A 72,089-nucleotide genomic window follows, 5' to 3' on the forward strand; every position below is an offset into this window, starting at 1 on the left:
ACACTCAAGAGTACTATCATATGTGGAACTGGTCCCAGAAGGGGAGGAAAAAGACAATGGAAAAGTTCCCAAACAAATAAAAGACTTCAACATACGTATGCAAGAAGCTTAGAGAACCCTAAACACATTTTAAAAATCCAAAAGATTGCAAGAATCAGGGAGGGCAGGATCATACTCCAGCCAGCCTTGTATCTTGTGAGATGGGGGGGTCCAAGCACAGAAAAGATGCTTAAAAAACCTTTGCTGAAGTAATTACTTCCCGCACAGCTTCACACTACTGTCATTATTTTTTCAAATATTTCTGTAGAAACTTCACAACATGATTAAAGCTATGAATCAATTACCTTCTAGAATTGTGAATGTTCTTATGAAAAGGGACCTTAGGAATCCTCTAGTAAATAGTTTCAAATTGAACTTTGCTGATTCCCAAGGCTTTGATTTAGCTCCATTAAAGAGGGCCATAATAGGAAAGAAAGATATTGTACAGAAGAGCTCTGAGCCACCCATCCCTGCTTTATACAAAGTTTCCCTGCTTTTATCTGTTTTACTGGTTTGCACTCACATTTCATTTGAAAAAAAAATTCTTCATATAAAAAATGATTGTAGAATCATGAATCTATTGCACGCCCCCCACCCCTTTATATAATAGACAATAAAATTGAAGGCTGGAGAGACAATGTGACCTTCTCAAGGTTACATTGCTAATTAATGGCAGAACAGGGACCAGACGAAATGTCTCCTGAATTCTGTGTTCATGGCCTTTTCTAATACATCACACCTCTTCTCCTCATCCAAGAATTTATGCAAAAAAGGGTACTTTTGCAAAATAATCGTTAAGACCATCGTACTTTCTACCTTGTTATTTGAATATTTGTTCTGAGCTATAAACCCATTATTTTGCTTTCATTGCAAAACAGACAATTTCATCTCATTGTTCCTTCCACTCTTTTTCTCTATTTCCATAATCTCTTTCTCTTTTTATCCTCCACGTTATCTTATACTTGCTTGAATGATGTGGCCATACCTTGTCCCATATGGATATGGTTATGGCCATCTTAATTCATGGTAATATTATACTTCCTGATCTCATTTTTAGTTTCAAGTCTAGCTCAAGACCTACTTATTCTAAACCTTTTCTGAAAGCATCATAGGGTGGTCATTTGTCACTTAAAATTTCCCCAGCATTAAACATTTATTTTTGTATTTGCCCTTATAATTGTCTTAAAAATAACAACTATTTTCAAAAACTAATTACACAGGCACAATAAATAACTGGACAAAATTCAAAATTTACAGAAGGATACAGAGTGATAAAAAAGTTGTCATCCCATCTCTGTTCTCTACACAACAAATTCATCTCTTCAGGGATAACAAGTATTCTTGTGTGCACCTGTAATGATAGTCTATGCATATGGAAGCATATATGTATTTTACTGGTTTTGTTTTTACAGAAATGGGAGTACACTACAACACTGATCTGCACCTTGCTGTTTTCATTTAACAGTATTCTTAGACGTAACTCCATATTTGTACTCAAAGAGATGCTTCGTTTTTCTAATGGCTGCATAGTACTCCACTATATGAATGTACTGAAATACATTTACTGCATCCTCTACACTTAGGTTGTTTCCACAATTTTCCATGATTTTTATATAGCAAGCAGTGCTGCAGTAAGTAAACTGCATTTTGCCCATATGTGAGAATGCCCTAGAAATGAAATAATGTGCATTTCTGGGATAGATATTGCTAAATTGTTTTCCAAGCAGATCATAAATTATCTTCTACTCTTACAATGCTTATAACAAGTTATACTTAAACCTTTGCTAACAAGTTAGTCATAAAACTTTAAAAAATTTTTACCAGTATGCTAAATGGTATCTCATTAACTTGCCTTTATCTCATAAATGCTCATCTACGAGCATTTCTCAAACATTTTAGTGTCAACTGTATTTCCTTTTCTTTTGTCCATTTTCCTATTATGTTGTACATTTTAAATTAATTTGTAATATTATACCTATTAAAATTTAGTCCTTTACTGTGATATGAGTAAGAAAAGTATTTGTCTTTTGACATTTTTATGATATTCTTTTGCTGTGTGGATTTTTTTCACGTTTATGCAACAGCTTTTATCATTTTTAAATGTGGATTCTGAGGTTTTGATCACACATAGAAAGGCCTTCCTCTCACTCATACTAAGATGCTATAAATATTTTTAAAAGACTTTGTTTTCTTTAGTATGTTAATGATTTCATTTTGCAATTTTTTTTTTTTTTTCCTGCGGTAAGCGGGCCTCTCACTGCTGTGGCTTCTCCCGTTGCGGAGCACAGGCTCCGGACGCGCAGGCTCCACGGCATGTGGGATCTTCCCGGACCGGGGCACAAACCCGCGTCCCCTGCGTCGGCCGGCGGACTCTCAACCACTGCGCCACCAGGGAAGCCCTCATTTTGCAAATTTTAATCTGATCAATCTAGAATTTATTTTGCTGTAAGCTATGAGGTAGGGATACAGCTTAATTTTTTTCCAGACACTATACTGAATTTTAAGCGATTTTCTCTATTTTACCATAACTTTTCTAACAGGATGTAACTTAAGGTCAGAGACCTTTTCTTCTTATTTTTAATAACTGGCACAATACCGAGCATGAATTTATCTCCCAGTAAATTCTTATAAAATTGAAATGATAAAGGCTGCATAGTACTATAATAATAATATACATATTATACATAGTACCATAATAATCACCTTCAATAAAATATGTGGATGTTAGATCAATTTCATCTTTTATTTCTTTTTAAGCTCAAATGAATAATCTAATTGATTCAATTTCTTTTTTTCTTTCTAGCTTATACTGTTGGAATACCTATTTTCATATACAAATTGCCTTCTCAAATGTGAATAATGCACTTCTATTTGTATTTGTTATTTTCTCATCAGTGTTATATATTTTAAACACAGAACGTAAGTCACTGTCAATAGCTTGTAAAAATTAGTCAAAAACTGGAAAGTCAATATAGGACAAAGCAAATCACATAAATTCTCTCAGAAAATGTAGAAAACATTTTTTGTTTTATTTCCATGTTCTTGTTACATCCTCGGTATTCTCTCTGATATGTATACTATAAGGTGGGGTTTGGAAGCCACATTAAAAAGCAAACTTTATGCGTCAGATGAATAATAAAGAAATCGTAGTAAAAAAAATAGACTGTAATTAGAAAAATGGCTACAGGAGTTAAAAAAGAAATGGTAGTGACCATAAGTTACTAAAGCCCCAGACAGCAGACCCAACACCCATCAATATTTTATGTATGTTTTATTTGCCTATTTATTCCACAGTTCAATAAAAATTACACGTTACTATGGTAACATGAAAAATCACAGATACCTGCTCCACTTAGAGGTATGACTTTACACTTGCTTAATGAAACACACATATCATAGGGGCTTAAGCCTTGTATTTGGTCATAATTTTTGGAAAGTGAAATTTGGTATAGAATGATCAATTAGTTATTTTTGGTATTTGTACTGATTTAGCCAAAGTGCTAGAAATATTCCATAAAAAATAAAACATAAAAAAGCATACATCTACAACAAGGTAAGTAAAATCTCTGTCTTTCTCAAAAGTCTGAAGATTTTTCTTTTTTCACACTTTTAAACACCGTCTCTGGGGCAAGGCCCACCTGTGGGTCACAAAAGATTCTTTTTAAAAGGGAAAGAGACTGATAGATTGTTTTTATTCTTACAAGGGATCAGAAGGGCAACTGTAAAAAACATAAAGCCCCACCCTTCTTGAGCAGACATACTTAAACTCTGCGGTATTTTCACAATCCATTCCAAGGGGACTAAAAACTCCACACCAAGGTTTCCTGGTACCTGCCACTGGTGCAACCAGTACCTAGTGATGTCTGCACAAGTGTCAGAGAGGTGGAGAAATCCTTCAAATCTCTTAAATGTGGAATAAAGAGGAGAATAACTTGAATTAAATTCCTGTCCCCCCTTGAAATAGACTCTGACTGTGCCTCTGTACCTGGCCCTGATTTTTGCATGAAAATATTCCTTTTGTCCCCATCTGGTGCTAGCCTTCAAAAAGGAACAGGGTTTAAAAAGCAGGAAATAATGTGAGATTTTAAGCAAACAGTTCAATATTCTTTTAGAATGCTCTCTGTATTCAAAAGCACTTTGATTTATATCTTTAGGAGTCTTTGAAACTGTACCTCTTTTAAAAGACCATTCCTGATTTTGGGTCTTTGTTCCTTTATGAGCTTTGTCCCTGATTTCTAATACAGAGACCCGAGAGGCATGTTGCTAAAGGAAGGAAAAATAATTTTTAAAAAGCCTGGCAAACTGTGTTAAATATGCTTTTGAAAATTAAGTTTAATATAAAGTTCAGTATAACCATCGCCATTGAACGTATTGTCTGTGCCAAATAACTCTTCCAATAAAAATATCCTTTGTTTTCCTGTAATATAATTAAAAGTGAGCCCAAAAGGGCAGCAATAAATCAAGGTGCACAAAAGCAGAAAAATATTATAATTAATATTTAACATAAGTTTTGATTGCTTTTAGAGTAAGTATTAAAAATATCAATTAGAATATATATTCAAAGTTTTCTTCCTTTCCCATTACACAGTGGAAGGGGCTACAAACCAAATAATACACAGTCCCTAATTAAATAAAAGACTGCAATTGAATTGAGAGTTTCTGCTGATGTCATACATAATGAGAGCACAGCTCGAGGTATGAATGAATGGCAGCCGAACCCTGAGAATGAATTACAATGTTAGCATTCAATCAGGGACTAGGTATTGTTATTTGTAATAGATGTAAAATGATTATTATTATTTTTAAATACAGACAAAGGGAAGGAAATTTGAATTCAAAAATCTGAGACTAGGAGGCAAAAAGATTAGAAAGTATGTGGTTAAAGTGAATACACTGTACTGGAAAATGAAATGTACAAATTTACCGGTGAATAATTGCTTTATATATTACATATGGATAAATAGCTAGGTATAACCATATCCATATCTATGTGGGGATAGATGTGTGTCGAAAGCCTCTAAATAGAATAAGACTTTCAGTTTGCAGGTACCTATTTTAAAATATTAAAAAGAAACATGATATAATGAAAGGGTAAAATGGTATATATTTAACTTATCTAAGATTGGGCATAAAATGCTAGGATTTACAGCCTCCACCAGAACATATCAAAGACTCTCTTTTAGAGTCTTATTTTCAGAGGCACATTTTAATATCTACATATGGGGAATTAAGCATGTAAAGCCAATATGGCCAATTATTTATCGTTGAGTATCGACAACATGCTTGACTCGGCATAAGGCAGAGAAAATAACCCTAAGGCGTTTCAAACTAAAGCAGACAATGAGTTCTACCTCTTCTCTCTTTTCCCTCCTCCTACTTCTTAACTCAGATCACTATAATACAAGTGTTCAAGAACATCATTCCAAGGGCTTCCCTGGTGTTGCTGTGGTTGAGAGTCCGCCTGCTGATGCAGGGGACACGGGTTCGTGCCCCGGTCCGGGAGGATCCCACATGCCGCGGAGCGGCTGGGCCCGTGAGCCGTGGCCGCTGAGCCTGCGCGTCCGGAGCCTGTGCTCCGCAACGGGAGAGGCCCCAACAGTGAGAGGCCCGCGTACCGCAAAAAAAAACAAAGAATGTCATTCTCAGTCTTTCTACCTTTTCCTTCCCCCCAGTTCTTCTGGCCACTCCTTCTGTCTTATTGCCATGTGAATAAAATTAGACTATATACTTATACTATGTCAGTATAAGATGCATTCCACTCTAGAATGAAAGTGTGGAAATTGTACTTAATGCACCAAGACAGAAAGGCTGAACGTTTTGAGGGAAACAAGTAGGACCAGGGAGTTTTGAAAACATTTCAGAAAATTAATATGTCAAGACACAGATTGATAAAAATGAGGAAAAGTAATACAACAAAGGGATAATTCTATAGAAAAACTCCATTAGTTCTGTAGAACCAGTGTTCCCTTGTTGTAATATACATCAGTTGAAAATATTACTAGTGTAACAACTCGGCTAGCTGTGTTCAGTTATTTGTCAACGTCACCAATATGGAAAAGAGCCAGTAATAAGGAAGTAAGCAAAGGTTCCTGAGTAATCAAATGCTCTACTGTAACTGAGTAGTGAAATTCATGCCGTAAGTTCTCAAACTTTAATGTGCAAGACAATCACCTTGAATAGCTGTTGAGAACAGACTCTAGACTTTAACAGTTCTCATAACTATGTGCCCTTGGATATGTTTCCTACCCTCTCCACACTTCCGTGTCTATAAAACGAGATCATAAGAGTCCCCTTCTAGCCTAAGGTTTATATTAATATATGTGGAGCTTTAGAGCAGTGTCTAGTCCATAGTAATCATTAAATAAATGTTAATTATTTATTATTATTACATGATGAAGGAAATGAAGTGGACTCCCTTTGGTTTATCTTTACTGGTTTACAAAAAAATTTATTTTGAAATAATTTCAGATTTACACAATACCTGCAAAAAAAGCCCAAGAACTTCCCCCTCTCCTTTATGCTGCTTCTCTTAGTGGTGTCAGCTCACATAACCATAGTACAATGATCAAAATCAGGAAATTAACATAACACAATACTATTCACTAATCTAGAAATTTTATTCAAATCTTGCCAATTGTCCCACTGATGCTTTTTTTTCTCATCCAGGATCTCACACTGTATTTAGTTGTCATGCCTCCTTAATCTCTCCCAATCTGGGATAGTTCTCTAGTCTTCTCTATCTTTCATGACTTAGACATTTTGAAGAGTCTAGTGAGAATTTCTCTTTTGTTTACTTGTTTTTGAAGTATAGATGAGTGACAATATTGTGTTAGTTTCAAGCGTACAACATAGTGATTCAGTTATTTTTTAGATTATATTCCATTATAGGTTATTATAAGATATTGAATATAATTCCCTGTGCTATACAGTAAATCTTTGCTGCCCATCTATTTTATGCATAGTAGTTTGTATCTGCTAATCTCATAATCTTAATTTGCCCCTCTCCTCCCCTTTGGTAACCATAACTTTGTTTTCTATGTCTGTGAGTCTGCTACTGTTTTGTATACAGATTCACTTGTTATTATTTTTTAGATTCCACATATAAATATAACATACAGTATTTGTCTTTCTGTTTGACTTACTTCATTAAGCGTAATATTCTCTAGGTCCACCCATGTTGCTGCAAATGGTAATATATAATTCTTTTTTATGGCTGAGTAATATTCCAGTGTGTGTGTGTGTGTGTGTGTGTGTGTGTGTGTGTGATATATTCAATATATATCACATCTTCTTAACTCAATCATCTGCTGATGGGTACTTGGGTAGTTTCCATGTCTTGACTATTATAAATAATGCTGCTATGAATATTGCAGCACATGTATCTTTTCAAATTAGAATTTCCATTTTTTCCAGATATATACCCAGGAGAGAGATTGCTAGATCACATGGTAGTTCTATTTTTAGTTTTTAAAGGAGCCTCCATACTGTTTTCCATAGAGGCTGCACCAATTTACATTCCCACCAACAGTGTACGATGGTTCCCTTTCCTCCACACCCTCTCCAGCGTTTATTATGTAGACTTTTTGATGATAGACATCCTGACGGGTGCAACGTGATACCTCACTGTGGTTTTGATTTGCATTTCTCTAATAAGTAGCAATGTTCAGTACCTTTCTGTGGGCCTGTTGGCTGTCTGTATGTCTTTTTTGGAAAAATATCTATTTAGGTCTTCGCCCATTTTTTGATTGGGTTGTTTTTTCAAAATTGAGTTGTATAAGCTGTTTGTGTATTTTGGATATTAACCCTTTGTCAGTCACATTGTTTGCAAATATTTTCTCCCATTCCACAGGTTGTCTTTTCATTTTGTTGATGGCTTCCTTTGCTGTGCAAAAGCTTTTAAGTTTGATTAGGTCCCATTCGTTTATTAATGCTTTTATTTCTTTTGCCTTGGGAGACTGATCTAAGAAAATATCACTACAATTTATGTCAGAGAACGCTCTGCCTATGTTCTCTTCTTTGAGTTTTATGGTGCCATGTCTTACATTTAGGTCTTTAAACCGTGGTGAGTTTGTTTCTGTATATGGTATGAGGGAGTGTCCTAATTTTGTTGATTTACACGGAGCTGTCTGGCTTTCCCAACACCACTTGCTGAAGAAGAGACTGTCTTTTCTCCATTGTATATCCTTACATCCTTTGTCATACATTAATTGACTGTAGGTGCGTGGGATTGGGATTTCTTTACATGAGTTTCCGATTGCTGCTGTGACAAATTACCACAAATTTAGTGGCTTAAAACAACATGAATTTATTACCTTACAGTTCTACGGGTCAAAAGCCCCAGATGAGTCCTAGAGGGCCAAATCGAGGTGTCAGCAGGGCTGTGCTCCTACTGGAGGCTCTAGAAGAGAATCTATTCCTCGTCTTTTCCAGCCTCTAGAGGCTGCCCATGTTGCTTGGCACGTGGCTGCGCATCACTCTAACTCTGCCTCTGGGATCACATCTCCATCTCTGACTCTGACCTCCTGCCTACCTCTTATAAGACTGTGATTAAGTTAGCCCACCTGGGTGATCCAGAACACTCTTCCCATATCAAGATTCTTAACGTAAGCATATGGGCGACATCCCTTTGCCATGTAAGGTGACATATTCACAGGTTCCAGGGATAAGGATGGGGGCATTTTGGGGCACCATTATTCCATCTACCTCAGTCTCTATTCAATTCTTCTGATATCTGTTCATGTTTAAAATCAAGGTATGCATTTTTTGGCGTGACAACAGAATGGGGTGGTGTCCTCTCGGTACATTTTGCTGCTTTGCTTTTCTAAAAAAAGAGACAACTAAGAAAGATCTACAATCCCTTCATCCACCATTCTAAAACTGAAAAAGCTTTGCAAATCCATTTTTTTTCTCCTGCAAGTTTTGCATAAACTCATTTGGCAGCAAAATGTGACCCAAGTCAATAGAAGCCTATTTATAGGTTTTATTTATTCCACTTAGTGAAAGAATATTCATATATATATTTTTTGCAGAATCATTAATGTGTTTGATGGTGAGATGCTGCCCCCAGCCCTGCTTGGGGGTGGGAGTGTTATATAATGTAGAGTTTTGCACTAAATTACTTTTGTGAAATCTGAAGAATTCTAAAACATATATTGCCTCAAGGGTTTCATATATAGATAATGAACCTGTATATTTTACCACAATTTAAATAAGAAGATCTTTGTTGGAAAGAAACTATATCACATACCCCTATGACTTAGAATGTTGACTTTTGTCTGCTTGAAAAAATGCAACAAAAAGAATATACACATGATGTTCAAATGGTAAGAACTAAGTGAACTGCTAAAACAGCTTTTGTAATTGGTATCCTCTTCACATTGAGAAACTGATTACTACCTCAAAAAAAAGGTACCAAATTCTAAGAGTTATCTTATGTTGGTCATGTTTTATTCCAAATGAAACTACCAAGTCACAAATACCTCTGCACATCTTCTCAGCTTCAGATACTATACACAAGGATAGATCATATAAACCACTATTTTAGTGACGTGATGGTTTCATTTGGAAAAACAATTATGACCTCCATAATATATATTGTAGATATATGTCATAATTCAGTTTTGACAGAATTTCCAATAATTTCAAAAGTTGAATTTCTGTCCCCATTCCTCTGAATCAGCAAAGGCCAATTTAAATGAAAAGTTAAAATTAAATACTTAATATTTTTCTAAGCTTTAAAAAAAATTTGTGGAGTCAATAATTTCAATTCTGTTAATCCTAAAATGCAACTTTGAAGAAGATTAAAGGTAATTTCATAGAAATATTAAAAATCATAAGACCGTATTGAAAAAAAATTTTTTTCAGAAAATATCACTTCTATTGTATTTTACTTTCCTTCCTCGGGCCTTGCATCAGCCATATTTCCCTAAGAAGACCTACTTTCTTTTAATAGGAAATAGTATTTCAGGACCATAATGCTACTCATTGTTTCTAGACCTTTCCAGTAGAGCCAGGAAATACTATATATATATTTATATACACGCACACACATAGAGATAATGGTTAAAATAGAATGCCTTATGATTTCATACTGATATTTTCAATTCAAATTCAGGGTCACAGATTTTTCTGAACCACTGGTATATTATATCTTACATGCTGAGCATCCTGGTTTTCAAGGACACAGGGAATGACAGAATTAGAACTATCTCACAATTACTCATTGTCTTTATCTTATATTACAAACACAACTATCTTAGAATAATTATTCACTACCATCACAAATTGCATTCCTGAAAACATTTATGTAATTTTTTTGTAATCGCTCGCCTGTTCATCATTTCTTTTAGAACTGTACTATGCCTACATGGAAAGAGCATGTAAGCTTAGTTATATATACATCCACAAAAGTCCTCTGTTGATGTCTGGTCATTTCGGTTGTCAGAAACTCCCTCAACTCTGCACAGATTCCACCAACAGGAAGATATGGTGGCTTCTGTTGTTCTGTCCTCATCCTATTGCACTTTGGGACTCGTGGTGCTATCTTGTCACTTTACGTTATTGCCAACACTGTCTACAGGGTTCTCATGTGGCTCTCGAGTGGCTCTGTTGATTCTATGCAGGGACTGAGGGGCATCTAAAATGTTCCACACGACAGTTGCCATCTTTCCAAAATTCTGTCCTAAATGTTTTTGATGCATTATTTCACTTAAGTTTCACAAGCCTAGAAATCAGTCTTTCTTTAAAAAAAGAAATCAGTTTTAATGCCTCCATTTTACAATAATAAAAACAGAAGTATCAAGAATGATAAATACTTGCCTAAGATCAAATAGCCAGTTGCTGATGGAAATCCATTTGAACTCAGGTCTATCTGACTCATGAGTCCATACTCTTTGCCCAATGCCACACAGCAATAATTTCATAGGTAGCATAAACATTTCCTTAATATCAGATAAACTAGAGCCTTCTGACTTCTAAATAAAATAAACTATCAAAGGAAAATTTCAATGCACTTCAAGTTGTAACAATCTTACCTTATACCAAAAAACACTGCATGTAGAGTCATACATGCACACCATTTTCTTTTAGTAATTTTGTATAATCACCAAAGAAATTTCGATTGGCTTATTTTTTAAAAACTCCTTCATGAATGTTCTATGTTACCAGTCAATGGACTGCTTTCAGCAAGTCTTTACTAAAGACCAAGAATACGCAACATCATTTGTGGACAGAGCACAAGACAAATGGTTGGAATTCCTAAGTTTCATTCTTGATTCTGTCATCAGCGTACTGTGTGGCCTCCTGAAAGCCCCTTCAGTCATATGATTGTAGACTCCTTCAACACTGACATTAATTCACTCCTGCAAAGTTAGTCTCTGGTATCTAATGTCCTTCGACATCATCTTGAGAAAACAGTTGTAGCAAATACGATAAGAGGCACATAATGGCTTATGTATCGATGACATGAAGGAGGCATGCATAATAAGGAATGGAAAATAAATTCGAAGCAAGTAGGACAATAAGGGGATTGTTTCATGCTTTTCAAGAAGGAGAAAAGGCATTTTTATTTTCAAAAAGCCACTCATGGACAAGAGCTTCATCAATAAACTAATTTCTCTGATTGCATTGGTTGGAATCTGAGATGGATTTTTATACATGAGAAACTTCTGCGGAAAATAATAGCCTGTTTTCAGCTTCAAACCTGTGGCTTGGCAATAAAAGTGCCAAAGAAAACCCCAGGTTACTGAGGAGGAATCAATTTGAGACATACATATATTTGGATATTTTGCTTACCATGAGCTGGACGCTGGATCACACGTTGAGGTGCTCAAAGTAAAACTGTAGGGACAGCAGAGAGTGGTGGGAATTCTCGGGCACTGTGGCTTCAAAGTCATGAATTTTCATGCAGCTGCTCTGTGTATATGTAACGAGAATGAAAAGGTAAGTCCACGCTCTGAAATCTTTTCCTTCTCCCTCTCACTCTCAGAGACATATTCCTTGAAGTCTGTTTAGAAACAAATTTAGAATTATTGTGTAATGCTTTTATTACTAACATCTGTCTGCGCCAAGTTCTATAGATTATGGAAACAAATAAATCTCTCTGGTTCAGATTCTTTCAAAATGACTCAAAACCTTTATCACACTTGGGGATTTTCTATGTATTCACAGGGAGGAGACATGGAGAAGGAGACAGCCTTCTTAAGAGACACCTAAAGACAGGTGCAATGCTTTAGAGAAAGCAAAGGAGCCAGGAATCATTTGAACTGTGCCCTGTAACTCAGACGATCTGGTTACCTAGCCATCCTTAACTATCCTTCATTGTGAGCTGACATTTTAGAGGGAATTTCACCTAATAGAATGGAAGTTTCAAAGTGTTTTTATTCTAAATATGGGAGAGGGAAAAAAACAGTAATAGAATCACTTCACTTCATGAACAGGGCAAACCATGTTAATTCATTATAATCTGAGGCTAATTATGTGTGGATGACACTGAAGAGTAGTAATTATTTTAGATCCCAATCACAGTGTCTTGAAGCTATAAGACAAGCAGGGAGGAATATAACGTATACTAAGACTTCTAAATGATTCACTCACACAGTTTAGAGCCTCTATGAGGCCACTTTTCAGGATCTGAAAGTATAGATGCTCTTGGGGTGAAGTGTGGTGGGGACGCATGGGGGGATAAGACATTCTCCTAACCCCTCCCCACCCCTCAAAATCTGTCCCATCCTTTTGCACCCTGGCATTTCTTCTGTTCATTTCACTCCTTAATCTCACTTTGAAAACACTTACATCTTAACCATTTAATGGTGGAAGTTTAACATTTTCAGGGCAATGTCACAAATAAATTCCAACTTCAGCCATGTAACTGCATTAAACCCAGAACCAACAAGTTATATGGAAGAGAACAAGCAGAACCCAAGAGTATAAGATATAAGTTTTGAGGTAAATGGGAGCTTGGGTAGAGTTCTGAACATGGAATCTGCTTCTAAAGCAGCTAAAACTGTAATGTGAAGTTCCCTGGAGCCACATAATCGACAGGATGAAAGATGATGAGGGTGATGATGGTGAAAGATAACACAAGAGAGGGAGAGTGATCTGTTTCCTAGATCTGTTCGTTGTTTGTAAAATCTGGTGTCCTCCACTAAAATTCTGGTATGAAATATTTCTACAGTAGATAGACATCACTGTTTTTATTTGTAAAGTGGCCTTCTTTCCACTGGGACACTGCCCCTTATCCACAATGCTCTGTTATCGTGGGACTATCAGTTACGGAACGCAGTACACATGGAGTTGAGCACATGACCCAAGAGCGATCAATTGTACGACATCTCATCTTTTTGGCCACAGTGATTGATCTAAGGGCTGCCACAAGACTTAGGCAGATAGAGCTCCTTTACAGATTTAATATATGAATACTAGGAAAGACAAGTTCCTCTTCTTTCTGGATAACAAGGTATACAGAACTACTTGTTGAAGCTAGCAGCAACCTTCTTCCATGTGAGAGGATGTGGACCATCTACTAGCAAAAAAGAAGAAAGCAAACATGCGAAAAGAATTTAGCTGTGCCAAAAGTTGGTGAGAGGGCCCTGACACCATCTTTGAGCCTCTGAATCCAGCACCTCCTGAAGCCAGCTCAACATTTAACTCCTCAGTTGCATGAGGCAATCAATTTCTTCTCCAATTACTTTAGGTTTTTTTAAGGTGGCTAGTTTGAGATTGCCTTTTTTTACATAAAACTGGAAGAGTTTTAACTAATAAGACGTGGAAGGGCAAAACTATTTTTTTTCCAATTGCATAATTAAAAACCCCAAAGATAATAAAAATAATCAATGACAGTGGGTAAATTAATTTCATATCTACTTGACTCATGTGACTATTTACCAATAACTGAAACATAAGTAGCAAATTTGCTTAATGAAACTATACGGACTGGAAAGTAATTCAACAATAACAAAAATATATATCACTAAAATATTTACATGTGTTCATTCACCTGGAGCTTGGGTGACAGGATGCTAAACTTTTTCCTTAATAGGCCTGATGGCAAATATTTTTGGCTTTGCAGGTCATACAGCCTCTGTCACAACGAATCAAATCTGCCATTAGAGCATGAAAACAGCCATAGACAATATGTTAAAAAGTAGCATGGCTGCATTCCAATAAAACTTTATTTACAAATACAAGTGGTGAGCTAGATTTGGCCCAAGAGCTGTAGTTTGCCAACCTCTATTTAGAAGATCGACTTTGGACTCTTCTCAATTCACTTCACCGTGATTTCCTGGAACAGCTACATTATACTAGGCAACATATTTGGCCCTAGAAAAGATTCAGAGCTGTGTATGGAAAAGTTCTGACCCTTAAGGAGTTTGCAACATCATAGGAAAAGAAGGCAAGTTTACCCCTAAATTATCACTCAAACCGAATATCAAGTGTTAAAAGATAAAACAAAATTATATGAAACCCCAGAGGTTATGATTAAGTCTATTGAGAGCATTTTCCCCCCAATGGCCCATAAAGATATTATTTACTCAGAGCGACACTTAATCCCATGTTATTCTTTGTTGCTACGTGACAAGGAGAGAAAAACATAATAATCGCACCCTTTTTCTCTTTCCTTGCCCTGAAAGGTAGATCCTCTGTCCTGCTCAGCAAGAGGGAATTTTGTGTGTGTGTTGATCTGAAATTAATGGTGAAAATGCAGAATTAAAGATGAAGGTCAGTGGCTGGTGGCAATACAGTTCGACAAAAGAAAGGGCATGAAGATACATAAGGAACGTTTTCTTAGGTGGTAAACATTTTAGTCTGCTCTGTACACCCTGGAACTTCCCATTTCCTGTTCCAGATTTGGAACAAGACCACTGGGAACAGATTATTAGTCTAAAAAACATCTCTATTGCTTCCGAATGTTTGGAGTCAGATTTCTGCTGCTTTTGAGTGAGAACATGTGACGGAGGGCATTTTGATGGGAGGGAGAAGGACTAGATGAAATGGATGTGAAATATATAAATGACACTGGATGTTCAGAGTCAGAAGTGTCTTTGGAAGAACAAGCAGCGGGTCCTTTTTCAAACTGTTTTCTGCAGAATCCTCATGCTTAAGAGGCTCAGGTCATGAGCAAGTGGGTGAAGACAAAAGGAAGAGTTTCTGTAGGTTGGATTCTGGGACCCTAGCCCTCAGTTGAACCGGAGCTAATAGGTTTGTTTTAATCTGTCTTATGTACTAGGGTTTCAGGGAAGATAGTTGAAAAGAAAAGGGCTAAGGCTAGAAAAAGAAATGCTTCAACACTGTCAAGTTAAACCAGAGGTGTCACACAGGTTGAGTCAGAGCTGGGACTAGATCTCACAGTTAGTTCCCTTTTGACTACCCAGGATGGCTCTTTCATGTGTATTCTCAAATAAGAAGGTGAGCTGCCCGAAGACATAAAGGGAATTAAACTGGGTTCAAATGATCAGCTCTGGACTCACTTGTTATGTTTAATATTAGAATCCCTGTTATGGCAAAGTGCTCTTTCCTGCCTTTTTGCTTAGACCAAAGGGCTACACACATATTTAATGAATCAAACTGACGATGTCTGTGCCTCCTTACCTGATAAATTAAATGTCAAATTCCATCATCCTTTGGGATCCATCTCCTTGGAACTGGACATCACCTTTGCCTCTTGAATACTGCTTCTACCTTTTCAGAAAAGGGTCTCTGAAGGCTTTCCCTTTAAGAAGGGAACCAGATTGTCCTTCTTTACTGTAGTGCTGAGTTTTGGGACAAATGGCTCCCAGTCAATCTGGTTAGTCTCTGGGACCATATATAACTTTACTCTTTCACAGTATGGTTTGCTTTTCTCTCCTACCACATTTTCGTTCTGGCTTGCAGAATCAATTCAAGATTGATTCTTATCAATTTGTGTTTGTGTTTCTATTTGCTTCTGCATTTACTGTATAAAACTGTTCCATCTTACAGTGAACTCTGGACTACCGTGCATTGATCATTTCCACCTGAAAAATTCTCTCTGAACGTTTTTGGGTAACATTCTCTGACTCAGAGGAAGTGAAAGATGTCTACTCAATGAAATGATCTTGTTTATTTCTCTGGGAAACTACTCTGATAACACATTATTCCCTGTTAGAGGGAAATAAAGCAAGATCCCTGACCTCATCAACAAAAATGCTGCAAGAGCCATTCAAGAAGAAGATGGCTAAGAGAAGAATGGCATTGGTTAAAAAAAGAAAAAAAGACTGGAAGTGGGACGAGACATTAGATTTGGCTGTCCACAAGTTCTTACCCCTAAGATACATACCAGAGATAAAGCCTTAATGTTCAGTTCTTACTTACGTATTTTATCTACTGTTTCATTTAACAGCTGTCTTCAGCTATGCTCACCAAGAACACTAATCCAAAATCCCTTGGTAATCTCTTTAGGGTTAATGAGCAATGGCCCCCACAACTATAACAGCAACAGCATCAACAACCAATAATTTGAGAGGCTGACTGTGTTCCAGGCACTATTCTAAGCACTTTACGTTCAACATCTACTGAGGGTCAAAGGAAAAGTATCAGATCCAATCCAGCTCTCTTCAAGCTTGTCCTTTAGGCAAAGAACACAAAAAGGACAACACGGTAGTTCTACAACCTAAGATTCCATAGATCTTAGGAAAAACACAACCTATAGAAATTGAAGAGCACTGAGTTAGCCTCCAGGAAATTAACAAGCTTGAAGGAAAGTCTGCCACATTGAAGAACAGAACGGACAATGACGTACCCTTCCCTCTATTCTCTTTAAAGTATCAGGATTTTGATCAATCAACAAATTTATCAAGAATTTATTGCACTTTAATTTTCCCATATTTTATAAAACTTTTCAGAAAGCTCTGTGTGACGTGTTAACCACAAACCATTTTCTGAATTAAGGGCAGATTAGGAACGTCACAAATTAGATGACTTGGACCTTTAAGCAAAAGAGTTAAGTATGCACACAACTTCTGATGACTTTCATAGATGATCTTTCTTATCCAAAAACAGGATAACATATTTTAAGAACAAAATGCTTTCACCAACAGTCATTTGCAGTTATAACATGAAAACATTCAGATTGTAGTAGGAAATAGGAAAGTTTTAAGATTTCACTAAAAAAAAATGACTTTAAATGTTTTTTTTTTCTTTACGTAAATATTCAGTTGCTGGCATAAAGGCTGAAGTATCAGAAGCCAGGGGGAAGGAAACTGTAACAGTTAGAAAGGTAACAATAGGCTCAAAATATAAAAAGGGCCAATTCAGCTGGTTTAAACAAAGAAAAGAAAGCACAAGAGCACACCAGTAAGTTCACCTATTATATAATTACAGGTTTTGTATACAAGTGCAGACAAGCAGACAGAATAAAAACCTCCTCTAGGAAATCCAAAATACTTGGCAGGTCTGACCAGGTGGGATGTGATGCCGGTACCAACAACAAAAAGAAACAGACTGCAACGAGGGTTTGGCCTAAGTCTGAATTTGGCTTCTCTCTGCTAAACAGCAGTTTGCTGCCGAACTCTGGGAAACAAAGGGAACATGGAAAGTGCTAGAGAATTAAGGCATAGAGATCAGGTAACGAAAAAAAGATGTTGTCAGTCACAGGCTTTGCCAGGCAATGCTTTTGCCTTCATTTATGAGAGCAACTCACTGGAAATCTTTCAAGAACTTCGGAAGACAGGCATTTCATAAACAAAGCTCTTCATCAGAAGGCAAAGGAGGAGACAGATAGAACTGTTTGTAGAACGTGAAGCTACGGTGACTATGTACAATCCACAGATGTGTTTTGGACTCAAAGCAGCTCTGGTTTGACTGAGGGTCATGGCAAGTGATGAATCCAGATTTTGGAAATTTATGGGCAATTTATTTCCTTCCCTGATGATGAATGCTCATCTTTCTGACCAGTTGTTTTCCACACACTGTGTTTAGTTGTTATCTAGGGCACTCAAAAGGCAATCAATCCAGCGTCTCTACATCTGGGTATATCCCCAAAGGATTGAAAGCAGGGACTGCCAGAAATATTTGTATACCATGTTTGCAGCAATACTATTCGCAGTAGCCAAAAAGCAGAGGCAACCCAAGTGTCCGGTGATGGACGAATAGATAAGCACAACAGGGTTTACATACAACGGAATATTATTCAGCCTTAAGAAGGAAGGAAGTCCTGACACATGCTACAACGTGGATGAACCCCGAGGACATTATGCTAAGTGAAATAAGCCAGTCACCAAGGGACAAAGACTGTATGATTCCTCTCAAATGAGGTTCCTACAAGAGTCAAGTTCCCGGAGACAGAAGAGAAGTCGCCAGGGGCTGGGGAGAGGGAAGAGGGGAAAGTTAGTGTTTAACGGGTAGAGTTTCAGTGTTGTGAGACAAAAACGTCTGTGGATGGATGGTGGTGATGGTAACACAACAATGTGAATGTATTTAAGGCCACTGAACTATGTACTTTAAAATGCTTAAGATGCAAACTGTTACATTACGTGTCTTTTACTACAATTTTTAAACGTTCAAATATTTGGGGCATGGAGAAAAGAGGCCAATAAATGATGACAGCAGTGCCACTGAAGAAGATCCTAACACCAGCCAGAGTGCGGGACCAATTATCGACGGACTGCTCTCAAAGTGCGGCAGATGCTCTCAGTGCATTACCCATAGGCCTTCACTGACCACTTTCTTCCATGTCGGTCAGAATTCCGGTTGCCAACAGCACTAGCACCTCTCGGCCTTCTGGGTTTAGCTGCCAGAGCCTACTTTTCCTGGGTATACAGCAAACCAGAAGCGCCCGGGAATGAAAGCTCCTTGGGAACAGACCTCAATCCATGACTGATGGGAACTGGTGTACAAATACCCCAGTTCCCTCACCCCACCTTGAATGGGTTGGATAACTGTACGGCAGGTGTTTTATACCATTTCTCAAATTTCCCCAGCAGAACTGCACTCCCATTTCCAAGAGAACTTGCTGAATAACATACCTTTATTGGCTTTCTCCCTTTACTTTCTGTTGATGGTGAATTCTAAATGTCAATGTGATTAGGCCACAGATATTTGGTCAAACATTCTAGACGTTTCTGTGAAAGTATTGTTTAAATGAGTAACTTTTTAGTAGATCAGCAGATTGAGTCAAGATTACCCTCCACAATGGGAGTGGGCCTGAACTGATCAGTTGCAGCCTTTAATAGAAAAAGACTCCTCCCCCCTGCAGAGGGAATTCTGCCAGCAGACAGCCTTCAGACTTGAAATTCAACATCAGCTCTTCCCTGGGTCTCCTGTCTGCCAGCCTACCTCACAGATTTTGGATGTATAAGTCCACAGTTGTGTGACCCAGGTCCTTAAAATAAATCTGTCTTCCTGTCTCTGTCTACACACACGCGCGCGCACACGCGCACACGCACACACATTCTGTTAGTTCTGTTTCTCTGGCGAACCCTAACTAACATGCTTTTCCACTCCTATACCAGTGCTTCCTGGGATCGATTTCCAACTCAACTATGTTTGTACTTAGTTAGTCAAGGGTTTGCTTGAACCCTTGACTTGGAGAAGTGGTTTTTGCCCCAGAACACTCTTGGTCATATATGAAGACATCTGTGGTTGTCATAACTGAGGGTGCACCCAGAGGCTGGGGACGCTTCTCAACATCCTACAACGCTCAGGGTAGCTCCCGACAACAAAGACTTAGCCAGCCCCCAACGTCCACAGTGCCAAGGTTGAACAACCTTGACTTAGAGTTGGCTTCTGGGGACACCCAAACTAAGGCAGGAACTAAAACGAGAAAGGTGGATGTTGCTGAACTAGGAAGAAATACTAGATCAGGATTATTAAAAATCTGCACACCAAACACAAAATCTTAACATTCTTGCAGATGAGAGGTACAAGGCTATTAGAGGGCCAGGCTTAGAATGCCAACTGAGGGTGCCTCTTCCCTTTGCAATGGCTGTATCACAAAACGGGAACAAAACCACTGGGATTGACCTCTGTGGTCAATCCTCACACACAGAAATCAGCGCTCAAGAAAGGCCTAGCGATACGGCTGGGTGGTGGTGAACAGATTCTTCCTGGGTGTGTCTGTGCTATACTAATGTGCTAAGTGACTTGTGTCCTGGTCCCAGCCTCACCTAGCATGGAATTCAAATTCATATCTCAGCAAAAAGACCAATTATTTAACATTACTGAGCTTTGGGAACGTCCTCAAAAGGTCACCCTTGCCAAGGTTGCCCCTGTGAATTCCCTGGGCCTCACGTAATGGGTTTCTAGCTCTATGAAAAACATGACTGGTTGTCATCTGCGTTCACTCAGTTTCCTTCACTGGAACTAAGTTCTTTCTTGGCCACATTAAGAACTGACCCTGTCAACACTTCCTTATGTTCTCCAGGAAGAACGGTCACTCCCTCTCAGCCTGCCTTGCCAGAAAATCTCTTTTCGGTGTTATCTGTCCAGTTCCTTGTTTTTCCTGGGAGATTCCCTTTTCTTCAGTCATCTGGACTGTTTGAGTTCTCTGGGAGTGTGACTTTAACAGGCCCGGTGAGGCGTTACAATATCTGTTCCTCTCTATCTGTGTGTTGTTCATTTTCAGACAATCCAATTGCAGAGCTTGCCTTGGCGTCTTTGATAATGGGGCTGGTTCCAGGGCAAAAAAAGTGGGGCTAGCAGTTGGTGAGAAAATAAGTGAGAATCAAAGAGAAGACTCCAAGAAAACGTTTCTGGCTGCTTCACTAATGTTTGGATTAATTTGATGGAGAGATATTCTTGGAGACTTTTGATTATTAATGTGCCTAATTCTACAGCTTCTATGTAGGTAGTGGCTTCTTCTATAGAGTGGGATCCCATGAAGATTCACAGGGCTGGGATCGATGTTAGTTCAGCCTCTTGTCCCAAGTAATATGTTGACCAGACGTCCGTGATTAAAGCTGCAATTGTACTACTGCCAAAGCCAGACTCTATTCTGGGGCTGTAATAATAGCTTCTGTACCACCTGAATCTATTCCAACGTGAGAATAGCACAGAAGAATATCAGAACCTGGAGTTTTATAGATACAGTTTGAAAAACGATATGAGAGGGAAACAGTCAAACATTACATTTAGCTTTGAAAACTTTGAGCTGAGACCCTTGTGTACTGAAAACCAATTGGTTTGAATTCTAATTTTACCTCTGTTATGAATTACAGCCTTGGAAGGGTTATTTAATTCTACTGGACCTTAGTTTCCTCCACTGTCAAATAAGGGAGTGGGCAGGACTGGGTCCAAGAGCCTCCCGGCTCCTGCATCCTATGATATCTTAGCAAAGATGGGCAAATCAGATTTCACATCATAAATATTGTTAGCACAGAATTAGTTAGCCTATTCTCCAACCACTCAATCAATGGCAAAAACATTGCTGATAGAGAAAAATAATGGAAGAGATGATTTTGCACACATGGGGTTGATTTGGGATTGAATCAATGAATACCTTGTGAAAAAAAGGTTAGATAAACAGGTTTTATAAGCCAGTAAAATATACTAAAGTCTATGAAAAATGACTGGCATGACTGTACGTGGGAAGGGGAAAGCTTTTAGGGGAGGTATCCTCTGTCATCAGATGTTCCACCATTTACCATGCAGAACTGTCTACAATGACACAATTTGAGATCCAGAGAGCAGGGAGTAGTATATACGAATATAAACTGTTCTATGTTAAAAGGATAAATTGGTCATTGTCTTAATTAGGATGCTCCCCCAAGCAGACCCTAGGATAAGGATTATGGTGCAGGTCGTTTATTCAGGAGGTGATGCCAGGAAGCAGAAGAGGGGGAGTGGGAAAAGTGAGACACGGAAGAGAGAAAAGCCAAGAGGGAGCATGAATAAGCAGGTTGGAAACTAGCGCTCAATCACACTGGTGCTATTCTGAGGAAATGTGTAAGAATGATATTCATAACTGACCCAGAAGGACAGGAAGCAATGGGCATTTATCCACTCATCCCCATTTCCTTTGGGCTGAAGGCTGTTCTACAGGGTAATCCTGGATTCTATCTATCTGCTGCCTTGTTCTGTTACCCTCTCACAGCTTCAGAGAAAGCAAAATGGAGGAAGCCTCAGCCCTATTGCTCGTGGGACACTGGGGAGTAGAGGGAACTGTCCGCCATAGCTGCCTTGAAATCAGCTGGGTCAACTAGACATGACAAGGGGCATCACAAGTGCCACATTTATTTTAATCAGATATAGTATATTTTCACATTTCAGCTAAGGGGAAAGAAGTGCATGTGCTAAAACATTTTTAAGCATATTGTAATAGTTACGATGGGGACTTGAAAAAAATTACCTTTAATACCAAGTTAGAGACATCTTTCAAGGAAGTGGGCTTGGAGAAGAGGGGTGGAAGGTGCCCATGGGTGGATGGGGGTTCCTGTACTGAACACTGTGGCCAACAGTTGAGTTCAATAGTCCAAGCTTCTGTATTCCTTATTATGTCATGACTATACCAGCACTGAGAGCCAGAAAAGCATGAGTCAGCACCAAACAGCTGATTGCTTACCTCTTCACCCCTTCCTTCTAGTCCATATATTTTTCCCTCTGGATTTGAAACACATGAAAAGAGGGAGAGGCAGTAAATGACTTTAGAAAGCCAGAAGTCCTATTCTTTGTACACCTTTATTTAGTATTGGGCAATCCTACCTGCTGAAGAATAAACTTAAGAAGCTTTGATTTGGAGTTTGATATTCCAACCTGCTAACCTCCAGAAGAGGACAGAGGGAAGATTTTATCCAGTTGACTATAAAAGGAATAGCTCATAACTTCATTGGCTAATTGAGGTCTTTTTGATTCAACCATCAGGGTTCCCCCTCAAGCTCAGATTAAAAAAGGGGGATTTATTTTAATGATACAACACAGATATGGAGAGATTCAAACGAAGCACACCCGGGCTTCACAAGGACTAGAATCAGAAACTGAAAGCTCAGCAATGAAATCTTTCTCTATTTGTTAGGGGCTGTGGTTTTCTCTCGCTCTGTTTCTCTCCCTCCCTCCCTCGCTCGCTCGCTCGCTCGCTCCCTCCCTCCCTCCCTCTCTCTCTCTCTCACACACACACACACACACACACACACACACACACTTCTCTCCCATCCCCCACCTCCGCCCCCCAACTTCCTCTTTTTTTTTAATTAATTAATTAATTTATTTTTGGCTGCGTTGGGTCTTCGTTGCTGTGCGTGGGCTTTCTCTATAGTTGCAGTGCGCGGGCTTCTCATTGCAGTGGCTTCCCTTGTTGTGGAGCACGGGCTCTAGGCGTGCGGGCTTCAGTAGTTGTGGCTCGTGGGCTCTAGAGCGCAGGCTCAGTAGTTGTGGTGCACGGGCTTAGTTGCTCCGCGGCATGTAGGATCTTCCTGGACCAGGGCTCGAACCCGTGTCCCCTGCACTGGCAGGCGGTTTCTTAACCACTGCACCACGAGGGAAGTCACTCCTCTACTGACTCTTATTCTAGTGCCTCAAATAACCTTCATTCATAACCTTCCAGTTCTAGTAACCCTTTCCAATCAAGAATTTCCTGTTTCTCTAACACCAAGTTCCCAAGAGAAGAATCCATTGGAACCACTCCAATTCACACTAGACCAGACAGGTCATAAATTGTTAGGAACTATACAGTTAGGCCAAGTTCCCATCTTTTGTTCAATCAGCTGTTGCAAGGGCCAGGGTCACAGAGACCACACACACTCAATAGGGCTGTGGGCAGGACTGGTCCCCACAGAAGAGGGCATGTATAAGGTAAGCAGTAAATCACATAGCTAGGGCTTCCAGAATAGCCTACTGGAAAGTGAAGGAATAAGTTACATAATTTTCTATACCACTGTAATTTATTGATTGATACACTTTAAAACAAATTTAACTAGTACTACTTTGAATTCACAATCCATCATTTACCTGTGAGATCTAAGTAAGTAAAATAACCTTTTGGGGCCTCACTTCTATCTTCCACAAGTGGCAGAAATAATATTTATCACCAGATCAAGGGTTGGCAAACTGGGACCTGTGGGGCAATTCCTGCCAGCTGCCTGTTTTTGTAAATAAAGTTTTATTGGAACACAGTCATGCCCATTTGTTTATATATTATAAGGTAACAATGGCAGAGCTGAGTAGTTGGGACAGAGACCTTATGTCCCATACAGCCTAAAATACTTACTATCTGCTCTGGACTGAATTGTGTCCCTCCCAAATTCAAATATTGAAGTCCTAGCTCTCCCACAGGGTGGTATTTAGAGGTGGGACCTTTGGGAGGTAATTAGGGTTAGCCAAGGTGATGAGGGTGGGACTTTCATAATGAGATTAGTGCCCTTATAAGAAGAGATCTCCCTCTCCATGTGCAATCACCAAGGAAAAATCAGGTGAACAGACTGCAAGAAGGTGGCCGTATGCAAGCCAGAAAGAGAGCCCTCTTGATGATCCAAGTCATCTAAGCACCTTCATCTTGGGCTTCAGCCTCCAGAACGATGAGAAATAAATGTCTGTTGTTTAAGCCACCCTGTCTATGGTATTTTGTTATGGCAGCCCAAGCAGACACAATCTATCCTTTTACAGATAAAGTTTGCTGACCATGGCCTAGATTGTTGTGAAAATTAATTGTGATAGTGCCTCCCTAAGTACAGAGCCTAGTGAGCACACACTTTCTCAGTGTGTATTAAATTCCTTTTGCTGCACTCAGAACACATTCAGGGCTCTAAGACCACATACCTTTGTGGGGGAAAAAAGGAACCTACAAAATCAAGATCAAGGAAATGGTTTTTACGCATTTAATATACTCTTGAAATCTTCACAGGTTTTCAGTTAATCTGTTAAATGTGGCAGTGTGTTCATAACTTATTGTATATTTTAGCCATTTCCTTTTTTTTTTTTCTGTGGTACGCGGGCCTCTCACTGTTGTGGCCTCTCCCGTTGCGGAGCACAGGCTCCGGACGCGCAGGCTCAGCGGCCATGGCTCACGGGCCAGCCTCTCCGCGGCATGTGGGATCTTCCTGGACCAGGGCACGAACCCGTGTCCCCTGCATCGGCAGGCGGACTCTCAACCACTGTGCCACCAGGGAAGCCCTAGCCATTTGCTTTAATGCAAGTAACTGGGAGGTACCACATTAACACACAAAAGTAGTTAATGCCACGTACAAAAAAAAAAAAGCATATTTAGTTCTTCATTGTTTCTGCTAAATAATATAATGCACAAATCATAGAACTAAAGGTCTGAAAAGATGTGTGAAGGTGGATTCATTCATCCCTCAGCTTCTGGGTAGCATTTCACATCAATTATCCTACAAAAATCGTTGCATGTTAGTCATTAATATCATCAGATAATGAGATTCCACAGAATCCCTTGGTAATATGCACCAGGGCCTCACAATTCTCCTATTGGGGTATTTTCCCGAAATGGAGCCCAAATTCTTCCTGCTGCTAGGTCTTTTCCTACTGTTCTCAAAGGCCCTAGCTGCTCCACCTGAGTTTGTATGTGGCATAAATCACTGAAATGACTGCTTCTCTCCTTTCCTCCATGTGAAGGGGAACACCAGCTACGCCACCTTCATAATACCCTGGACCTTGAAGTCCACACTTCTGCAGCCAGGGCCACATCCAAGCCAGGGGAAGAAGAATAAAGCCACCTTTCAGGAGCCTCGAGAGGTGAGGCAGAGAGGCTTCCGGGACAAAGAACTTATTTTTCTTCTGTCTTGTACACAGGAGCCATTGCCTTTTTGCTAACTATAACGCAAGAAGGTCATCATTGTTATAGTATTATAAACAATACCACCTTCTACACTGAAAGCGAGTCATCTCTTTGGGATGTTCTGTGATATTTTCTTTTAACATTTGAAATGCATTCTCTTAAACGTATGCCCTTGATAGGGAGAGAAACTCCAGGATGTTCTGACAGTAAAATGCTTAAAATGTTGAGAAAAATTAACAGCTACAGGATGAGAGAGGGTGATTTAACAGTCCTATCAAAGAAGTTTGTTTTCCCGAAAACACTTTCTGAGAGGATCGGGTTAACTACAAATATATTCAAATGGATTTCTATGAAAACACTGTAGCTAAAAGTAAAATAATGTAAGTGAAGGCATGATTAAAACAGTATTTCTGTTTTTCTCTATCCTCCCAGAAAACTATTTTTTTTAAAAAAAAAAAAAAACAGGCATGCAAGCACACATTCATTATTTGAGATTCTTCTTCTCATTTTAATGATTAAATTAAAATACAGTGTTAGGGGGCTTACCTGCCATTCCTTGTGCCTCCCCTTTTCCTGTAATCACACCCTATCAGAACTTCACCACAGATAGGTTGTTTCTGTAGCTTAATTGCCATCAGTCATCAGACTTGGTGACAAGAGGAACTGCCCAACGAATTCACAGTTGAATATGCACCTCTATGTAAAGGCAGAAAAGGAAATAAAGGCTTCTACATAGCAAGAGAGCTGTTGAAGAGATCGACCAGTGACATAATTGGGTAAGACCGGTTCCCTCAAATCTGAGATATATCCATTTACCTCTATCATGCGAACTTTGAAACAGACAGTGGCGAAAGAAGCAAACCATTTGGAGCATACTGATATGGAAACAAACCAGTAAAAATCTGAATGTTTCTGGGTAACTATGTCATATAAGCTAAGCAACATCCTGTCAATTTCTTTGCAGCTCTAAATAATTATAAGAGAGTTACTACATTCCTAGAAATATACATGAGTTGAAAACAAATATTTTTTGATGTTTTTAGGCCATACTTCACTCTTATTTAAGAACGTGGTGCTTGTAGGTTCAGCCACGGGATATTTCATACCAATGATAATGTTTAAATCACTAACCTAATGTACAGTTATCATCCAAAATGGGTCAGATAGTTTTTGCAACTGAGCCATAAGCTTATATTTACTGTCTCAAGGACCTGTGAAGAAATAGATGAAAACAGTTCCATTTGGATCCAGGTAGAACTTTGAAACTTTAAGGATCCTCTTTTAAAAATCTGTTTCCAATTTTAGAATACCCTCTGCATTTGTGCCATTTTCTTAAAGAAGATTCTAGGATGACTTTTTAGGTTGGATGGATTCAACTTTCAAATTTGATTAATGAAACACGTTATATGCGAAAGGCTACTGATTTTTAATTTAGTTCCCCATCACATACTCACCAGAACACTGTGAGAGGCACCTTTAATCATGCTAATTTCAGGCAGGTTCATAATGTCCTGGAGATTTGTATATTTCAAATTGAATTAATCATAACCTCCCCTCCGCCCAACCCCTTATCAAGCAGTCCCCTTTTCCTATTCCTTTCTTTTCTATTAATGGCACTGCCATCCTCCCAGCCACCCAGACTTAAAAGCTCACAATCATGATTGTCACATTTCTTTTGTTACCTAATATTTAACCAAATGACAAGGACCAGCAATGCTACCTTGATAACATTTCTTGCATCTACTCTTCCCCTTTACTGCTTTACCACACTAATTCTTGGACCTACTCCCTTTATCTCAAACCAGCCAGTTTGTTCTGAAGCCCAAAAAGTTCTGGTAGCCCAAAGATTTTTTGTGGGTTTATTATTTTTGTTTGTTTGTTTGTTTTTAAATAATCTATTACCTGAACTGACATGAGGCTTTTATAGCCATCATTTATAATATTTCGTTTAAATTTATCTGGAAAAAAGGGAGCTTCTCTACACCCCAGTGTTATCTAATATATGGTATATGCCTTGTAGCACCTTTCTAAAATCTGGAAAATTCTGAATCCAAAATACACCTGGCCTCAATGAATTCAAAGGAGAGAATGTGGATTTTAGCTATCAGAATAACATCTTGAAGAAGACTCTACTTATGATTTTCCCTTTCTTTAATCCATTCTGTACATTTCTATCAAAGGAGGCTTCCTGAATATATTTACTCCAAAACTGTACTCTTTAGCAGATACTTCCACCTCGACATTTTGGCTTTCAGGCCCCTTGTGATCTGGTCTGCCTTTTCTACCTACAGAAGATGGTCCCTAAAGGACATGAGATTACATACTGATTAGCTTTGAGAAACAGAAGATGTCCAAGTTCAGCATCATGCAAAATTCACTGTGTATACCTATAGGTTAGCTACTGACTGCATGAATACACAATAAATACAAGAACGAATAACTGGCTGAGAAAAGAAAGACTGAATGAAAGCATGAACAAGTATTGATCTGAAAAGGTATGAATGGTAATGACAAATGACAGGTTTTAGTTCCTATGTCTATGTCGAACTTTGGCCAGGCTCTATTTAGAGTCACCTTTGGAATTCCTTAACTCAAGAGAGACAATGAAATTTGAGAGAAGACCTAGAGAAGAGGCAACTAAACAGTGAAGGTTTGCTATTAAGAAAATCTAAATAGGCTGAGTTGTTTTTTCTTTTTTTTGAGTGAAGAAGGAAACAAATGAAGGGAGTTGTATGACAGGTAGTTGCGGTGGCCTTCACTTATTAATTGCCTATGTGACTAACTATAGAAAGGGCACAGCATCAGAAGACAGGGAGGGCTTACAGTCTGACACACTCAGCAAGAATATGCAGGGGTAGTCAGGGCCCATGGCCGTCTGCCTCTCCCAACATGGATGCAAACTTGTTTAAACCCAGTCAGAGGGATTTGGTTTATTGAGATTTAGATCAATAGAATACAGAAAATAGAATATATTTGAGTAGTTAAGTAAAAAAGAACTTCATGAAATGAGTTAAAGACATTGAAACAAGTATGACAATTTTAGTTTATTTATTTATTTTTTTGCGGTACGCAGGCCTCTCACTGTTGTGGCCTCTCCCGTTGCGGAGCACAGGCTCCGGACGTGCGGGCTCAGCGGCCATGGCTCACGGGCCCAGCCGCTCCGCGGCATGCGGGATCTTCCTGGACCGGGGCACGAACCCATGTCCCCTACATCGGCAGGCGGACTCTCAACCACTGCGCCACCAGGGAAGCCCTGACAATTTTATTTATATTTAGACCTCTAAAAGAAAAAGAGAGACACCTATCTTCTCGGAACAGTCTAAAATCATTCTAGTCTGGAATCAGGCAAGCCAACTCAAGAGCTTTTTACAGTCTTTTGTGATGGAGGATTCTGAAGAACTATATTCAAAGGGCATTAGGAGAAAAGAAAAAAACGGCAAGCAAGCAAGCTCCTGGTGACAGAAGCAGAAGCAGGAGAGGGGTCTGTGATCCTTTTGACAATTCATAAGGAAAGCTTCATCTGTCATAACCTTAAGCGCAGTAGAATATCTACGAGTACTCCAATAACGGTGGCTTATATTTGAATCACCTAGTCAGCAGCTCTGGTAGTATCAATATGACATATATGAATGGACCTGCTCAACCTGCATTCCAATCATTCACTTCACTTCTAACCCAGGACTTTAATGACTGCCAAGCTTCTACATTCATTGGCAGGCACTCATCTCTGTCATGCTCTTCTGACAGCGTGCTCAAACAAAAGGAATATGACTAAACTCCCCAAGCAGGACAGAGGGAGTTCTACTGCGGAAAAGCAAGCCAAATTTACAATTTAAAAAATAAATTCCAGCCCTGTTCAATAAAACCTATGGCATACTGTAAGAATTACATTATTATTGCCATAATAATATATAGCCATTATTAGAATTACAGCAATAACGTATGCAACTGCTAATGGACTTATAATGTAGCATGCCACTGGGAAATAAAAACGAACTATATTTTTTCCCGTTACCAAACAAACGCTGCTAGAATCTATACAGTAATTTGAAACTGAGTAGTTAGAAGTAGAAGTTTATACCCATATTTGCGATGCATATATGGGCCTCTGTCACATAATTTTCCACTGAAGTTAAATCAGAGGGAAACATTACGCACAGACTGTTTCTATACACCCAACCTGTTTTGATTATTTTGAGGGACTCGACTGGCTAAGTCAAGTTATCCAGTTAAAAAAAGGTGACCTCAATCAAAAAAAGTCAGAGAGGTCAAAACAATCATCAAGTCAGTCAAAAATTGAATTGTAATTTCCTTTTTTTTTGTTTCTTCCTGAAGAGATTGATTTGACTGGTCAAGTCAGTCAAAACAGTCAAACCAGTTTGTGTATATAGACATAACCACAGTATTTAGTCATATCTAGCTCAATGGAAAAAATAGTTGCAATACTTCACATTTATTAACTAAGTTGATACTCAATACAAGCTCTCTGAGGTGGGTGGGACAAAGGTTTCCATTCCTATTTTTAAACTGAAGAGTTTTAGACAAAGTGGCTAGAATGTGTTATCTATAACGGCATTACAGACCACCCCCAAAACATAGTGACTTCAAACAATGATTTATTATTTCTCGCAATTCTGTGAGTTGAATGGACTGAGCTGGACAGTACATTGGCTCCATTTGGTATAGACTGAGGTCATTCATGAAGTTGCATTTAGCTGGGAGCTTGACTGGGTAATGGAATATCCAAGGTGACCTCTTCTCCACAAAGGTTTCTCTCCATATAGCTGCTCATTATTTAGTAGTTTAACCTGAGCTTCTAACAAAGAGGTTGACTTCCAAGGGGAAACATTTCAACAGGACACCCCCAATGTACAAGCATTAACTGAGCCTCTGATCGCATCACGCTTACTAATGTCCCACTGTCAAAGCAAGCCCAGAGACAAGGTGGGAAGAGACTCTGGAAGGGCGTGAATACCAGAAAATGTGATTCCTCTGGGGTCACCCATGTAACGTTCTACCAAAACACGGCTGGTACGTTACAGAGCAAAGATTGAAACTCAGGCCTCCTTCATGTGGTTTCTTCCCATCAGACTGACTCCCCAATGTCACATTTGACTTTTCCGTAGTAATATTACGAGTGTTCATCCTTTTGGCAGGGGTTGTGTCTTTAAACTCGGGGTAGAGCTGACTTTAATATCCCATATCTTGAAGTTACCAGTTAAATTTACCTTCCAGTTTCAATTCCAGTCATTTTTATCTAAGAAGGAAATTTGAGACAACATATCTTTGCTACTTTCCATATGCCTTCCTTTCCAACAACTTAAAACCTCATGAAGACCCAAGAATGATCTTACTGTCTATCACCTTGCTGTATATAGGCCCAGCACTGGGAGGAAGGACTAGGATTATTAATTCCTACACTGAACAGTCGAGGAAACTGGGAATCAGAACGTCAGCTACTTGCTCAGGATCTCACGGCACGTGAGGAAGCCAGGCTTCCAAATCCAGAATGTTCTTGCTCTGGAAGAACTCGTGGTCTCTTGGGAACATATTTGCATAAACCTTTGAACACGTCAACATGGAGCTTCTCTACTTGCTGAATGTTTAGAGCACAGATTGACGGTGCTGTATCTGACAGCACTTGAGGAGTTCTATGTCTTACAACCCAGCACAAATGACACACCAACGCAGCAGTTCTCCACCTTCTTGGTCTCAAAATCCCTTTAATTCCTAAAACTTCTTAAGAACCCCAAAGGGCTTTTGTTATACAGTTGTTGCTGTGTTAGAAATTGAGAATTTTCTCTAATCATGAGAACATAAAAGCATGCGCTCTGCTCTGTTAGTTGTCAGAATGGTGACATCACATGCCATGTTGCCTTTGTACACTCCACTCTGAAGGGAATGGGCAGGAAAAAAGCAAATTCTATCTTGCTTATTATTATGGGGATAGTTTTGACTCTGAAAGGGTCTCAGAGGCACTCACAGGCTCTCAAACCACATTTTATGAACTGCTGTTTCAAACAATTCTCTCCTTGAAAAATTATAAATAGTGCAATAATGAAGTTACTAAACATCTCTTTATTTTCACTCCTAAACTGACAAAAAATTAAAAGCTATCCTTCGAGAATAAAACTGAAGCAAGAGCACAAATCCAGAGAAGTAAGGGAAAAATTGACCCTGGGGTACCTGTCCATCTTTTGTGACCAATAAATTTGACTTTGACAGATATGTTGGGTGGAGAAGTCAAAAGAACAGATTAGAATTGCCCCAAAGTGGTTAGTTCAATGGTGGCAACTCCAACGAGCTCTCAGCTTTATGCTAAGACCCCAAAGGGCTACCACATCTCAGCAAAAGGGTGAATAAAGGAAAAGACCTGCCCCCCTAGAAAGGAACACAAGGAAATTTTCTCTCAATATTGGTCTTGGAAGGAAAAAAATACCTTTGAAAATCTGTAACCACAGGCTTGCCCTTTTATGGGTTTTCAGCCCATTTTTATTATAAAGTTGTCCCAGGTCAGTGGTGCTTCCAGGCTGTTGGCAAGCACAGATTATTTTATAATCTGACAAGCACAGATTATTACATCTGGAGGAACACACTTTTAACCTGGGCTTCAAAAGAATTCCTACACACGTGTCACTAAAGAATAAGCTCACAATTTAAAACAAAAATCATAAAAGACAAAGAAACAAATCACTGAGTTAGATGGGCAAAGACCACATATATAAAGAGTATAAAATAAGAACGTTTAATGTGCCTATAAAAATAAAAGTTTAAAAATATGCCAAATGACCAGTCAAATCTGAAAAGGAATAAAATAGGATTTCTAAATAATCAAATGACTTCGAGAAATTATAATATTGATATATGAAGTTAAAGAGTAACAAGGGTTTAGATCAACTGGAATTCTCACATATTGCTGACAGGAGGGTAAATGGGTAAAACCACTTCGGAAAACCTTTTGGCAGCATTCACTGAAGTTGAATGACATACACTCCACAACAAATCGATTCTTCCAAGTGTAAACTCAATAAAAATGCTCAACGTATTCTCACCCAAAGAACTATGCAGGAAACTGTATAGTAACTCTATTCATAATGGTTATAAATGTGTGTCTATTTATAAAAATTCACCTAGCTCTGCGTTTAGGATTTGTGTATTTTTCTGAATGTATGTTGTGAATGAATAAAAATTTACACACATACACACACACACACACACACACACACACACATACACTGCTCACATAAGAAAAGTTCCCTAATGTCCAAAGAAAAGGATAACCCTGATAAATCAGAGCAAATGCCACTCTTAAATGGATTTATTGCCCAAAATAGAAAAAAAAAGTCAACAAAGTAACCAAGTAAACTAGATACCTTTATCTAGCTGGAGGAATCAGGCTCCCCAACTTCAGACTATACTACAGTATAGACTATATACAGGCTACAGTAATCAAGACAATATGGTACTGGCACAAAAACAGAAATATAGATCAAATGGTAGAGGACAGAAAGCCCAGAGATAAACCCACGCACCTATGGTCACCTAATCTATGACAAGAGGCAAGAATATACAATGGAGAAAAGACAGCCTCTCTGATAAATGGTGCTGTGAAAACTGGACAGCTAAATGTAAAAGAATGAAATGAGAACACTACATAACACCAGACACAAAAATAAACTCAAAACGTTTTAAAGACCTAAATGTAAGACCAGACACTGTAAAACTCTTAGAGGAAAACATAGGAAAAACATTCTTTGACATAAATCACAGCAAGATCTTTTATGACCCACCTCCTAGAGTAACGAAAATAAAAACAAAAATAAGCAAATGGGACCTAATTAAACTTAAAAGCTTTTGCACAGCAAAGGAAACCATAAACAAGACGAAAAGACAACCCACAGAATCGGAGAAAATATTTGCAAATGAAGCAACAGACAATGATTAATCTCCAAAATATACAAACAGCTCATGCAGCTCAATATCACAAAAACAAACAACCCAATCCAAAAATGGGTGGAGGACTTAAATAGACATTTTGCCAAAGAAGACATACAGATGGCCAAGAGGCACATGAAAAGATGCTCAACATCACTAATCATTAGAGAAATGCAAATCAAAACTACAATGAGGTATCTATCACCTCACACCAGTGAGAATGGCCATCGTCAAAAAATCTACAAACAATAAATGCTGGAGAGGGTGCGGAGAAAAGGGACCCTCTTGCACTGTTGGTGGGAATGTAAACTCATACAGTCACTGAGGAGAACAGTATGGAGGTTCCCTAAAAAAACTAAAAGTAGAATTACCATATGATCCAGCAATCCCACTACTGGGCATATACCCGAAGAAAACCATAATTCAAAAAGACACATGTACCCCAATGTTCATTGCAGCACTATTTACAATAGTCAGGACATGAAAGCAACCTAAATGTCCATCGACAGATGAATGGATAAAGAAGATGTGGTACATATATATAATGGAATATTACTTAGCCATAAAAAGAAATGAATTTGGTCATTTGTAGAGATGTGCATGGACCTAGAGTCTGTCATACAGAGTGAAGTAAGTCAGAAAGAGAAAAACAAGTATCGTATATTAACACATATATGTGGAATCTAGAAAAATGGTACAGATGAACCTATTTGCAGGGCAGGAATAGAAACGCAGACATAGAAAACAGACGTGTGGACACAGAGGGGGAAGGGGAGGGTGGGATGAAATGGGAGATTAGGTTTGACATAAATACACTACCATGTGTAAAATAGCTAGTAGGAACCTGCTGTATAGCACAGGGAGCTCAGCTCGGTGCTCTATGACTTAGAGGGGTGGGATTGGGGGTGGGGGGTGGAGGGAGGTCCAAGAGGGAGGAGATATATGTATACATATAGCTGATTCACTTCAGTGAAACTAACACAACATTGTAAAACAATTGTACTCTAATTAAAAAAAAAACAATAACCTAGATATCTTTAAAAAATTAATTAATCAGAAGTTCCATCTAAAGAAATGAAAGATATGGTCCAAAGAGACAAAGAGATGGAAGTTATGAAGAAAGTTATGAGATATGTATATCTCATAACATACACACACACACACACACACACACACACACACACACACGAAATGCCAAAAGGGGTTAATGGAGAGCATGAGGGACAATATTTGAAGTTAGGCTAAGAATTTCCCAGAAGTGATGCAAGACCTGAACCTCAGAGTCTGGAAGAAAATACTTTCCAAGGTTGCTCTATATAAGGAAATTCATACCAAAATGCATCATTGAAAAATTGCAGAACAGCAAAGATAAAAGTGAGATTCTAAAGGCAGCAAGAAGAGAAAGGGTTTTATGGGGAAAAAAAAATTACTTTTTAGGCTAGCAGCAACAATGGAAGCCAGAAGATCACAGAATGATGATTTCCAAAGAGAAAATCATTGTCAATCTAAAAATAGTTTAATTTGGGAGAGAATTATGGAGAATTAAAACATGTAAGTATTTTGTGTTGTCTAAAAAGATACAACATCACGGTACTGTTCTTTTCACCATGATCTGCTGCAAAAAAAGAGCGTGGCATACTCTTTGGTTGTTTGTGAGATTTAAACATGTAGTTAATAAAATTACTCTGTTAATGAAATGTGCTTGGTCACCTACAAAGGCCTAAATAGATGTGATCAGTCTAATCTAAAAGTTCTTTCACTTTCCCGGGTCCCAGCATTACGCTGAATGTAGATGCTCAGGAAATACACAAACAGAGGGATGGATAAATGGATATTTATTGATAGATGGTTGGATAGATGGGGAGAGAGAGAGAGCCAGAGAGAGACACACAGACAGACAGACAGATATTTTGTGGACTAATCTGATCACCTGTATCTGGCCCTGACATTGAATACCTCTTTGGCAGAGTCTGATAAAATATAGAGTCCCAAATGCTAATTTTCTGAATTTTCAGCTCCCGGATCTGATTCGTGTTTCTTGGCCTAAAGGAAATGCAGGGAAACAGCTTTATGTGTCCATAATGGAGAGCATTTGTCTCCGTGAACACTCTTTGGGCGCCACTGTTATGTTTTGCAGTGAAATCAGCTGATGAAATATCTCTGCCAGGGTGGAGGTCAAGGTCTTTCTCTGAGTGAAATGTGACATCAAATGTTGGGCCAGTTGTGAATATCTTTCTCCACAGCCCAGAACTTATTTATCTTCTCTGGACATGGACCTAAAAAAAAATTGTACGGGGCACTTTAAAAAGTGTGTCACCGTTTCCTGAGAGAAATGATCTCCTCTCTAGGATCTGACTGAAAATCATGGGCAATTGAAAGTCTGGTTTATCCCTGTGGACTATTAGTCACCCTATAAAAGTTAATTTAAAACAAATTAATCCATAAATCTCTACATTGTCTGCAAATACTTACCACTATAAAAAACCTAATTTAAACCCTTTCCCCTCTATTCTAAATTAAGGTTGCACTGCATTTTAGAAAATGTCTTCCTGACTGGGAATAAATTACTTGTTATTTCCTCTCTTACTGATGACAGTGGAAGTTCTAAGGGTAGTATTAGTTCCAATATCACAATCTCTTAGCTCTCAAAGAGAGGGAGAAAGGACACACAGTATTTTACAGAAGCCTTAATACATAAACATTATGTATTGGAGAAGTTTAATTTTAAATGCAGCTCCTTGGGCCATTCTTCCTGAAAGTCACTGAAGAGGGTTTCCTAGTTAACACTTAAGTCAAACTTAGAATGTGGAAGAAAATGAAATCAGAGAGGTAGATCTTTGATAGAGACAGAATTTTTACTTTTATCAGGATCATTCATACTGGAGTCTCAAACAAGAATAAACGAGTGGCCTTCACTTAATGAAAGGCTAAGAATGGCAACTTGAACCATTAACTGGCTCAGATTTCTGCTGAAAACTAAAATGCAAACTTTATTTACTCTAGAGAAGCGCTTTAAGGTATTTGTGGAGCATAGTCAACGACCAGTTTAAAAAAGGTGCTTTGTTGTCTTTTCTAGGTTGATGACGGTGTAACCAGAAACAGTCATTTAAACACAAACTTATAATCCCCCCTATCTTGAGGAGCAGGCTATTGAAAAGGGAGCACTGCTACCTCTGGTAGTTGGGAACTTTTAGAAATGCAATTTTTGCATAGAAGAATCCTGTTCCGTATGGTAAGTGATTTCTACCCCAAATATTTTAAAACATGGCAAGCTTCCAAGTCAGAGGAAGACTCAGGTGGTGAAAAAATCAATTAAATCCAAATGTCCCCAATTCCATTGTCTACAGCCAATGAAGATAAATAAGAGAGAATTTAGCACATTGAGACATTTCAGGGAAAGGTGTTCCGGGGCTGTCATTCCATAATCTAAAAAAAGGCACTTATCCAGCTGCTAATTATAAAGGTTCTCCACACCACTGTACTGGCGTTAAATGGCACTGTTCCATTAACTGTAATTATTCCATTTGTAATAAATAAGCATTAACCATTTTCAAATGTACACTCACAAATCATCTTTTTTTTTTTTTTTTTTTTTTTTGCGGCACACGGGCCTCTCACAGCCGTGGCCTCTCCCATTGCGGAGCACAGGCTCCGGACGTGCAGGCTCAGCGGCCATGGCTCACGGGCCCAGCCGCTCCACGGCATGTACGATCTTCCCGGACCGGGGCACGAACCCGTGTCGCCTGCATCGGCAGGCGGACTCTCAACCACTGCGCCACCAGGGAAGCCCCACAAATCATTTTTTTTTTTTTTTTTTTTTTTGCCGTACGCGGGCCTCTCACTGTTGTGGCCTCTCCCGTTGCGGAGCACAGGCTCCGGACGCGCAGGCTCAGCGGCCATGGCTCACGGGCCCAGCCGCTCCGCGGCATGTGGGATCTTCCCGGACCGGGGCACGAACCCGGGTCCCCTGCATCGGCAGGCGGACCCTCAACCACTGCGCCACCAGGGAAGCCCCACAAATCATTTTTAAAGGATGAGTTCCATGCATTTAAAATCATTTATTTCAAAACAGCCTAGGCGACCAATCTATGTGAAGGCCTAAAATTCAAACTGGAAGAGCATTCAAAAAATTAAAATATATTCAGTAACAGACATTATTATAGCCTGCAAGACCTTAAAAAGAGAGACAGAGAGAAACCAAGTTAAGGAGAGAAATATTTAGATGTTCAACTAGGTGGATGTATTAATTCTTTAAAAGGCCAGAATTTCTTAGAGAACTCAGCATCTGGAACCCGGAAGTGATTTGTATGAAAATAGACTTTCATGGTTGGAGGCCAGATGTATTCACATAACTACACAACTGTCTTTGACCTCTGGATAAGTGGGATGCAAGCTACCATTTGTAAATGCAGAGATACGGATGGCAAGGTTTGGATGTGGAGGAAAGAAGTGGTTAGAATAGGCTAAGACCTTCCCCACAACTGCTATTCGGAGATCGCTTTAAGAAAAGCAAGATTTACTGCATTCACCAATCCTTAGACGTTTACCCACCTTACCTAAACTTGTAACAAAACAATTAATTAGCAATACTATAAAAAGTCATGGAACCATACAGGCATGATGTGTGCACCTTTTCTTATGTATGCCGTACTGCAATGAAATTTACAAAGCAAAGCAAAAAATGAATGAACAAATTAAGTTTCTGTAAAAAATATTGGTGTATCTCTATGTGGGTAAAAAAAAAAAGGCTAATGTTGATGTAAAAGATGAACCCCAACAATAATTTTTCAAAGCAAATAAAAAATAATTGCTTACTTTGTGAACCTGGAGACTCAAAGTTCTGTTTGCTACCAGTCTTGAATGGAAAGGGGGTGCCTACACATTGGTGCAAGGGTTCTCAAACTTGTTCTGGGCATGGACTCCCTGAAAGTCTCAGTCCTTTCGATCACAGAGCAGAAACTATTCTTACATCTCAACTGATTTTACGAACATCAAATAATTTTACTAGAAGAAAATACAACGTGTTATATATACATAATATGAATTGCCAATCATGAAAAAAAACCTATCAACAACCATAAAAACACACAGGATTAATCTGTTTGCTCTTGCAAGTGACTGCTTAGTACTGCTGCTGTCCAATAAAGCACTAACGTAGCTATTTAAATTTAAATTAACTAAAATTAAACAAAATTAAAAATGCAGTTCCCCAGTTGCACTAGCCACATTTCGAGCTCTCAATAGACACACAGAGCTAGCGGCTACAATTGTGGACACAGAACGTTTGCATCACTAAAGAAAGTTCTACTGGACAGTACTTTCTAGAAGTACTTCCTAAAAGTCAGCTAGGAGAAGGACAGACCCAGACAGTTCACAGTTTTCTAACTAACCAAAGAAGCTGGTGAGTTGCCTTTATTCCTTAGGCTTTCTGCAACAAATACGCTTTTCAAATTTTAATTTTGTGGTCGGTACAGGCTCTAAAGTTAAAGTTTATATTCCTGAGAAATTAAATCAAAACTTCAAATCTGAAGTTGAAGGTCTTAGGGGCCCTTATGCACATTTTCTGTAAACATTGGGAAGAAGACCTGTGATTTTCTGATGACAAGAAACAGAACCTGTATAAATTTAAACTTAAACAGATTCTTTATCCCTCTTGCCTGGTGCTGTCGGTTCATTGTTCATTTTGCTTCTGCCCTCACCTAAATGTAAATATTTTCTGAATGCCTCTTCCCTACCTTTGCTATAAGGTTAATAGCTAGTATAGTACCTTGAATTTTCAAACATAGGACAACAAGATCGCTTTATTTTAAGTATTCTCATCAATTCAATTCAAAGGACTGGTGGCTTAAAGTTTTCTTTCCAACTATAAACAGTTTTTGTCTTTGTTTGCTTAAAGTACTTTGTAACAATTTAGCCCCCTGAGACAGTCCTAAGACTCAGGATAGAATTTTTAACAGGAGCTGTTCACCTGGTTTTCCCCAATATGGTACCCAAATCTTGACTCATAGCTAAGTAGGGGCCACCCTGTCAAATATATACTATATATAAATATATTAATACATATACATTATATATTATAGCATATATATAATGTACATATACATATCTAGATCTCATATATTATAAAATGATACTTCAAGAAATGTGTTTCCTTCCAAGTTTTTAGCTGAACCCACAATCATTCAGGAAATTGGCATAGAGTTTACTCCTCCAATTTATGGACTTTGAGGACTAAGTTATGCGCAGTGACTTTGACTGAGGTCTGTTTTACAGTCGCAGGAACTTGGGAAAGGCACCCAGCATTATCCAGGAAAATTGTCACTGGCTGGTCTGGTCTAGTTGCCTCTGTATGGACCAAGCTGTGCTGGGGCCATGTAGTCCTTTGGTCTGTCCTGGAAAGTCCTGTTCTCACCTCAAGGCCTTCGTTAGAAGGTTCTACCCCTTCTTATAAACTTGTGCCAAATACAATATTTCTGTTCTGAGTATTTAATTGGCTGATTTCTTCAGGCGGCTTTGTTTCCTTAAATTAAAAAAAAAAAATTGCCTCTTTCGATAGCTGTAGCTCTCTGTCTCTCTTATTCTTTCTTAAAATGTGATTTTATCTGATCCTTCGCAGTTAAACCAGAATCCTAGGGGTAGAGGCCAGGCAAAAGCATTTTGGAAAAGTTCCCTGGGCAAGTCTAAGTCACATTCATAGGTGAGAAACTGTTCCAATCGGAGCGTCATTCATTTCACTCCCCAGTAAGTGGCTGCACATTCTGGTCCTGTCACTCATTTAGGATGTGATTTGGGCCAAGACAGTACTCAACCTTCCTGTGACTTACTGTCCTCATCTGTAAAATGGGAATGACAATAGTCTCCTGCAATTGTCAAGACACTTAAATAGATAAAGCTTGCATTCTCTCCAAGGAAATCTTATTTTTTCTCATCCACCTGTGTTCTTTGTAATAGGAAGGCACTTTCCAAACTTATTTTGAGTAACAGGCATGTTCCTACTTGGAGGTCAACATGGAAGTAGGTTCCTGATTGGGGAAGGCCATTATAAATGGCCCCATTCTTGTGCTACTCCCACTTGGAGAAACTCTACTCTGTGCAGTTCCTGTGCATTTCTCAATGCCCAGTCTTGCATTGGTTACAAACTCAGTTCATTTTATAAATTCCTTATTAGCATTCAGGGAGGTTCCAGTCATTTAAGAAAACCACGGGAGAGAAAAGGTTTCACTTGAGACAATTGGATCCATTTGCTTAATTTGATTTGGTGAACTGCGAAAAGATGATTATTCCATTTTAGTGTCAGAGTACCTTCCTTCAGCCAAGGAGCCTGGTCTGAGTACCACTGAGGCAGTCAACATTTTCTGAGCCAGTTACTAACTATAGGATAACAGAGGTATAGTATACGTAAGAGAGGTAATATATAGTTCATGTTGGGGTCTCTAACAGGCCTTGCAAATAGAAGACATTCAGTAAATACACAGGGAACTGCAATTGAGAGAAACAAGCAGGTGTTTTTATTTCAAATAATAGTCTGAAATTCTTGCTTTTTAAAACACTGGAATATATTAATTGTTTTCACCTTCCAATTATGATGTGCTTGAAATATTCTGGCTTCATTGTGTGTTACTTACGCCCAAACCAACGCATAAAGAGGATGACCTAAAGAGAGGACCAAACACAAAGGCTGCAGTTTTCCATGAGTAATCCACAAGTGTTGTCCAATATCTCAAGCATTTATAAAGTAAAATCTGAGTGCGGTGGCAGAGCCACTGATAAGACAGCCTTGACAGATAGATCAATTTGATTCCTGACAGTGTGAGGGGGGTCTGCTCATTTTTAGCATCATTATATGTAGCTCTGCAGGAGAAAAATGAGAATTACCCGGAATGTTTTCCCCAGCAGGTCCAGCCACAATCTCGCTAAATGACCATGAGCTGTGGGTTGAGGGTTTGTTTGAGGAATCATGAGATGAAGAAGAGATCTTCTATTTCAAAAACACTCTAGGAGCCAATTCTGGAACCATCAAAAGTTAAAAAAAAACAACTTCCCAAATCCTAGAAATATAATGGCCTCGACTCATTTTCCAAATAAAGTCAGAAGGGATGAGCCTTGGAAAATCGTGAAAGGCACAACATGTGTCCTCTTCACCTCTAACCTTTCTCTGCTCCCTCCCCCCACCTCTCAAAGACAATCCTCCTGGTGCCAGGAGCCTCTGATTTCTTGTCAATCATGTGTCAAGGCTCAGTGACTGGCACTCTCTGAATGAAACCTGTCACACTCAGGTGTTACCTTGAGCTCTCATTTGCATTTAAACCCCCTTTCTTTTTTCTGCGGAGTTGCCAGCATTTTTTTTCCTGAAAAGATTTTCAAGCAGAACACAAGAGAGATCTGGTATGGGGGGCTAGGGTTTACGATCACCCCGTGTCTATTTTCTCAGGTGTGAAAGAAAAGCTCAGAGTACCTTTTATGTTTCATTTTGGGGAAAACCAGAGAAATCGAAGGATGGAAGGATGAAAGAAGGAAATGAAGGTAGGAAGGATGGAAAGAAGAAAGGGAAGGAGGAAGGGAAGGAGGGAGACGTTTGGGTTTGTATTCCTGAATTGAAGATTTCCTGTCTGATGTCCCTTTAAGGGTGATCTTGGGAGTCACATAGGGTAGGGGAATGGGTTCTCTTGGCAATGATTCCTCTAGAGCCTGAAGTCTCTCTGCCTTCCCCCTCAACACAAGTGACTAGAGAACTGATAACTCTCCGGAGTCCCACAATTTCAACACAATCAATCTGATTCCATTCCTTTGGCCCATGAGATGGACATATATGCATGTTGTTCTGTAACATTTTTGGTGCTTTCTTACACATATATACTTCAATGACTTAAAATAATCCTTGCATATTATTTTATTGTTCCAACCTCTGTTTCTAACAAAATAAGCAGTTTGAATCCCTTCCTAGCAACTTGGGTATCATCACAGAGCATGCTGTCATCAATTCCTTCAAGCTCATCCACTCAGCTGAGCGCTAGACAGGAAACTAACTTGAGACCAGGCAGGACCAGACTGAAATCGCACATGGAAAGGTAGGCTCTCACATATAATTCTCTAAAGGTGGATTATGAAGTGTCTGACCAGCCTTGCCTGTTTAGCAGGAAAGATTGATTAGCAATGTCTGCCTCGGACCCAGGGCGAGTACAGGACACTTGCTTACCTCCTCTTGTCTAAGCTTCTTTAAATAGTCGTGACACTGTCCAATCAGTGCCCAGGCACTCTAGTCACATCTCACTCTCTCTCCCACTCACTTTGTTAAATCTTACTTGATCAGAGTTTGTCTGTTGTTCGTTAAGCGGCTGAGTTAACAGAGATGACATGTGAATGCTCTCAGCACAGCATCCCAAGACGTCAGCTTCCCAGAGACAACTAATTTTGTAAATGTGATCTAGCCTTTGGATAGGTCAAGAGGTCATGGAAAGTCCAAAGTAGTTCTTACGGAACTGCAAGCGATCTCACACTTGTAGCTCTGTGATGGCATGCAAATTGCAAATGTTTTGTATCAAGATGATACTAATGATGATGTTGAGGACGGCTAAATACTTAGCTTTAAACAACAGACTCACATAGCAAGTCAGCCAAGAAGGGCTGAGGGAACAGCGATTGCCAGCTCCCACCTCACTCTCACACCAGCATGGAGTGGCAGGTGGGGAGACTGGCACTACTGAAATTAATTCCCCCACGCCTTTTGGGGGGGTTGTCGCCAATCTCGTAAAGTTGAAGTCATCTAAGCGAGACGTTCTTACTGTGAATGTGTACTATTTTCCCAGCCACATCCATACCGGGAGAGCAACCCTGGCATGTTCTTTTTAAGAGACAAGAATGGGACGCCATTGAGACGTCCTAGTGGCCTTGAGTCCCCCAACACATCCCCAGTCCTGGGTAGTTTTCCTAAAAATGCGCTCTGCTAATTAGAAAGGGAGAAGTCTGCGTGTAGTAGAGAATACCTTAGTCAACAGAGGAGATAAAACCCAAGATTTGACCATAAAAAAGAATGAAATAATGCCATTGGCAGCAACATGGATGGATGGACCCAGAGATTAACATACGAAGTGAAGTCAGAAAGAGAAAGACAAATACCATATGATATCCCTTATATGTGGAATCTAGAAAAATGATACAAATGAACTTATCTACAAAACAGAAACACAGAAATAGAAAACAAACTTATGGTTACCAAAGGGGCAAGGGGTGGGGGGAGGGATAAACAGATACAAACTACTATACATAAAATAGATAAACAACAAGGACTGACTGTATAGCACAGGGAACTATGTTCAATATCTTATAATAACCTATTTTGGAAAAGAATCTGAAAAAGAATAGATATGTACATATAACTGAATCACTTTGCTGTACACCTGAAATATTGTAAATCAACTATACTTCAATAAAAAAAACCCACAAGCTTTGAAGTAAGACAGGTATGAGGTAGAATCCCAGCTCCACTACTTATCAGCTATGGCACTATGTGGCTGTTTAACTTCCCTGAGTTCTTTCTTCATCTGTAAAATGGGTATATAGTACCTACCTCATAGATAATAATACAAGGACGCATGGTATAGTAGATGTAAAGTGCTTTTTCCTTTTGCACATGGATTCCAAAAATGAGTGCACTCCAGTCACTTCAATGAGAGAAGCTGTTTTGGTATAAGAATAAAATTGGGCTATGGGGATGGTTGTGACGGGGAAAAAACAAGGCCATCAAAAGGAGAGGCATCCATAATTCACTCCACCCAATATCTGTCAGGCAGGAATCTATCTCAGTATTTCTAGATTTTCTAATTTTTAAAGGCAATTTTTTTCCCAAGGGACAGAAAAACATACACTTTCATATGAAATTTCTCAGTAACACATATTTTAGAAACACTACCAGATCACCTGCCTAGGCTAGAGAGAACCTGTTCTAGAATATGATTTGGACCTCGTCTGTCTCTTTCCACCTCTAGCCTAAAAATCATAAACAATCAATATATAACTCATTATTATTATCATTAGTCTTGCCACTAGTAGAAAAACAGCCCAAATTGGAAATCTCTTAACATTTGCACAACTGTCTGGTCATATAGTGACGTTCATGTTGGAATCCTTGAAATTAACTGATGGCCCAAGGTCCTCTCTGTTCAGAGCTAACTATGAATTTATCAGTTAGTACCTTCAGTCAATAAGCTCCATGTTATCTAAACTTAAAGAAATGTGCCAAGCCCAAGTGGAAATTCAGTATCATCCCATGAACATAATAACAAAATGCAACGCACATGCCAGCGTATCAAGAATGCATTCTACTTGGAAAGCAGGAGAAAAAATGAAAAGTGCCTGTTTCTATGTATAAAGCCTACCCTATAAGTGCTAAACGCAGTTTTACATTATAATAGTACATAAGCAAAGTGCTTATGATATATTTATAAACATCCACATAGAGAGGGATTTGGGGAAAAAGAAGCAGTTGTGTTTAGTCAGGATGAATTTTCATCCCATGAGAAGCTGAAGAGGCTTGTTAAGTGCTGAGAGGTACATTTAGAATTTATTTTGTCAAAGCTCTTCCCTTCTTTAGCTGTGTGACAAGAGGTCAAGTGACTCAATCTCTCTGAGTCTCATCTGTTAAATGGGAAGAAATATTACGTTCTACCTCAGAGGTTGACTCTGAAGAATAAAAAAATTTAATGTAAAGATGCTTAGTACAATGACCAGAACATAGTAAATGCTGACAAGATTCGCTATTAGGATGAAATGACTAAAGTTAAACTAGAGAAATTGGTATATAGATAGCTTGGCTTTTTTAAAGGGCTAACATTTTTTATCACGGTATCTATCTGGGAGCAAATTACAAAAATAAAGACTTCTGGCATTTTCTAATATTAACATCTATAAGGTAAGACTTAAATGCCTTTATCCAGGACGAATTGTTGGAGCAGAGATATTCTCGTGCAACATTTTCGTGTTATGAACAAGGAGCTTTTGCCTGGTAAACTCATGGGGTGAAATCTCATCCCTTGATCGTCATAGTGTGACAAAGAGCTATTGATTGAGAGCATATTGTCATTTAAATTACAATTAGGGATGGGTGAAAGGTGGTTATTCAACAATTCAAACCTTTCTTTTAATACTGTCAAGGACGACTTAACCTTCACCCAAACACACTTCTAAAACTTCTGAGTTTCAATATGTCTGCAATCAATGTGCTTTTCTTCAAGGATGAGAATCATGTCATTACTCTCAAACGCTGAAATTCGGTAGTTTTGAATCTGGTGGTAAAAATCTTTCAGAAGGCTTTGCTCTCAGTCACAAAACACTTGTGTCTCGACACAAATCCAGTACTACATTTGCACCTTAATATGAAATTAAATCATTCAGCACATTTTCCTAGAGTAGCAAGTTAGAAAAGCATATGCATTTTCAAAAATCAAGTGCTGTGTGGGTGATGTATGCTTTAATTTAGAGTAGTTTAAATAAAAAACCATCCTTCTGAAGGCACAAATGGCTATGAACCTCATGTCTTTTATTACTGGCCAAACAATGTTCAATTCTCAAGGCATTAGGCAGTACGTATGTTAAACGAGACAATGGATAGAATGGAAAGGGTGAGCATGTATGTGTCCGAGTATTTATGCTATATTACAACTTCCTTGCATTTTGCAATACGAATACACTTCTTACATAATTTGCTTTGATATTTCAAACACACAGACAGACAGACACACACACACGGAGAAACAGATGCACAAACAGACACATACACAGACACACACACAAACACGCTATGTCTGCACTGGCAGAACGCTGGACTCCATCTCACTATCTTGCCCCAGCCAAGTTCCCTGCAGCTTTCACAGGCATGCGGCTAGCATGAAGACTGCAGCTTTGATCTCCTACACTGGAGTACATTTAGAATTTATTGTGTCAAAGCACCTCTGTTCTCTCTTTCTCTTCTCTCTTTTTCGTTCTTCCCCTCTCTCTTTCTATGAGGCATGCACCTCTGTTTCTCTAGAACGGCAGGCATTTACTAGCATGACACATAATTCCAGAGGTGCCTCTGGCAGCCTCTCATCCTCAGGGCAACCAATGTTCTGGCAGCAGTAAGTCAGTGAACAGTGCAAGGTCACCCAGTCCCACAGTCTTTCGCCCCGTTCTCCTGTATGGGGCTTGAGCTCTAAGGGACCCCTTCACTGGCTTGACATAATGAGATCATGGAAGACACTCTCCAGCCCAGGCACCTAACAGGTAAGCCACAGCGCTAACAAGAGAGTTGGTGGAGCCCATGGCCGGTAGAAAACCTACTATAGCAGTTCTGACTTAGTAGGAAAACCTACTATAGCCGTCCATTCTCACTGTCATTAGATGCTTTCTTCTCACTCGTGAAGGAAACCTATTAAAAGAGCAATTTTTTTGTACTGCAATGGTTTGTTGGGGCATTTACTAAACCAATGGGCACATCCAATTTTACATTTTATTTAAAAACTCTGAGCAGAAAAATCACATGTGAATGCCACGTTCACAGAGTATGTTAGGAAGAGAGAGAGAGAGAGAAAAAAAAAAGTATCAAAGGTAACATTGCTCAAATTGCAACTAACTTCTCGTACCAGAAAATGTAGAGCGACTCTTTGTCACCCTGAAAAACAGGAAAGGAGTATTGCTTGTCAATATAAATAGGCAGTTCATGTTATCAAAACTTTAAGGATTTCTACTCATCGTTAGTAAGGAAAAGTAATTGTCTCATCATGACCAAGTCATATTTACTAGTGCATTCTGTTTGGATGACGAAATGAAAACTTAAAGGCAAAATAGGTTTTGGGATTATTCAGGCAAGTATAATATCTAAATATTTAGAAAATGAAGACTTAGGAATTCAAGATATTGGGGGGAAGAAAGATGTTTTACTGCCGCCTTGTGGACAATTTAAAAGAACTGAGTATTTATTTAAACCCATGAGTTAATTTATGAATCTTGGTCACTAACAGAACCAGACAAAAAATGAGTACAGGAGAGAGGTGGGACAGAATTAAAGATTAATTCACTGACTTTAGTCCAAAAGATATTTCCTTAAGTCCAAGGAGATTCATAAAGTCTTCAAGTGATCACCTCACTGTATTTCAAGGAATTCCTGACATCCACCAACAGGAGATGGGGAGAAAGCGAGGCGGACTTAAATATTGGTTAATAGCGTTTAATCAGAATAACATTGTCCTGCTTTTTTTTAAATCAAAGGAGTTCCATAGATACTGGAAGTAATTCTGCCACTCTGTTTCAAGAAAATTTACAAAATCTGTTAGTCACCATAGAATTAACTGCAGCACCAGAAAAGCAGTGATAAGAAAAACTGGACATATTCTAGGGCTCAGTCCAGCAATTTAGCTTACAATGTTTATTTAAACATAACATGAATTTATAAACTTGTTTTCTAGGGAGATTTATAGTGCTTTCAGATTTTGGCTGGATTGAAAAAGTTCAACTCGACTTCCTGCAAAGAACATGCTTGTGTAAACCACCTTCTTCTTAAATTTTGACATGAAAATTTTTCATTACATACATTTCAAATTACAAACAAATGTCCAGGTGGATGCTTAATTTAAATCTAGCTATCAATATCACAGAAACAGCATCTTGGAACTTTTAGCATTACAGCACCACAGAAATCCTTGTTGACAAAACATCAAATAATATATTGTAATTTCGAATTTCTCCTTGTTCATCTGTTAGATAAATATTTGAAACGTCTAACTAATCCATTAAGGAAAAAGGTATCTTAGCACTTTTGAGTAGTGACTCTAATTTTAAATTGAAAGAACAAATTAATACACTTTTAATTAAGAAGGTTTTTAAGCATGTCAAGTTATACAATAAATGATTTAAACTTTAGAACATGATGTGCAATGATTTTGGTTGCCACTATTGAGTCATCATATTTTTTTCACTGGAGAGGAGGGGGGAGAAGCTTCTTCAGTGAAACAAACTGAAAATCAAACAACAAGGTAATCTAAATTTTGCTAAATAATCCAAAATTTAACTTTTTCATTTTTTTATTATTAAACAATCTTGATTTGTGTAAGGAGTGGATATAGGAAAATTACTTAAATAAAACAAATATAAACCTATATTCTCTACCAAACAACAGTCAACACTTCATAAGCTACAAAGCTAGTGTGGTAAGAGTCCTGAGTTTTTTCTTGGTATTGAGCATGGAAAAACTTATGTAAATATCATTTTCAAAATTTCTGTCCTATTTTTGCAGTAGTAGAGAAAGCTTTCAGACTGTTGATAAATATACTGACTCCTATTGTTAACATAAGGGTTCAGTTCTATCTAAATTATTTTACAAACATGTTCTTCCCTGTCATCAGTAGGAGAGTAATCACTTATTTTTCAAGGTCACTGAGTGTTCATTATATGCTGTATATTTTGGCTGCATTCTTATTACAGCCTCATTACAACCTATAAATAGGTTATTATCTTCTTTTTTACAGATCAGAAAATGAAGCTTCAGAGAGGTTAAGAACACTAGCCATTGTCACACAGACTTTCAGTGCTGCTTCTAGCAACATCAATGACTTTGTGTACCTCTCTTCGTTCTCCACATCACCTGTTTTTTTCAGTAGGGGTTGGTAATGTCTTTTTTTTTTTTTTTTTTTTTTTTGCTCCGGCTTAAGACCAAAGACCATCCAACAGTGTTTAAGCAAGAATTGAACAAGTGCTAAATCTGTTTATTATTTACTGGTTAATTCATTTAATAAATATTTATTTCATGTCTTGTGCTGGGTATAGTGCTAGGAACAGGGCTACAATAATGCCACATCCAGAATGGTAACTGCATTTTTGGAGCTTACAATTTAGACATTAAGTTTGAGAAGCAGAGAATGAGCAGGACCCAGTCCTTCATGATAGAGGGAAAAAAACAGTAGCTTTGGAATTATATGAAGTTCAAGCGGCTCTGCTATCTTCTGTTTCTGAGAAAGTTAGAAGCCGTTTCTCTTCCATCTTCATTTCCTCTTCTGTACAAACAGGTGTATCCAGAGGCTTAGCATAAAGCATGTCATGTCCCTGGGCAAAAGCAGGTGTCCCACACATAGTGACAATTATTACAACAGGTGGGGGGGAGAAGGAGATGAGTAAACAATTCAGTGATCACGTGAAAAGTACCATCCTAATGATACTGACAACGTTTTCTGGTAACCCAGAGGGCCAGGTGCTAGAGAAGGTTGACAGAAATGTCACATCAGAAGTGATACTTGACTTGGGTCTCCAAGGATAAGAAGAAGCCTGCTGGGCACAGGGACTTTTATGTACAAAGACATAGATAGGTGAGTATTTCTATGGGATCAGAAAGTTAGCACTGGGAAAAGACTGCAGGCAGTTTTCAAAGTCCTCAACTTCACAGTTTAAGGGTTGTACTCTGGAAAGAATTTTGTAACATATTGCTCCTGTATCATTTAGGAATCTTTCACTGCAGGTATAAGTAAATGAAATTCAGGTGAGGTTAAATAAATAAGGCATTTCTCGGTTCAAATAACTAGAAATTCAAAAGTGAGACTGGCTTCAGGTGAGGTTTGATCCAGATGTCATCCTGCCCTGTTCTGCTGTCTTCTCAGCTCTTCTCGCTTCCATGTGGTGATGTCATCTTCAGGCGAGGTGCCACCCTTGGCAGCGATAATATCTGCAAGCAGTGAAGTCAGGTCTCCTGGGCCTAATAGCGTCACGTGCTCAGTCTCTTACCAAACACTCTGTCCTAGCAGGAAGATACGCTGATTGGTATGAGCATGCTCCAACGGCACGAGGACTCCCACCCAAAACACGTGGCCACAAATGAGGGAGGTAAAATATAGGAGCTGTGAGCCAAAGGGAAAAATGCAACCAACCAACATCTAATACTCTCTCCTTATATGATGGCGTCTCAGTTGGAGTTGATCCCTGCAAGGGCTGGCATCCAAGTCTCCTTAAAATGATTAAATTCAACAAAACCAAGAAGAAACAGAGTAAGTATATTTTCCTATTTTTACACAAGGAATATATCATTGACACATGTTGGAGACACAGCAATGAATGATATAGCTAAAAAGAATTCCAAAAAAATTTACTCTCCAATTCATCAACGTGTATCCACAAAGGAAGGACTCAAGTCTGAATCAAGTACATTTCAAGGCTCTTAGAAGCACGTACTCCTAGAATTCCTCTTTAGTTTTTTCATGTTAATGTCTTCAGTTTTTTCATGTTAACGGAGGCCAGAATGAGTTTAAATCTGATGGCAACAAGAAAATTGAAATAAAACATTTATTGTATTTTTACTTTGTGTTTCCCAAAATGTTTCCCTTGCATAAGCTTCTAATATCTATAGCTGTAGATGTGTCATCATTACTTAGGTGGAATGTTTGCATTATTAGAACCACATTAGTCAGTAAGCAAAAACACATGCCCGGGAGTCTAGTTATGAGATTTGTTCATGTTTTCTTTGAGTTGAAACAAAAGAATAATGACCAGCAGCATACAGCAACTTAGCCTTGTCTCTATCCTATTAGGATCACAGTCCCAGGAGAGAGCTCTGGTTTTAAAAGCTATTTGCAAATGTAGAGCAACTTTTTTATTGTAATTTTTCACAAAGCAGTTTCAGAATAGAGCAGGGGGAAAGCCCAAAACGTCATGACTTGAGGACGTCCTTTTTTTTTTCTGAAATGATTCCTGAATGACCCGAATACCAAGGAAAATCATGATTTGTGCTTCTCATTTAGTACTGTAGGGGCATTTTTCCATTTGCAGCTTTTAGCTTGCGAGAATCGGCTTGGAACGTTCAGACGGTCAATGCACCTTGATTACTTGGAATTACAGTAAGGTGCTGAAAGTCAGGCCCTAGTTCATTTTTATTCCTAAGACAGTAACATGTATATTACCTTATCCTTAGTCCATAAATTAAGTTCACTGAAATATAACTTCATGAGGTCCCTCAATTCAACGGTGTTTCTGGGTATCTTGCTAGAGAGAGTGCCTAAATTTCTGACACTTTGGTTGGGGTATCCATTCATTTACTGCATGTTTATTGATTCCTACTATATGCTGGGCATTGCTTTAGGGCCCTGCCGATGTGCAAATCAATACAAGATCTATCCTCATAGAAGCTGTGTCGGGAGAAGGTCAAGGAATAATTAATTCCGAGTTTGAGGAACGTTTTTAAAAAGAAAGGAGAGACTAATTAGTAACGAGAGCTCTGAGAACACATGAAAAATGGATCTAAACTAGTCTATGGGGCAAGTGGTCAGAGATGCTGCTAAGGAAGTGACTTTTAAGTTGAGATCAGATGCAGACAACCGGATTAAGAAGATGTGATACACACACACACACACGCACACACACACACACTGGAATATTACTCACCCATAAAAAGGAATGAAATTCTGCCATGTGCAGCAACATGGATGGACCTAGAGACTATAATGCTTAGTGACATAAGTCAGACAGAGAAAGACAAATACTGTATGATATCACTTTTATGTGGAATCTAAAAAATAATGCAAATGAATGCATATGCAACACAGAAACAGACTCACAGATATAGAAAACAAACTGTGCTTATCAAAGGGGAGATGGAAGTAGGGGAGGGATGACTTAGGGGTATGGGATTAACAGATACAAGCTACTGTGTATAAAACAGATTACTATTTTTATGTATATATATACACACACATGAAGGATATACTTTATAGCACAGGGAATTATAGCCATTATCTTGTAATAAATTATAATGGAATATAATCTGCAAAAATACTGAATTGCTATGCCGTACACCTGAAACTAACACAGTACTGTAAATCAACTATACTGTAATTTAAAAAAAGATAGATGAGTATGAATTACCTGGGTCAAGTCTCTGACTTGAGAGAGAGCAGGGTTCAAGGCAGGATGCATAGACCAAAGCAGACCACCTGCAAGTATGTTCCTGCCAGCAGCGACCCTAATGTGGTGGGGTAAGACAGACCTGGAGGGCCTTGAAATTAAGGCCAAGCGTTAGTACTTAATCTTACAGGCAATGGGAAGGCAATGTTAGATTCTAATCTGGGGGGCGACATGAGCAGATCTGAATTGTACATGGTCTGTCTGGCTGCTGTAGACGGAGTGGCTTCCAACACATATGTAGACCACAAGTGGAGTATTTTCATTCTTGGTGTAAAACTCTATTTCTTTCTCCTTATTTGCTTCAAGTTGGCAATAAGGATTCCTGACTTCACGCCTTCCATCACCAGATCGACAACCAGCAGATTCACCCCGACCACTGATTTCAACCAAAACTTTATGGAGTTAGCAGTTTTGTGATTCATGTGTTTGTTTTCTTTTTTTCCTAGAGGCTCTCTAAGTAGTCTGGTTACTGCCAAGTTTACAACACGTAAGGGATTTCACCATGGAAGTTCTCTTGGAGGTAGCCAGAACTAAAGCCAACCAACTTCCAGCCTTTGAATTAGTTCCACTAAATTATCTTCTTTTAATTATGCCCCCCCCATCCCATATTACAGCCCCAGAAGATTTTAGTCATATGACACACAAAATTATTGAATGACTGATTTTCTAATTTTACCTTTTAAGAAGTCTATGCCACTCGGTATATGTAATTATGAGAGAACTTACATGCCCCCAGCAAGAGACAGAAGAAGAATATATGGCCCAGCAGGATAGAAGTGTTCCTCTTAATTCAGCAATTCTGTTCTTCAAGTCATTAACAGAAAATCAAATATATTGGACCTGATTATACACAAAAAAATAGAACTTCCCAGTGTTCAGGTGAATTAGCTTTCCAAGGTGCAATTCCCTTTTTGCTTTGGCCGCCAGGCATCACAAGGCTAGATTCAGGCACATATCTGCTCTGGTAAATGACACTTAACATGCTTCCAACACCTAATAAACCTACAATTCACTAACACTGATTTTTCCTTTCATTCTTTTGCCCAAGTTTTCTCTTCATTTACTTCTCATGAATGTGTTTCTATAAGTCACCTAAAGGAATTTTTTTTTAACAATGTGGAGGTATAAATAAATTAAGGTTTGGCTGTCTTAGATTCTCCCCCAAAAGATGCCCCTTTAAGTGTATTAAAATACGTGTTAAATAATATTTCAAAATCAGGTTCCCTACTTTGAAACAGCTGTGGGATTGAAATGCTCCAAGGCAACCCAAACAAATTAACGGCACAAACTGCGCCCCCCGACCCCAAATTCTGTCTGCATGTAGCCAACAAGACGGTGAATGCTAGAATTTGGCCCCAGGCTTCTCAATAATTGATCTAAATGGGCTATGCATCTCAACAGACTTTGCAACTGCAAGGTCAGATGGAAGGAACTGACCTTAGTGAACTAGGCCGGAGAACATTTCCCTGCTGTGGCCGCCCCTTCTGTGAGTATAAACAGGACTTCAAAGGGAAGGGAAAGGTCGGCCTGAGAGGGGTTTAGCCACCGGCACTGTCAGCAGCCCCCCTTCCCAACAATCAGCAGAAATCCTACGGGCCCACCAGCGTTTTTAACTAAGAAGGAAATATTTTTGTCCCGTGGGCATTAGAACCACTGAAGAAAAAGAGAGGCCATCCGCTTTTTTATCCTTTCTTCTGTAGTCAACAGGTCTTTTCAAGAGATAATATTCGATTAAGTTTCTTTTTCTTCTTTTTTTTTTTTTTTTTAACATTACACGGTTGGTAGTTTAAATGGGTTTAGTCACTTCTAGGCCATGGCTAGTTAGGGTGTCAGCAGTGCCCCCAACCTAATGTCATGAAATGTTCAACAATGACTTTAAAATAAGTAGCTTTTGGGAAGTTATGTCTTTGAAGTTTCATTAATTAGTCATATCATCGGGAATGTATGGCTAAAGTAAATTACAGTGTTTAAAATATCCACTCTTTCAATGTGAAAAATGAAAGGATCCTGCTACCTTGTCTTTACACTAATGAAGATATTATTAATTGGTTTAGCAAAAACATAGATCTAACCATAATGTGCAACAGTTATTAAAGATAATTAACTACAGATCATTGGTTTGAAACATCTAGTCCAAAATGATTTCTGAAGGGCACATTATTCTACGAGATAAAATAATTAAATTTCTAACTGCTGCACGAGACAACTGTGGCATATCTAGTGCTTTAATTTCTTTTGTTCTATTCTCAGGGTACTCTTACTGTGTTAGGTTTTGAAAAAGCTACCCGTGTTTCACAGGGAGCTCTCTGTTCAGCATGTTTTGCCGAAATCTTTCATGTCTATGGAAAAATTATGATTGAAAGAAAAGGATTACAATGACACTAGACCTCATAAAAAGCCCGCATAAATGGAAAGCCTCCCATTTGCAAAATAAATAAGGGAAAATATAAGAATGAACTCGTGGATTAATGAATGATGTAATTATGTGCATACACAGAAAATAAAATTAAACAATTAGAGTAAAAACAACTGAGGCACTGAAACAAAAGGCTGTTTTTTAAAACTGTAAGATTAGAGGCAAAAAATTCTGACCATATTTCTCAAAACTGTTTTTCTTGGTTTTTACTATTTGACGATCAGTTAAATCAATGGGGGAAAAATTAAGACTCAGATGCCAACAATAGTAGTTTTGTGAATCCTTAACAAAATCAGGATTATAATATTTAAGACTGCTAGCACATTAAGATGTTCGTTGATGACCACGTGTAAAGTGAGGTCTGAAGACCACATTAGCCTCAATGTGAGACGTCCAAATTTTAAAATATTTATTGCACTATCTTGTGACCAGGAACTGGCTTTGTAGCAAAACCAACAGTGAACAATTGTAGGGATGAACTTTCTTTTTCGAAGTAATTCTAATTTATATTAAGTCTCAAATCATAAATCCTGTCTTAATTTGTGGGAGGCCTGGAAAAAGCAATGTGCTTAAAGGCCCACCTCAAGGCTTAGGTATAAATTATTGTTGAGAGAAATATTATTAATAACTTTAATCCAGTAAGTGTACACTTGGTAAAACAGACCTAAAAAACCATAAAAATAAAGGCGGTTCTTACTTGGACTAAAGTTTAGATACATGACTGAATACGAAGATTTTGAACTTGGGAAGTTTATACTGATATTGATACTTGGAGAGAACAAAACCAAAATATTTAACACATGGCTTTTTTTGTCCAACATAAAAGCAGTAATGCCAAAAAAAAAAAAAAAAGGAGGGTAAAACAGGTTTTGAGGCTAAATATGAGTAAAGTCACTACAAGCTCCTTACTGTAGATCAACATTTCTGAAGATGTGTACTGTGGGCCGCTAGACCCCTAACAAGAAGGAAAAAATGTCCTTTGGTCAAAGGTTTGAAAATACAGCATACGGAGTGCTCCTTATTTGCAGTGCACATAAGCAAAATCAAAGGTTCTGAAAAGTCCCACAATCACAATATTCACTTAACCGAGCTCTCAAATGTTTATTTTCCTAGAACAGTGGTTCGTTCACAGGGAATTAGTATTCTGTATAACACTTAAGGAGACAGGGCTTTAAGGTCCCCTGGGAAGCTCAATTTGATTTGATTTCAGGGCCCCCAAAGTCCCTTTTTTTATTCCTCTGGTGTCACATTCTTTCACCTTCAGCCACAGATTCCATCTCTTCTTACTGAAACCACTTTTAAGGGTTTTGTTAGCTATTTGCAACTCAGGGAGTATTTAAGTTGCTTTATTGTCCTTCCTAGGGATATTTACTTTTCAATGTCATGTTCTAATTGTAGAATAAAAGACTTTAAAAATAAGAGAATACCTGGCATTGCAGAGCTTGGGGTGGGGGATTTTTAAGTCTCCCTGACAGTGTGACACAGGTCTCTGCTCTTTTCATAGATGGGGAGGGCAGAAGCTCCCATGCACAACGGTCTTGGGCATGTAGCCACTAACATCTAAAGCTGAGGCTTGACCCTGTCCTCTTATTGGCAAATTCAGGTCTGTGTTCTCTTATATTTTTGTGCATACATCTAGAAGTAAATATCCTAAATGTAACCAGAAGTCCCAAACTTGTAGCCTCCCGGATGCATTCGACATGCAGATATATTTGTATGCCCAGTGTTTAATGTAAAAATGACAGATTTACTTGGCAACAGTTAAAATGCAGGGGATTCCAAACAATAACCTAGATTCCACCTTCTGAGAAAGCAGAGGGTCTTGTGATAGCAGACCCACTGGCTGGAGCTATCATGGTCATTCAATTTCGAAAGGGCATCCCGGACTTCCCTGGTAGTGCAGTGAAGAATCCACCCAATGCAGGGGACACAGGTTCGAGCCCAGGTCCGGGAAGATCCCACAGGCTGTGGAGCAACAAAGCCCGTGCGCCACAACTACTGAGCCTGCGCTCTAGAGCCCGCGAGCCACAACTACTGAGCCCATGTGCCACAACTACTGAAGCCCGCGCGCCTAGAGCCCATGCCCCGCAACAAGAGAAGCCACTGCAATGAGAAGCCTGTGCACCACAACAAAGAGTAGCCCCTGCGTGCCACAACTAGAGAAAGCCCGCGCGCAGCAACGAAGACCCAACACAGCCAAAAATAAATAAATTAGTTAATTAATTAAAAAAAAGAAAAGCAAGGGCATCCCCTTCACTCTCCCTTGAGCCCTAATGCCCATCAATCCTTAGAGCCCCGCCTTGACATGAAGTGAGAGTAGGTTACCATTTATTGTTGTTGCTGACTCTGTACCAGGCTTGCTTCACTTATTTACATTTTGGGACTTCTTTTATTTTCAATCCTTGAGCTCAACAACCGTTCTCTAATGGTTCTTCTCTGTTTGAAAATTCTCTTTATCTCCCTAATAGGGGATGTATTTTAAGTTGGTCACCAGAAAATTACCTTCAGCTAAATAACTGGAACCGGGTGAAATCAAGGGCCCACCCAGTACTTTGGGTCACCCTGGTTAAAACCTTTGGCTAGACCAAACCCAGCCTCGTCAGCCTGCTGGCTATCTCCCCCACGAACGTCGTAGCAGGTGTGTCTCACTCACATTGCACGGGGCTGGGAAGGCAATGGTCATTTTAACTAGTGACCCAACGGTCTTCAATCAGAAGGTCTTTCCCCTTCGTATATGATTCATTCTGCATCTTTTCAAAGGAAAGACACAGCAAATAACTGGAACAATAGCTCAAGGGTTCATGACATTTAAGAAATACGGATGTTTCCTCCTCCGCCAGATTTCACTTTATATGGCCTAAAGGATGTGTGATGTGGGACTTCCCTGGCAGTCCAGTGGTTAGGACTCTGCGCTTCCACTGCAGGGGGCAGGGGTTCGATCCCTGGTCAGGGAACGAAGATCTCGAGTGCCGTGTGGCGCAGCCAGAAAAAAAAAAAAGAATGTATGATATACGTTTTCAACTAAAGCAGCAGAACTCTCGATGGGTCACACATTCATGCGGACGGTGCGTCAGCAAGTGATGAGTCTGTGTGCAATAGGCAGCTTTCTTCCAGTGCGTTTCTGAAACTCAGAAAACTGAGTGGTCAAGAGACACATTATTAATGGGCTTCCAAACGCAGCCTGAGCTCCGAAACCTGAGCTGTGGCTCTTCCTGCCTCCTCTTTGGAGTGGCCGTCTTGCACCCGCCTGTCCTCTGTGGCTGCAGGAGTGAGCTGAGGGGAGGATACGGACGCGCTGTCAGCAGATGGAGAGGTGGGGCCATCTGCCCGAACTCCCCCACTTATTGTTGGCTCAGTAGCGGCCGCTTTGGTTTGGGTCTTTTAACAGTTCATTTAACTGAGGAGGAGGGAGTGGATTCAGAAGAGGACGCCCCGGGTATTGGTGAAGTTTCCTCGCAGATGTTCTGCTCCTCTTTCTAATTGGCCCCTTCATATCCCTCCTCTTTTCTCTACTATTTTTCTCTTCCTTTCTTTCTTGGCAAGAAACTGCTACTCCTGGATGCTTTCTGAGTCAGTTCTTCCCAGCAATGACCCCAGGACACTCACCACCAACTATCACTGACTCATGGTATTTAAAATGCTGGGTACACAGTGTCTTCCGGGGTATTTTTGTTGCACTTGAACTACATCCAGTAATACTGGTTCTTACCAAATTGTCAATACCACAAATGTGTCTTGTTAACTTAGGTTTTCTAGAGGTTTAAAAAAAAAAAAAAAAAAAGACACTGGAGCATTATTTCTGTTGAACTTTTTTCATAGTTTATATTCTGGGTGGAGGAAAGGTTAGGTGGAAACTTCCATTTTTCAGTCCTTATCACTTGTCTTTCCCTTAAAATGTGTCCTTTATCCTCACTCTCTCTCTCCCACGTAAGACATTTCACCTTCAGGACAATGGAAATTGTGTTTAAATGACATCACAGTGACTCCAACCCGCTCTGAATGTTGCCTTGCTTTTTGACTGTGCAACTGAATCCTTATACAAAGAAATATTTGACTTTCTTCTGGTTCAGTGACATACCTGTACAAGGATCTCCTTCCCCTTTTCCTTAATAAAATTTTTTTTTAATCTGGCAGCTTTCTTTTAAAATTTAAGGAAGTAGCAAGAACCAAAGACAAAGAAAGAGGCTTGCAATTTGAAAATGAATAGACAGAAAATAAAGAACGCTGAGCAGATATTAGGTCTTTTGTTTTTAATCTACTGTAGAAAAAAATGTAAGAAAAGTCAATGCTGAAAGAGAAGGTGCAGTTGGAAATTTCTTCCAAGAGGAAGCTTATATTACCAAGAAGAAAAAAAGTGTCCTGATCAATTTACCGATAAAAACAATACATTATGACACAGGCCACGATATAGTTTTTCCCCGGTCCGGTCAAATGTATCCACAGATTCCTTCTTACCTCCATTTCCCCAGGTGGGCAAAGGCAACAGAACCACATGGACTGGGGCGCTGGAATCCCTTTGACATTCTTATGCTCTTTGATATGGCTTTTGATATCTTGACTCCCAGCCAACCAGTCAATATCTGTGGACGGGAACCACGTCTAAATTGGCTACTATGTAGGTTCAAAAACTGTATGCTAATAGGCCCACTTATTTCATTTCAAAGGAATGGTGCCTTCTGCCACATGAAGGATGAAGGGTAAAAGTTATGAAGACCGCTGACGTTTTAACAAGAATATTAGAATCAAGAGACAAATCTGAATCCTGCCTCTGTCCGTGACTAACTGTATGGGTCCAGGGAGTCACCAGGACTATCTCGTTTCCAGCTTCCTGTAAAACAGTAGTAACAAAACAATAATATTCACTTCATAAGGTAGACTGGGGGAATTGAAGGAGATGATGAACCTTAGGCTTGAAAACTCAAACAGGAGCTGGGCAGGTAAAGTGAGTCAATCAAGTAGGCTGGGTATAAGACAATACATGGCAGCTCGAAGTCTCTGACTCCGAGGGAATGGGGGAGCCACACCCAATAATCCCGAGGCCTTCGGTCCCTCTAAACCTCTAAAAGGGCAGCTGTTTTATTCGGCTCCAGCCAGTTTCTGCAATGGAAAAAGTGGAGACCTGGTATTGCCAGATTTTTCCGGGAAGCTGGAAATCCGGACTTTTAAGTGAAACCTTCCAATTTTCAGTTGTTGGCAAGTAATTCAAATGTAAAGTACTGTGCAAGCCAAACAAAACACATCTGCAGGCCCCGTAAGCCCAGGGAGCCTCCACTTGTGACCGTGATAGATGCGAACGTGTCTGTAACAGAACCTGCCTCGTTACAGACATACCATAAAAGAGTTCTCATTTTTTCCTTGTGTGTGATAGCCAGCATGAGGAAAAAAAACTGATTTGGTCTTTCTAGAAAGGTATCAGGTTGCCCACTCGTAAGGCTCGGATTTATTAGTTAAGACACCTACTAACATGTTTACTGTATCTCACTGACCATGGAAATGTTTAACCCGGTTATAGCTTGTGCTTTAGACAACATAATTGGATCCTGGGACTTTAAAACAGAAGTTGAATTTTTGTTAGAAAACACACACTTCAAAGATAGCCGAGACACTTCTGCATCACGTCACGGAAAATTCACCCTTTCTGATGCTGAGCTGAGCTCCTTTGGAGTCTACTAAGTGAGCAGTTCCTGTCTGGATTATTTTTCTTTGTCTTCAGAGAAGGAGTATCTTGTTTGAACGGGTCCATCTTAGTGGCGCTCCCTCCTTAAGTAGTTGAACTTACTTTTTAACTGTTACATGCCAACAAAACAGGTTGCTTAATTGGTTTGACCTTTCACTGTATTTTTTAATTTTTCAATCTTAGTTTCATAGTTCCATCTGGCCCTTTAAAACGACATCTGGTTAACTGTACTTAACCAGCTGATCACTGTACAGTTATTTTTAAATGTAATGTATGCTTAAACAGATGTTATTTTTATAGATGTGGATCTAAACTGCACTTGTGTACTTGCTACGTCTGCATAAACTCTTTCTGCAATTCCAATGTTGACACCCAAAATTACATGCCAGAATGCTTATGAACTCCTCTATTATGGTACTGCACTTCTGTGCTGCTTGTTAGGTAAACATCAATTCACTTCTTTTTTTCTCTCTTCATTGCACATAAATAAAACATCAGCATTTAGTTTATAAAGTGATGAACATTGTGCTGTGTTGGATTTAGCTTTATAAATACAACTGCTGTCAGCAAGAAAAAAGGATTTATTGAATAAATAATAAGAAAGCTAAGGGAAAATGAAAATATATATATTATGCAAAACATGGTGTCTGTCAACAGGTCACAGAGGAGCCTCCATGCTTTTGGTGTCGCTGTCGGAGATAACTGCATCTCTGACGTGCTGCATCTGGAGTATTCTGGGCCTTTCTCTCACGGTATGGGGCTTAGATTTAATCCAGGAAGCACGCTACAGAAAATGAGTTTACTGTTTAGAACTCTGAAGGCTTGACTGTCTGGGGCATAATTAACATTTAGAACAATTTAAATGTCTCCTTACAAAAACAAGGAGGGCGCTGAGAAGACCTGAGAAAAAGAAGGCCTAAATGGCCCCTCCCTCCCACAGGTTTACTTCTGTCTTTTTCTATCAGGAAAGAAGAATACAAAGGTGACAGTAGTCTGTGCATCAATGGAAAGGTTTTCCAACCAGGAAAGCATCCTAACGTCCAGTCTATCGTGTTTCAGGGAGAGCGCGATCTCGCGGGACTGCGAGATCTCCAAACACTATCAGCATGGGTAGTTTGCCTAGGACGCCAGGTTGAGTCTGCCTGGGGACAAAGAAAACGGTCACAGTTGAAAACAGTTTCCCGAGAACTTGAAAAGTCTCATTCTCAAGGTTAAAAATTGCTGTTATACATAATACCTCCGTAATTGATAGACATTTTCTCTCTCCAGAGTCCATTTTCTCTGAAAAACACCACTGAACATCTGTTCATAAACAGTCCTTCTGTGAACACACTGACACAGGCCTTGAGCTCCTACAGGCTCAATTCCCCTGCCATGTGCAGATGGCACGATGTATTTATACAGCTGAAGCCTGGGCAACAGAAGCCCAGCCGTATCTCCAGGTAAGACTTCAGGCCAACACGTGCGGCTGTTCTCCGGCCTCGCCCCAAGTTGTCCGAGGGGTTCCTTCTGACACAAAGACAAATTGTTTCCTACTCATGTGTGGGATTCGTTGGAAAAATGACCTTCGGCAATCAATGTCTAACTCTACAGAGGAAAGGACATTTCTCATCTTTTAAAAAGATTCCACACATTAATGAAAAACTAATTAGGGGACAGAGGTATTTGGGAAACTAAGTAGGGCTGTGATGATTCGGTTGCTTTGTTTCTGGCCTCTATGCTTTATGTGTGATGTTGAACAGGAATTAATTATTACCACTAAAAGCAAAAAGTTTGGGGTTAAGCGTGTAAATAATTAACTCGCAACTTTTCAAGAATGACCACGACGGGGGAACATGTCATTATAATGAAAGAAATGATTTCCCACATAACTTCCTTTCGCTTCTCCTGTTACACGTGAAATGGAGATGGGTACAAGGATCGGGCTTTTCTTTACTGAGCTTTTGAGGGGAAATACTCAAGAGGCTTGCCAACCCAGGTGAACTTTGGTTACTTTTCCAATCTGGTTTCCCTATTAATCACGGGGAGGTTGGTTCTCTGGCAATATCTCTTAGAAGCTAGACAAATTCCAAGGACAAGCATAGCCAGCTCCTCACAACCTGGAGAAACATGGACTCTAAGTAAAAGCAGGATGCTGGAGCTTCCGGAGGGTTTAGGGGCCCCAAAGATCACCCAAATAAACAGAACAAGGGAGCTATGCACACGCGTAACCTGGGTTTATTTGTACCTGTCTCTGTGACACAGCTGCATTGCACATGAGAGCTAGGATCAGGGAAACATATCTACGGTACCTTAATATAATATAAACTATTCATATTTTATTCTCCATGAACACCGCAGGCAAATTCTTGTTATATTTGACCAGCTGGGGTCAAAAATGTTACGCAGTGCTGGTAGGATCTTTGCCTTAGGTTCAATCTCCACTGCACACACAAGTTTTTGGGTTTGTGCGTTTCAAAGATCCTTTTACACCATGTATGAACCTCCAACTTATTCAATAATCTTCAGATTGGCTTACCAGTTTAGTCTACAGAATCAACTCTGGTAGAGACGTGCAGGAGAAAAAAATTTTGCCTCTTGAGTATATGATGTTTAAGTGTCATATCTCACTGGAGGAAGGCAGATGAACTAGAGGACCTCTGGAAAACTTCTTCCAGGGGGAAAACTGTAGGAGTCTGTTTCTATATTATGGGAAAACCTCAGGGACATTTCCTGTTAGCCCTTCCCTAGTTACTCCTCACGAGAAACCCCAGCTAAAACAGAAGAAATAATCAAAATGAAAATAAAGTTGAACCTTTAAATCAGACACCAAGACTGCTTGTCACTAAGTATTGAATTGCACTGTGGTTTAAATGAAATTATACAGTTAGGAGTATTAGAAGAGACCAAATGCAAATCATGTTTTACACTTGAGAAAACACGTGTTACGTTAGGCCAAATTTTTCTGGTTTTGGTTATTAACTTCTCTTATGGATACTTCATTTTTTTTCCCCAGGAAAATTAAAAGTTGAGGGATGTACCTTCTCTTCTACCTGATGTATGCACATAATAATAGGAGCCTAAATTTGTTGGAAATATTTTTATCATATTCTACATTACCATAATATAATGGGTTCATTATGGCATTATTTATAATAGTGAGAAAAATGGAAAGAATACTAATATCAAATAACAGAGGCCTCATTAGATAACTATTGACATGGGAAAATTATGTCATACGTTAAGTGGAAATTATAAAGATAAGTAATTACATATACACTCTACAATCTCAACTAGGAATATGACATAGATAGGCATGGGGAAAAAACTTGGAAAAAATATGCTAATGTATTAAAAATAACTATTTCTGGGTGGTAGGTTTATGGGTTATTTAAATTTTCAGCTTCTTATATTTAGGTATTTCCCAGGTGTTTTACATTGAACGTATATTATTTTAATAAACAAAAAAATGTGGTGAAAACATAATAAAGATATTTCTCCTAAGAAATGCATTTGCTATCTTAACAAGAGGAGTTTGGGCACCTTTAGACCAGAATATAAGAAGATATGGAGTATACTGAGTTATACTGTGGACAGAAATTTATGATATTTGGAAAGAGATGATTTAGGGAAGTCTTTTTCTTCCTAATAAGGTACCTGAGGATATAATCATCATTTGCTGCCTAGATACTGAAATGCATCCTAGGTGACCTTCCTGACTTTATTAATCTCTCCCTCCTCCCTCCCTCCCTTCCTTCTCTTCCTCGATAAATATTTTTTTATTGATTACTAACTCTGTGCCAGGTACTCAGAATAGGGGTTGAAACCCAGGAATTTGTAGCCTAGGAAGATGGTCAATGAACAAGCAACAAACTATCCAATGAATAATGTCACAATTGTGACAAATAATAATGTCACAATCATGAGAGCCGGTACACCTGAGGAAAGCAGGGGTGAGCAGCCCTGTCATTTGCAGACGAGGGGAAGTCCTCTATATGGCAGCAACATTTGTGCTGAGAACAGAAAGCATCAGAAAGAACTGACTGGTTGTACCAAAGGTGGGAGGATGCTCGAGGGTGCGTGCTGGTCCCACGCTGAGTACTTGGCATTCCTGTTGCATACCCTCTAGGCACCCCAATAGGGTCTGACCCATAGGAAACACTCAAATATTTATGGAATTGGCTTGATTTGGAAGATATGCCATTTAAGTCTTCAAAACAGTAGGACCTAGGCAGACTGCATCAAATCCTACCATTCTATAGGTAACCTGATTTCCACCTCTAAAAAGGCCTGCCTTCCATGAGGTCCACCTGACAACCAGACATACTCTGACTCACTGTTCCTAAATACAGAGGCTTTACTTGTAGAATTACGGAGAACTTGGATAGTTTAAAATGTACCCTCCATCTAAATGTAGTGCAAGTTTATCTCTATATTGTGTCTTGACGTACCATCAGTAATACATGTAAGTATCAGGCTGTAAAATCATTACCGAATTCCTGGAATGCTCCAGTCAAATTTCTAATCATTATAATGCAGTGTCAAATGATCAGTTAGCAGTGTCAGCCTATGTGACTAGCTGCTTATAATTCTCAATGTTTGTCCTCAATAAAAATATTTGGGCTCAATCTCAAAATCGTCAAAAAGACTAGACATAGGTTGGCCCAAACCACTCATTCTTTTTGAATTTGTAGAAACTGCTTTCCACAAAGAGGATGCCCACACAGCTGGAAAAAAGCTGAAAGAACGAAAGAATTTGTGCTCTGATGGTTGCCAAGAGTGACTGTTCCCCACTGGGTTGGTGAAATCAAGCATCTGCACCCTTAATAATATAAACAGTTCTGTCCCTCGTCTTGGGGAGGGCAATAATTTATCTACTATTAATGAGGGAATATCACTCTCAAATAAGATCAAATTCAAGAACTAAGAAAATATGTACTTTGTGATCATGAGCAATAACATATTTTTCATAGAATATCGAGTAAGAGAAGGTCAGTGATGACAAATATGGGAAATGATAAACCTTCCACCTCCAATGAAAACAAGATGTTGAACATGAAACTAATATTTCTAGTGCCTAGTATTTAAAAATCCATCATATATAACTATTGCCTTCCAGACGTGTATAATTGATCCTACTCACATCAATAGTAAGTTCCTTTTCAGTTTTTTTCTTACGTTAACTTCTTTTTACATGGTATTATTTTCCTTAAATGGCATTTCCACTGACAACTACACAGAATGCACTGTATAATTATCGTGTCTTCAGTTTCTTCTTCTACAGTTCTTTTTAATTACAAAATAATACCCTTTTGAAGCATGCATCTTTGATATCTTAACCATCATTGGGTCAATATAGCAGTGTGCTCATTATCAATATATTTTAATTATTTCATTCTTTCTAATGCCTCATTTTGTTTTCCATGAACTGCCAGGTAATTATGTTTGTAGCAGGATAAATAATTAACGTTCTCTGGAGCAGAACGGCTATTACTTTCCTTTTTTCTTTTTCTTTTTTTCCCCTCAGCCATGGCAACATAATAAATAGGCATTTACCTGGAGTGACTAAATGTGTTCTTTTCTTGGGGCAACAGTAACTTGGTGATTCAAGAACTGTTTTTGGTGAAGCTATGAATTACCCAGAGCCAAGGTTTCTGGCTTCCTAATTTCTCTCTAAACAGAGCAAAGCTGCTTTCATTAGACTGTCAAATTCTCCTCTGTCCTATTTCATGTCCTAATTCATCCCCTCAAAACAGGGTGTAGGCTCTTGAGGCTGTATGTGCAAAGGCTATTTACATGCATAAAATTACTTTACTATTTTCTCATTCAGAAAAATACACCTTTAAAGTAAATCCTGACTATATAAGGCAAGAAAAACATGAATGCTTTCAAAAACACTGATTGAGAAGAACTTATGAGTGAGTCACAAGTTCAAAGACAAAGTAAAACAAGGTGAAGTTCAGTAGGGGAGGCTTTAGAGAAAGACCACGAGATAGGTGAACGGAGCAAAGCAAGATGTGGCACAGATCGCAGTAAATTTCATTTCTTCATTGTGTGAAAACTGCATCCTAGCAATTTGGAGTATACATTCCTCTGAAGTGTTACTGCAGAAGGAAGGGAAAGGTACTCTAGTACTAGTTGTGTGACCTTGTGCAAGTTACTTAACCTCTCTTTGCTACAGCTTTCTCATCTGTGAAGTAAAGCTAATAAGAGCAAATGAGCACACTTCTGTAATACCAGTTTCGTAATGCAGGTTGTTATTTAAAGACAGCTTTCAAGCCTACAGTTCTTCAAGCTAAACATCCCAACGTCTTCGGTCATCCCTCAGATCAGAGGCTTTCAAAGATCCTCACCACTTTGGTCACTCTTTTGTCTGTGCTCAAGTTTGAAGGTCTCTGATGAACTCTGGATGCTCCAAAAAGCGTCTGAACTGCAGAGAGCAAAACAGGGTAACTCTCCTCTCCCCTTTCATCCAACCAGAAAACTTAAATAGTCATGCTTTTAAATATGCAGCTTTCTGGTCTGATCTGTTTTTCTTCCGCCCTTTGTATTATTAAGTCTTATAAATGTGTTGCTGACTCTTTTCAGCGTCCACACATCTGCTGATGACTGGGCTTAGTGCCAGTGACACAATGTGGTAACGCCTGTTCTAATCCCTGCCTTTGTAACAGAGTTAAAGTGGAGACAGCCAAGGGTTTGCCTTTATTTTTGATAAGTCAATATTCTCATATACGTACAAGAAATAACTATATGGTAAGTCAATAAATCCCCCATTAGGAATGAAAATAGGAGAACCAGATTTTCCCTTTAAACCAATTAAGCGAGACGCAACAGGAGAAGAGCTGTTTATGGACATTTTAAAGACCATGATATGGGGAAGGGGATAGTTTACTTGAAGTGCTAATCTGAGACTGGTTGGTCCAAATTACATACCAATACTTACTGTAGAATAAGAAACTTCAATAAAAGGTTCAATTTCATGACTCCTATGGAACAACTCTGCCTGAGATTTATGGGGTAAGTAAGCATGGTCATTCCTGGATGATATGACAAATAATACTACCACATTTTATACTCTGAACCCTAGACCTAGATTAAGAATAGGGCACTATCTAATCCTCATACATACTTCACTAAATGCATGCTTATGTCATTTCAGAATCTCACCTGTCCTAAAACCATGTTAATTCTTTTATAATTCATACAAAAATATAAATGAGCACCTACTGACTGCAAGGGAATGCTGGGTTTTGATAAGAGCTTGTGTAATAGCATTTAGCCAGTATAATGTCAAACATATTATTGTGTCGTCTTTCACGAGGGATTTGCTACATTGCATGGTTCAGATCTGAGTATCTGCACTTCCTTCTAGAACCCTGCAAATCTCCACTCCTACCATTTGCAATATTTAAAGAAGAGGCAAAAAAGGAAAAAAAGAACAACAAAAAAACTATGAAGTAATTTCATGCTCAGTGATATAAAAAGTGTTTCATCTTTCACAGAAAGAGTTTTATGCTGGGACTTAGGTAAATTCCAATGTAAAGAAAAATTTGCAGTTTCCTCTATGCTCCAGCTTATTCAAATACAATTTTTCCAATACTGCTATCTGAGGCAATATATAAGAAATCTTTAAAATGCACAGTTAATTTAATTATTATCATTTGTACTTTATTAAGCAACCCCTTCCTAATAAGAAAATTTAACAAGAGGAAAATATGAAGAATTACTAAGATTGCAAAGATTTAAATCAGACAATTCACATATTTAAGACAGCCTGAACCTCTTAAGTACTGTCATTTGGAGGCTGACGACAATGTAAACGAACACTTTTAAACAAGATCAGGCAACATAATTTTGATCTTTGTATGTTCATCGAATCAGAGAGAAACTAATACACTTCAGGAAAACAGAAAAAATTTTAAATCCTGGTAGTAATGTGATTTTAATAAAAGGCTCTCCCATGTAAAGGCTCACCCATTTCTTAAAATGGGTGCTGTCCATTCAGTAACAGCACCCATTTTAAGAAAGGGTTAAAATCCTCTAGCAGCATAAAGACTGTCATTGTTTATCTTGTAAAATCATCTTCAGAGCAGCAAGATAATGCTTAGTTTTACAAGATCCATGCCTCAGTGGTGGGTGTTTATAACCAAGTAACAGATCTAGGGCAAGAAACCTACATAGTCAAACTAAATATCTAAGAAATCTGATGCAAAAAAAGGGGAGTTTGCTCACATCAGTTTGAAGCTTTGTATCTTAGAAATCAGATGGCTCTACAGTACTGTAAAAGTACTGTGAGCCACCACAAAGTTGTCTTCAAATGGATTCAATTGAATCCGGCATTTATATACAGTCACTCTGCTTTCATTATCTCTTACCTCATGTTCTCACTTTGTTTGTGACTTTATTTGTAAAACTGAGCTCCATTCATGCTTGGAAATAAACATTTTAGGCACTCCCAAAAGAAAGAACTCCAACTAAAGAAATACTTCAAAATATTTGAAATGATAGGGCATAAATTTTTCCCTGATTTCCAATGATATGAGATTACAAATATAATAATGTTCTTTCTCCAAAACTGTTTTAAAACAAAACAAAACAAACAAACAAACACAAAAAAATATAACACGTATACCTCTTGGGAGAAAAGGCTGAGAGTGTTGCCTTTAGCAGACAAGTAGAAGGGAAAATTCTGTCTGAATAAACTTTTCAAAACTTGCTTCTTTGCATGTTATAAGTTTTGTCTATACTGGTTGAACACAAAGAGGTTAATAATCTTGCACAGGACAACAGTGCTAGCAATTCAGTAACTGAATAAATATTCCCAATAGAAGGACCCATTTTCTATCAGAAATAACAGAACATGTAAAAGTAATATTCATTAGGGAAAACACAATTTTTTGTGTACATCTGAAGGGACAAAGGGTAAGTCAATTGAGGACCAAATATGGAGCTGAGAGATGACCGAATGTAGAAGCTGTGGTCTTGTCTCTTTACACTGACCAGTGACGATGGGGCAACAGGGACCATCGATATTCAGAATTCTGAATGGCTCCAAGTTTTTTGAAATTTTTTGAAATTACAGAATATGTAGTCACTGACAACTAATCTTAATTTTTAATGTGAAACTCTATGATCAAAGTTTTCACACTCCAAGAAGACGGAAAATATTATTACATTATCTTCTCAACAAATTAATATTCTGAAAGCTGTCAGGGTACGAAAAAAGTAATGTAGTCCTATATTTTCCAATACTGTCTGAATTATTCAGGTAAAGAATACAGAAGAATATTTTGCACGTAAAGAGAAACTTAATGTCAAATGTGGTAAAACATAAAACTCGTTACAAATTATACTTTTATAAAAATGTGCCCCCTGCACTCTTTGTCTGTGCCCATGTATTATTCACATTTAACTTTTGCTTGCCTCAGACTACAGATTCTGGCATTGGAGGCTCTGGGTTCCAACCTTAGCTCCACTATTCACTGGCTTGCTAACCGCAGCCAAGGTATTTGTTCTCTGAGCACAGCTCTACCTCTGTAAAAATGGAAATTACAGTCTACATAAGAGTTCATGAAAAAAGATCAATAAATTCAGTTGCTATGTTATCTTTTTATTATCATTACTACTACTACTCCTCTAATTATTAATCCCAAAATTCTCATTAAAATACTTTTCTAAAAACAACAGATGGAATATTTTTAACGTGGAGAAGAGCAGTTATTTGAATGATTTTAATCTGTGCCACAGCTTTGTGAGGTCCTACCTTTGTGATTTAAAAAATATCATGATTTCTAAGTGAACATTTGGTTTCCTATCTGTAAGAAGGGGATATGAATGTTTGCCTCTGGGTTTTCAGCGAATTAAATATGATTCTGTATGGAAACCATCAAACACCCTGCAAAGCCTAGTAACTGTGAGGAAAGTAAGCAACTACAACTTTTGAAAGAAAAGATATTACCATTAAAGGTCTATAAATATTGTGGCAATGAAACAATTTTTAAGATTTATGTGGGTTTTATCTGTCAGCTTCTCTCGACACACTGTGGTATTAAACGTATTACATTAAGTAGTTGAAATCAGACTGAATACAATTCATTCTGGTCCACTTGCTGAAACATGCCAATCCAATGTTTTCCAATTTTCTCACCTAATATTTCTCTTGTCCTTTGGGGTCATGGGGTAATTTGTGCAGGGAAAATACTCTAACCACTGTAAAACTGATCAAAGTGTGACTACGAATACTGCCTTAGGACAAATGATTTGAACCCTTCCTTATCAAAACATCTGCAAATATTCTCGTATATGTACGAGTCAATGAGGGAACATATGCTGAATGAATTCCCTTCTCCCTCAGAACACCTGATACACACCTGACACATATAATCGAATTCCAGAAAAACTGACAAACGATGGGAATTTTTAGGAATTAATAAATCATCTAATAAGACAATACTCAAATCTTAGAAAGCCAGAAAACATTTTGCATAGTCTTAACTATAAATCCATTTTGCAATTTTCAGTCAATATTCTGGTTCCTAAAATATTACTGTACATAAATATTGCTTTTGCACCTTTTCCAGAATTATGTATGGTGGTCTATAAACCTCCCCGTAATGTAGGCCACCAAAGGTCATTTACATGCAGTTTTAAATAATCTCAGCTTGATTTCTGTCATGTATTGGCATAGTTCATGTTTTTTTGACGTGTTTTTTTTTTTAAAAGAAGATCTACATCTTATTTTGCTAACTGGAACCTTAAGTAAAAACAGGTAAAACATTTGCTTTGACTGTAATGAATAATATGTTTCTTTCTTTGCGTGTTGTGTGTGCACATGCACATGTGTGCAGTACATATCTCTTATTGAAATTAAGCTTTAAAATTACAATGTAATGAAAAATGGGATGATTGGTTGACTTTTGTCATCTTTTTGTTCTAATTGATTGTCATAAGCTAAGTCATTGCTTGATGCTTTGCCCATACATTTTAATGACTACAAATGAGTAGACTGGTCCCGGCCCATTTCACGTGTATGTGTCATTTAAGTGGAGTTGCGGTAAAGAAACATAGAGCAAAAAAGTGACAATTTCCTTCTGAAAATCTACATGTGACGATATGCCTGATAACGTAACTGTCAAAATAGCAAATAGGAAAAAATATTCTAAAATCCAAATGGAATATATTCCAGAAGGTTGGATAATATGGTCCATGTATCTACTACATACACTGAGGGCTCCTGATCTATTTAAAGATCCAATCTCCATCTTCACATTCTGTGTAACCTAACCTTAATGCTCACAATTCTAGGTTTTCAGCTCCGTGGTTTTACTTTCATCGATTTATTACTGTTTCTATTTTTCTACATCAAGTTTCTTATTCAATTATAAATAAAAGTATATGTTGATGGTGGTATTCTAAACATATTACTTTGAATAATAGGAGTGTTTATTTCCTTT

Source organism: Leucopleurus acutus, assembly GCF_964270905.1.
Source record: "Leucopleurus acutus genome assembly, chromosome: 10".
NCBI lineage: Eukaryota > Metazoa > Chordata > Mammalia > Artiodactyla > Delphinidae > Leucopleurus > Leucopleurus acutus.